Source organism: Lates calcarifer, linkage group LG14 (assembly GCF_001640805.2).
Source record: "Lates calcarifer isolate ASB-BC8 linkage group LG14, TLL_Latcal_v3, whole genome shotgun sequence".
Lineage (NCBI taxonomy): Eukaryota > Metazoa > Chordata > Actinopteri > Centropomidae > Lates > Lates calcarifer.
In genome coordinates this window covers 5211051-5283139 of record NC_066846.1, presented here as the reverse complement: position 1 = coordinate 5283139, position 72089 = coordinate 5211051, and the positions used below count along the sequence as shown (strand labels likewise).

General features: G+C 42.0%; 1 protein-coding gene across 2 annotated transcripts; it reads right to left on the bottom strand.

Annotated features, from left to right (window-relative positions):
• Positions 1-16630: 16630 nt before the first annotated feature.
• Positions 16631-66824, bottom strand: serpinh2 (serine (or cysteine) peptidase inhibitor, clade H, member 2). 2 transcript variants are annotated; one of them, XM_018703921.2, is made up of 6 exons: positions 66742-66816; positions 32960-33171; positions 31711-32354; positions 27217-27309; positions 26389-26621; positions 16631-18427 (listed from the first exon to the last, which is right to left on the bottom strand). In XM_018703921.2, the coding sequence occupies exons 3-6, from the start codon at positions 32345-32347 to the stop codon at positions 18122-18124; spliced, it is 1269 nt and encodes a 422-aa protein (XP_018559437.1). In that variant the 5' UTR covers positions 32348-32354; positions 32960-33171; positions 66742-66816; the 3' UTR covers positions 16631-18121. The 2 variants fall into 2 exon arrangements, with proteins under 2 accessions (XP_018559437.1, XP_050931554.1); XM_051075597.1 differs by lacking the exon at positions 16631-18427 and adding an exon at positions 24974-25081 and having other exon boundaries at positions 66742-66824.
• Between the last annotated feature and the right edge of the window lie 5265 nt (positions 66825-72089).

Sequence of the window (72089 nt, the reverse complement as noted above, 5' to 3'; positions counted from 1 at the left end):
ACACACACACACACACACACACAGGTGTGGCTTTATACCACACAGGAAAAAAAGAGTAAGGCTTAAAGTGAGTGTAATTCAAGCAGGCGCACATTTCATAAAAGCCCCTATTTGATGTGCTGGGTGTCAGTCAAGCATGCCGTCTGTGACACACACACACACACACACACACACACACACACACACACACACACAGGTAGGAGGTTATAAGAGAGGAGGAAGCGAGGCGAAGGAAGGAGAGGGTGTAATTATTGAGGATGATGTGTATAGAGGCCTATGTGGAATGACAGCTTCCCTTTCATTTCTCTGATCACTGGTTTAATCCTGACAGAGCTACAGCGGGCCACGGAGCTGCTCTGTCTGCCTGGGCTCCAACACACTGCCTCTCTGTCCGCTTATGTGTATGTGCTCGCACATCTGTGTGTGTGTGTGTGTGTGTGTGTGTGTGTGAGACAGGATGACACAAAGTATATGTAGGTGTACGCATCTCTGCATTTGCTTGTGTCAAAAACATCACTGTTTTTTGTGTCTGCTGGTGTGTTTTTCTGTATGCGTGTGTGTGTGTGTGTGTGCACATGTGCAGGATGTGTAAGAGTGTATGTGAGTGCTCACCGCCCAGGAAAATGTGTTGTACAGGCTGATTGCAGTGGCAAGCAAATGCTGCTTTTAATGAAGGAGGGGGAGAGAAGAGAGGGAAACACAGGAAATTAAATTGATATGTAAATGACGGAAATTCTCATTTGAGCTGAAGGTTGAGAGTGCTACAGCATTAACCAGCTTATGAGTTAATAATGATTTTTTTCCTCCCTCCCTTCTTTCTTTCTCAGTCTGACTCCCTCCCTCTCTTGCTCAGAAAAAAGGAAGGGCAGGAGGGAGGAGGGTAAAGATGAAGACAACATATGTCCCTGAATCTTAACTCTCCAGAGATTTTCCCCTAAGCTCTTGTATAATCAGTTTCCTCAGAATCTGGACCTCTTCAAAAAGACATGCATTACGACAGGCCAGTCTTGACTTTAAAAGTACATATCCACTGGATTTTTTGTTCTCATCTCTCCCATTTTTGTTTTTCCCTTTGTAAAAACAACCAGATGGCGTTGAATATATCTCAGATGGACATGGAAGAGATGAAGAGTGTCGGGCAGCTTGTAATAGTGGTGTAGCTCCGTGTAGCGGGCAGTAACAAAACAAAGACAACATCAGCTGCAGCTACAGAGAGCACCAGAGGCAAATGACTGCAGAATGATCACTGCAGCTATTATCAACCACTAGGGTTATTATTTTCTCTCCCCTCTCTTTGGTATTAGCTGGAACGAAACAGCCCAGTCAAAAGTCCTTGCCCTGCAGCCTTCAGTGATTGGAAAATGATATTAAACCAGACATTGTGCTCCCCAGTGCAAAAAGAGAAGGGAAGAGAAAAAAGAGAAGAAACACAAAGCTGCAACAAATGAAGAAAATGGTTGAGGCCCTGCAGGGAAGAGAGGGGGCAGTGGCAAGTCACACACACAAACTTGGAATACAATGCAGGCTCACACAATTGCAGATGTGCACTCACACAGGACACACAACAGGACACACTAAATGCATATATTACACATCACGCACACATAAAAAGAGGCAGACAACCACACACGTTACCATGACATAAATGGACTCTGATTAGAAGGTATTAGCCAAAAAACATCAGAAACAAATGGAAACCACATCAGTGATCTGGTTCTGCTCCAGAAGAGAAGAAGAGGGCCATTGCTGCCTGATGGAATCCTTTTTCTGCAGAAAATAAACAAGACATTTTCCATCTCTATTATTTCATACAACTGGAGGGGGAAGAAAGCCTCCCAACCATGAGAAGAGATGGAAAACATAAAGCAAGCAGTGCTGCAGGAAAGGCTATGGCCATCTTAAGCTGCATAAAGCATAGAGAGCCACAGATTTCCAAGTTCCTCCACAGCCAATGACAACATGCACCACTGCAGACGGAGCAGGATGGTGTAAAATACACTCCTGCACACCGAGACACACATACATATGGGCAGTTGCATTTGACGATCTCTTATGCTTTTACATACACACTGATATGCAAACCTACATACGTAGATCAAGACTGCCGGCCTACTCAGCAAGGACAGGATGCCTTTATCCCACAGCACCGTCTAAGCAACGCACCTCAAGTGCACAGGAAAAAGTCAATTTTGACGTCACTGAAGAGTAGTGGAAAATGTAAAAACACCAAGTCAGATGATGGAGATGTAACCAGATGTGAAATGCTGATATAGGTTCCAAAGCATACACACTTGGGATAGCTGCTGTCTTCCCTATTAAAACATTTCAGCGAGATTTGTGATATTATACACTGCCATCCAACTAACTCCCCTGGTTAAATGGTGGCAGAACTAGAAATGGGGTACTCAGGGTCTTGTTCGTATTTAGCAGTACAAAAGGTTTAAAGGCACCTCAGCCATTCTGAAAGAAGCATCACGCTAAGAGTGCTTGGGCTGTCAGATCATTGCAGCCACATGCTCAACTCAGGAAATAATTACACCAAATGTTTTGTTTGAGCCAGTATGCCTTGATGTATTATCAAAAGACATAAGAGAGAGAGAGAGAGAAAGAGAGAGAGAGAGAGAGACAGAGAGAGAGAGAGAGAGAGACAGGAGAGACAAAGAGGGCAAAGAGGAAAAGGATTAGAAAGAATGGAGGCAAACATAAAAGAAAATTCATGCAACAGGGCAGCAAATGATTGCAACAATGAAGGTTCACAACATAATTATTTGAGGTTAAACATTTTTCCCTTGGTCTGGAGCTGTCAATTGAAATGTTAAGAAAACAGCGATTCTTCAGTTCTTTTAATAACTGCAGTCAGTCTTATGGCATTGTAACTCTGATGTCTGAGCATCCTGGATGAATGGGAGTGGGCAGCAGTGAGAGCACCTTATCAGAAAAAGACAAAAACCTAATCCAATTGGAGAGCTGACCAACCAGTGAAAGGACATTATAATAGTGAAAGGTTACTTGTTAATGTTGCTCAGTTGACTAACATGGAATATGCTCTTGCTTGTGTAAATGTCCTTGAAATAGCACATATATCAATTATCTACAGCAAATATGTTTGAAATATTTAGGCTGGGTTGTTGGACAAGGCTGTCCATATGCAGAATGTAGGTATGTAAATCTGTGTGAGAGTAATGGGAGTTAAAGACAGAGTGAAAAAGAGATAATGCAAGTACCTTGGTGATGAGACCAGTGTTCCTCTCACTGTTGTTGTGGTGGCAGGAGTTGACCAAGATGATGCGATCAGACTGACACAGCAGTGTGTGGCAGCTTAGGAGCAACTCAGCTAGGCTTGGGCTGGGAAAACTCTTCAAAGGGCTCCTTCAATATAGATGGGAAGGACATGTTTGACTATGCTTACATTAAGCAATTTTGGGCATAAAAATACATTCACAAAGAAAAGCATTAAAAGCTAAGTATTGACCTACCCACAAGCAGGTAAAAGTCAACATCATCATTTTCTGTACACTCTTTCCTACAGAGTTGCAGGCTGTAAAGAAAGCTGCAGATATTTTGCACTGTACCTCTGGTGATAAATAGCAAACGTCAAGCTCTGCTCCACACTTCACATAAAAGAGAAACATTGACAGAGTGTAGCGTGCTCCTGCCCCACAGTCTGCCTCGGCTCCTGTACGTTCACATTCTGAGACTTCACCCCACATCCTTTATCGTTTCCCATATAAATACATTGAAAAAACTCAAAACACTGGCTACATTCTTCTTTATGCAGCAAGGTAACTGTGTGTGATTTGAGCATTAGCCAGTGTCATCAGTCATGGTGTGCTTCAATTCCACATCCAAGTAGGTTCTGTTGGGCAGGGTTGGCCCTACAGTGTTAAATGGATTGTTTAGCTGGCTAAGCCAACTCTGAGCTGTAAGGCACAGTGGATAAAACCTCAATATTCTCTGTTTGCCCATTATTCATTGTGCTGTACCTCTGTGGTGGCTTTATACCTGGCGGTATGCTGTGCTGGCCTAAGCTATGTGCTCTGTCACACTGCACATTGCTGCAAGCCACACTTTGTATGCACTTTGAAAGCAACCAAGAAAAGAGGCCCAATGCAAAGATGCATCAGCTAACTTACCTGAAATAAGAGTCACTACTGCTAAAGTCAGAGTTTTACAAAGTCAGACAATATAGCATAGCTTTCCCAGCAGTAACTTACAAAAATATACCACTTTGTTTATGTAGTATGACTGCAGTAGGTTTGCATATTTCTGTGTGGTACATTTAATCTAATGTCAATGACTTTTTAAAAAAGTCAAGACACAGAGTCAAACAAAACATTTTTGACCTCTGCAACTGTAGTTACAATTTCTGACCAAGGGCGTCACTTTGTTTTGAAAAGTGGTGGGCTCAAAGGAAAAAACACTTTTATATGGGGCAACTAGTACAAGGTCATAGTAGATAATTGTGACAGGAAAAAAGTGTACAAGTGTGCATCAAAAATATTCTACCCATATGCACCACATCCACAGCTGAAATACCATGCCAATCAAAAAATGCCAGTATCACATCTACTGTAAAACAGAATCAGTGCATACTAGATCCTCTTAATCTGCTTGACCTCTGTCTTTTCCACCTGCTGGCTGATGTGCCTGTCAGATTGGCACAGTAGCTTCTCCAGAAGGCGATCTCTTTCTAGAAGCCAGATGTATCCATCATTCTGATCGTTTTCTGGGCATACAGCAGCTCTTTGGTCTGAAGTGGAGGAGGAAAGGGAAGATAAAGAAATGAAAGAAATCACAATAGGACAAAGAGAGCTACGAAAAGGCTGAAATGATATTGGAAACTGGACACAGTGAAAGGTTAAAATAAAAGCATGGATTGGAAGAGATTGTTTAGAGAGATTGTTTAGAGATGGAAGGGGAGAGATGATGGAGGTACAAAGAGGCGAAGACAAAAAATGATGAAGAGTGTGGATAGGTGAAGGTGAGAGGTGGCGAGCCCAGTGCCTCATTAAATAAAAACTCTAAAGAGCCCAAGTCAGGAAGCAGATGCTGGAGCTTCAATGGCGGTTTGAACAGAGAATCACAGATCAAAAGATAAAGTCTGTGTGACCTTTTAGACAGCATCCCCAGAGAGATGGATGGAGAGACAAAGACACCCACACAAACACACACACTCACACAGAACCCCTTAGGCTCACTCTCCACTCTCTGTGCTGGCTTCTTGTCTGTGCTGGCCTCCTCAGGGCTGCGCTGTAGGCCTTCCTTTGGGATGTACAGCACCATGTTGGCCACCATCTTACACACATTATCTGTTCAAAAATAACATTTTATAAAGTACACGTCACACAGTCACACTGAGGCTTTTACTGGATTACATTTTTGTGTGAGATAACGCAGATCATGCAGAAAAAAAACATTTGTATTCCTTTCAAAATACAGCAGATGCAATAAAGTCATGTATATCACCTCAAGAGAGCATTGCTCTCTGAGGTTTTTATGCCTACAAAGTGCCAGAATAGGAACTGCATAAAAGAGTGAACAGTATCGAGAGAGTGGTACTTTTAGGTTTTCTGTGTCTACAAAGCATGAGGAAAACTGTTGTGCTTTCCTTGCTGTTAAGGTACATGGAAAGAAATATGCAACTCGCTCTTTGCTCAGATCAAATGGATTTCAATCAAAAGTGTTTACAACTTCACCAGCAATGGACAAGAGAAAGCTAACAAAAAACTTCCCCTACTCCAGAGTGCTTCACATATGTGGTATACACCACTTAGGATTTGAAAAAAGGGTACACAAGGTGAAAAATAACATCATATAGTATTGTAAATGAAACTATTAGTCTTAAGTGAATAACAGGTACATGAATAAAAACCTGAGGGGAACACTGTCCAAGGTCATGATGAATAATGAGGAACATTAAAGACCAGTGTAGTGATGAGACAACCGCTTCCTGTTATCACTTCTCACTAAGGGAACAGTTAAAATCAGCACGAAGAAGATAGCTGGGCATCATCAAAACATGCTTTCATACCCAATGGCAGCAACATGTAGCCCTCCATTAGCCTTTAAACAGAGGAGCTAAACAAGACAAGGACAGGAAATGATGGAGGACAAGAAAAATAATGAGCCAACTCAGAGCACAGAAGGTAAGCCAAGCAGCTGAGCACTTAACAGAAATCTGAGTGTGAGCATAAACCTGTTATTTCTCCAACCAGTGGGGACTGTTTTCTTCCACACCTGTTTGTGTTGTGTGTGAACATATTTTAATGAGTGCAATTCAATGTGTGTATCTGTCTGCAGTATTTCTGGGGTCAGTTGACCTTTGTCAGCCTGAAATGAAAGGATGAAGACAAAGTGATTGAGGTGCAGCCTCACTCAGAGCCAAATAAGTGCTTTGCATGATTGCTACAGCACACTCTGACATGGGAGTGAAATCTGTATACCCAGGAGCTATAATATTACCTGTGTTCTCCATTTACATACGTATTTATGCGATAAACCTCCCATCTGCAGGCAGCAGTGGGCATATCATTGTGACTATATTGTCACTGATCTGGTAAGTTTAGAATAAAGTTTCTATCTAGAAAAAAAAAGGTATACCCCATGGGCCAGATTTGAGAGTCTAGGAATTTTAAATCCTTGAAATGCATTTGGTTGTTGGTGTATTGACTGAAAACGATATTGCAAAATGAGAATTTGCAGGGGGCTGAAGGAATGAAAAGGATTTCTGTCAGGATTATCCAATCTTTGTCTGATTATCCAGGAAACATGGAGCTGTGTCAGGTAGAGGAGGTTGTAATTGTGGGTGCGCAGTTTCTGTTTACCATCAGTGTGGGTGTCTGCACATGCATTTGTGTGCCCGTGCTTGAGTGTGTGTTGCTCCTTTGAAAAGCAGTGGCGTTTTGCACACTGATTGAGATAATTAGCATGAGAATTGAACCATCACAACGCACTAGTACGCTGTATGATTACCCCTGTGTGTCTTTCAATTCAACTAGTCTGTCAGCATTTACCTTTCTGGCTTTACGAACAGAGAGCATCTCTTTGGCTGCAACATGAAAGAACAAGTCCAAATTGTAGAGGCGTTTGTTGTTCCACATGAAGCAGATCAATGGCTGGCTGTCAAACTGACATTTTGTCAGAGAGGATAGCACTGTAACCTTTATTGTGATGCACTCTCTTATTTCAAGGGGAAATGTTTTGCGTATATGACAGGGTAATTTTTAGGTAGCTTTAGTGAAAGTGATTAAAAACTGCTGCTGTTAAGGAAGGGAGGTAATGGCTAAAACATGGAATCTTCTAAAGAAAGAAAAAGAAATTATGTGACAGGCTCAACTTCAGTAGTTTTATGGATTTTGAACCAAACCAGGAAGGGTGGAATGGAGGTCTAATTAGAACTTGTAAACTGTGATGCCATAGGTATCTCTTGAATATCTTGTCTAGTTAAGTTTATTTGTGTAAACAAATATCACATAAAATGTCTCCCAAAAAATCAGCCAACCAGTTGCAGCTGACAGTAAAAACAGCAGCAGGCCAGAAGGGCAAACATCAGAACACAGCTACAGACTAGCAGGCCAGACTGCAGCAAAGAGCTGAGGTTCAGGAGGAGGTGAGAAGATTTTAACAGAGGTGATGAGATATTTAATGTTGTACAGAGGAGACCCCTCAACATCCTCCTTATGGGGATCAAGAAATTCTTCAGATCTACTGCCTTGTGTAGTGTTGTTTGATGGTGAACTGTCTCGTTCTCTTTGACTGAAGTACCCACCTGTCAGGCTGGCGAGGTATTACCACATGTTGGTGCTGTAGTTGTCCTTGATGCTCTTTTCCCAGTAGGTGCTGAGGGCAACCAAGGGGGCATGCAAACAGGTCACCCTGCACAGCTCTGGGTGGGGTCGCCCCGCACTGTGCCAAACTGCACGGCCCACATCAAATGTCTCCTCTGTGATTACCGTCCCTGACACATGAACGTAGTAGGCCAGCTGCTCTGCCACCTGTCCATGTAAGAGACTGAAGCAGAGGAGAAATGACTCAGAGTGGTGGTGGTGAAGAGAGGGAGAGAAATAAAAGAGAAAATGGGATTAAATGAAGTGGGGGCGAAAGAAGTACAGAAAAGACAGGAAAATTGGGGAAATTAGAAACCAGAAAAAGTGAAGAAATGGAAATGTGTGTTGAGAGAAAGAAAGCAAAAGAGAAATAAAAGAGTGAAATAGAAAAGGGAGACAGGGGAAGGACAAAGAGCAGGATCATAATGGGGATGCAAAATTTCCAACACCCTGAAATACATAATTAAATTGTGGCATTCAGTGATTCTCTTTTGTGATCTCTCGAAAGCAGGAAACCACTGCAGCCATGAAATGGGAGCCATTTTTATTAATTCCTGTGGGTCTCTTTAGATGCAGCTCACTTGGTATTCAGGGACATCATTACCAAAATCTACAAAAGCTCTTATCAGTTATAATACTGCATAGTAGTGTGCGTGTGTGTGTGTGTGTGTGGGTCTTTGACAAGGCTTAGCAGCAATCTCTGCTTCACATCTTTTGGCTTCTGAGGAGAATGGGCAGTCCAGCTTTTCTACAGTGTTTTTGACATTTCCATTAGTCAGAATGAAAGCTGAACGGGTATCAGACAAGCTGGACAAGGCTGCATAAAGAGCCTGAACAAAGGCATTCGAACACCTCTCTCTGATGGGGCCATGCAGGTACATGCACACCAAACTAACTACATACAGCCAATTAAAAAAACACAGCTAAACATCATCTCGCCCATCATTACATTCAGACACTATTTTCTCTATCAAAATGTGTTAGCTGCATGAACCTACTCATAGGAATTAAGCAGCCCTCCCTGGGATTTTCAATGTCAGAAGATTCATTATAGGGCTCAATGGGGCACAACTCTTTCATTAAGGGCTCCATAACACATGTCTCACTGGGGTTTCAGTTGTTATCTGTTGGTGCAGCACTCCACTGAAACTATTTGGTTAGGAGGGGGAGCATCGGGTGTACCTGTGAGAGCATAGGGGACCCCTCCCGCTGCCATGGTTGTGATGGAGGTGTCCTCGGTGGAATTATACAGGTTCCTCTTTCTGTCCTTCATCCATTCTGTCCTTGGTTACACCACAGAACTAATAACTTCTGCTGGACAGTGGGTCCAAGGACAAGAGAGAGAAAGGTGGTTATTCAGTGTGATAATGTCACCATGCAACTGCACACACCCAAGAGAAATGGCAGGAAAAGTTTGTGCAATTACACCCAATGACATGTATCCCCCAATTATAACGATGTATATCATAATTGGAGAAGGCTGTGTTCTAACTCTACAAAGCCCCCCATCCCCCAACACACCTGGCCCCATTCCTCACCAGCAATTTAAACACACAAGCAGGTGGTGCCTGGGCTACCTCCAATATTACCCAAATGATATCACTATGCAGATTATACAGGGAGCTGTCTTGTCGAATAATGCAAACAGGCAGGTACAGCAAAACGTGCGCGTGCCAGTGTGTGATTGGAGGTGTGTGTGCGATCACTGCCCACGCTCAACAGCTGTTATTTTCAAGGGGAAAATGTGTGCTCACACACACAAACACACACATAAATGCTGCAGAGAATGGAGTATGGGTCACCGCATGTAAATGCCAGCAGTGTGTTCCCAGGTAGAGCGTGGTAATTAATTCTAGTAATTCAATTGATGAGACGGCAATGACTGTGCAGGTTCACTGAGCATGCACTGGCATTCTCAACCTGGTCTCCATATTCTCCAAATCTGCCATTTTTCTGTTTTTTACTGCACCAAAATTACTTTGCACAATTGATACCCAAATTACAAAAAAATAAAAAATAAAACAAAAAACCACTGACTTGCTCCACAAAGTAAAAGATACCAGTATGTTACGTAAGTGAGGTGAGATCTAAGGGGAAAAAAACAGAAACAATTACAAGAAAAACATTAACTAGGTTTGGTACATTATGGTTGTGGTTTGACAGTGACTGTGCTTCAGTAATTAGATTTGTCCTAACTTTCAGCTATCATCAAATTTCTCATCATGTGAAAAGAAAAACTTTTCTTGAAAGTTTTCTTCATCAGGTGAAAAGTCTCTGAAAATGAACATAACTGTTCACTGTTCTTGATCTTACCTATATGAAGTATGGAGTTTAACCATTGAACAAGATGACTTCCAGAGCTGTGTTGACCTAATAACCTGTGCTACACTGAAACCAAGCCAGAGCTATAAAATAATTTCCAATGCTGTCAACTTCAACACATGTTGTTCGTAAGCAAAAGCATTTCATTTGTATTACTGGGAAGTTAAGTGACAACACATTTAGACATTACATTAGAAAAAGGAATTAGAAGCAACAGCCTTTGAAAATAGGAATGATTTTTAAGGGCAAATGCTCTGGTTCAGCTCTCATCACTAGAGAGAAAAATACTCATTTGGTTCTCAAAGCTTAAACAAATATCTCGTGGCTCAAAAAAAATCCACCTTCCATTCTCTGCTTATGGAGCACTTCTGAGACAGTCTGAATGACACAGCAGGTGAGTCCTGGAAGTCTGCTTTTTGGCTGCGGATGAGAGCAGTTCATGTCCACAAACACTGATTGGACTATAGTAGAACACAAGAATAACATATGTCCTGAACTGAGTGGTATACCAGTTTACTCTTTGTCTGTTATGTAGATAATATAGTTCTAATCCTGCAGAGTGTCACTGTCGGTGGTCGGGAGACGAATACCATCAATTCTACGCTGCTGACAAGGTTTCCATTAACAAATTGATGGCTTTACCAGGTTACTGATGCACAGTTAAGAGTCTGGCATTTCTTCTTCCACCAGTGTCTTCTCACTGCATTCAACTTTGGTTCTTTGTGGTTTACAATATATGAGCACAGACATATAGTATTGCATATAAAGTAACATACACACAAAATATTTTTAAAAACCTTTGAAATGCAGTAATATACTGAAGGACACCAATTTTCATAATTACCTCTGGTTCACATTGTCAGAATAATCTAGCCTCACTATTCTCTCTCTTTTTGTTATTTTGAGCACTGTCATTACTTTTGACAGTAGTCTGGACTTCAGAGTTGGTGTAATTGTGCTGAGACTATTGTATAAATGAAAATATGAACATCTAAACTCCAGAGGAAAAAGAAAAAAAAAATATTACACAATTCCTTCCTCCCAAACGTAATCACATAATTACATAATTAGGCATTTTGGAGAAGAACGATACAAGATGATTACATGATGCCTTGTCATTTCAAAGATTTGCTGGACACCACATCAAAAGGAAAAATATTCATGGCATTGAGCTGTGCAAGTGTAGCACAGGCAATCTTAAATACCATAATTTTATTGAAATTCATTTTCATCTTATATCAAATTATGTCACATGCTCGCAATTATTTAATGTAAGCAATTGTGAAAAAAAAATACACCAACACTTCAAACCTCAGAGCAGTGTAAGGTTTACATACAAATAATCACCTCTTGAACTACAAGATGTGGGTCATGTTTGAGCACATGGAGGGAGTATGTATGTCCCCTTGTGTAGCATTCATCAGTGTTTACCTTCAGGCTGGGCCTCCTGCAGTCAACATGAGGGCACTGGCCATTGTCATTATCCTGACCACACCACCTGGGTCAGTTTCAAAACACAACAGAAACAAAAGGTCAAATACACATAACTGGAAAAAGGTAAGAAATAAAAAAAAAACTAAAATAAGAGGCAGTCTTCACAGTTTCAGTCTTCACTACCACAGCTTTGCCTTTTTCTAAGTAAAGCTGAAATGATTATATGGTATCATGGTAGCCGTTAGTGTCATCAATATAGTTGCAAATACCATGCAATCACCTGAGTTCATGACAAACTTACATTCCCATCTTCCCTGCCAACTGATCCTGGGATTGACAGCTGGGGCCTGTGGGGAGCACGATGAATAATTTGTGGGCAGAAAGAGCTCCAGGCAGGCGGAAAATTCTGAGACAAAAGTAATAAAATGGTGAAGTCAACAGCTTCATGAACTATTTATCTTTCTGGAACCGATATGTCCTCCTTCAGTCTCTTGCTGTACTGTTCCACTTCAGCCACCTCACTTGTCAAAGCCCAGAGCAGTCCAGGCTTTATTGAAACTTTGATTCAGTTTCCCAAGTTGTCACTTTCTAAGGACTGTGTGCAATAAAGGAGACAGGTTATTGGGAAGAAGAACAGAAAAAGGGACTAATGAAAAAAGAAAGCTTTACTAGAGAGAAAAAAAGCCAAGCAACCCCACACTAGTGTGATCTGAGGTTGGAGGAAGCACAAAAGTTGACAATGATCAATAACATTAATATGGGCTGCTGCAGATAGTCTGCTTCAGGCAGATTAACAATCTGCTGCTGAAAAAGACAACAGACAACAGTGTCAGAGAAAAGCTTTTGTGTGATATTTAGCCTTTAATTTCTGTAGGCTTGTGGTTTGCCAAGAGTGATCCCACTTATCAATTATGGGTTTAAAGTTACATGAATTTATGAACAAAAAAAAAAAAAAGTTAATAGTGCAGCATGTGGAAAACCTTGATTTACAGGTGCCTATTCCTCCAGAAAGTTCATCCCAGCCTGTCACTGACACTGTAAAAACAAATGAGAAGCCACCGCCTGACACATCATTATATTAATGGGAATATTGTGTTTCCCATAAAATTAGCACGCAACATATATCAAATGGTAGTCAGTAACAATGAGAACAGTGCTGACATTACTCGATCCAAGTTGGACTAATATAAGCAGTGTGTTTGAAAATAGTTATTTCAAACACCGAGTGACAGGATATTGTGTAATACCTTAGAGTGATGCAAATACTGTGGTGCAAGGTCATCAGGTAGCTTCTCACCACAATAATAACACCAAAGGACATGTTTTTTTTTTTTTTTTTGGACATGTAACCGTACTCAGTCATAGAGAGCACAGGACTGAAGCAATTTGCTTGGGCCCCACTACATTCTACTACTTTCTTGTGGGTGGATATCTAACCAGCAATCTAACTACCACACATAAATAATGACTGCATTTCACTTGGTGTGTCAGTGCCAGGGCCATGGCCTAGACCTTCTTCACAGTCGACATTTTGACTTGTCACTGCCACAAAAGCACATTTGAAACTAAATTTAAGTGTCCCAGCAAGCCATGTCAGTGAGCCAGCATGCAAAATACAAAGGCCCTGGTACTAATACACCTAAATGGAATGACCACATTATGCTATTATGCCTTTCCTGGAATGGCATGAGTAAATGTCTAGTGAGAAAAAGGTGTAGCAGTGTACGCTGGTCATTTTCATGGTTGACATGGACACATAAATGGTGCAGAGTCATAATTAATGTTATTAGTTTCACCTGAGCATCTCCTGCCATTACAATGTGCACTTGTGCTTTTATTGCCACCGGTCAAAATGCCTGCTGTGAGATGTCAATATGCAGACATACTGTACCATGGTCTAAACAGACATATTATCTTTGGTTTTTGATTTATTTTAGGTGTCTTTGTTCAGACTGTATCAAAAAGGTTCGGATTTTTTTTATTTTTTTTTAACCGCAACATATAGTGAAACATTCATTTTTGACTTATGTTAACATGTAGCATTAACTTCATGCTTGGACAATTATTAATGAACACATTCACGCATTCTTATGTGTTCTAATGAGTAAAAATGGTCCACAAACTAGCTTTTAACTAGCTGTTAACGTTAGCCAAAATTAACTAACTTAGTAAACATAAGCTACGTCCCAGGTTTAACCTTCACACAGAAAAACTCAAAAATATTTTTGGACATGTATTGGACATGTATTCTCACCTTGTTTGGCTCCACTGCACCATTTTCCTGGTAAATGAAGATATGTGTTGCACCACAACAAGCATCTCATCTCAGACCGACAATGTTAGCCTAGCATTCCTATTAGCTGTCTGTATAAACCGTTTATTTCAGGCGGTCAAATCTCGCGACTGCAAAGTGGTGGAAACGTATCTTACCCCGTTGCAGTATGGGTAAATTGTTTTTGTTTTGTTTGTTTGTTTTTCTCGTGTTGGCTTCATCTCCTAGTAGATCAGACCAACGCCATTTGACAACAACAAAAACATGCTATCAGAATTCTTTGATAGATGCGACGATATAATAAAAATCTTTATATGATTTAGTGATAACACTGGATCCACCTAAACCTGATATTTAAGTGCATATGCATATCTCCTAAAAAGATGCAATTAAATTATGGCACAGCATAAACTGGACTAGATTACAGTGTTCCCTACTGCATATATATATATATATATATATATATATATATATATATATATATATATATATATATATATATATTCATCTCTGAAGTATTTAAAATATTACATATTTACTGAAATTATACAAATTCATACAAAATTAACTAGGTTTTCCCTGAGTCATCAGCAGTCCCAGGGAAGCACATCCCAGCCTTTGAGATAGCCTAATGTGAACTCTTGCTAGAGCCATGTAAACACTTGTTAGGTTAATTTATGTCTTAAGGCCATTTTATTTAAATAGCTGAGAAAGTGCATCTTCATTAAAATCGAGTTAAGTGCACCACATCTCAAATTCTCCCCCTTCCCCTTCTAGGTTTGAATCCACAGCTGAACTAAAATAATGTGATACAGTTAACTATTTATTTGTGTGGCTTTTCAGAGTGTCAGTGAACGCTCCGTGTGGTCAAAGACAAGTATGAAACATTACCGATTTCCATGTATCATGTGCCCACCTCTTACTTTTGACCTAGCTCAAGCTTTTAACAAAATCAAGGTGAAAATGGAAGGGCCCCAGTGGCTTCTCTACCAGCAAGTTGACCCCCACTTGAGCACATCCACTTCTATGATTTCCTCTAAAGGGTAAGTACTGTACTGTAACTGGGATGACTCTGCTCTGAGTGCTCTTTCGCCGTTTCACCCTGCCGCTCCGATTGTCCAACAGTTGAACCCATCGCACAAAGCTGCAGAGAAGACAGAAAGTTCATGGTCCCACTTCTACATCATGTTTTATTTAAAAAAAAAAAAGAGATTAAACATTAAATTCCCTTCAAACCTTTTTTCTCATGTGAGAGGCTGAGGAGAAGCTCTGTCGGTGATAGTGTCATGTCATCACAGAGAGCTCATTTAATGCAGTTCACCTCAATTACCTGTCCATTGCTACTGTCAAAGAGTGTTGCCAGAAACAGAGTGTGCTGAAGACAAACAAAAAGGCAAACTCTATTTCCTCTTTGCATATGTTTAGCCTGGTGGTATGACAACTTGAAGTGTCACTTACTTTGGAAAACACATTTAATATATTATTTTGTAGATAATTGTATTCCAAAACCTGTGGAGACTTGCATAAATTGCTTAGGTTTAGGGATTAATTAGTGTTAATTAGTTGGAAACTTCCTCTTAAATGCTGTCATCTAGAGAAAACTTACTCCCTATTGTGCAAAGAGCAGCTCAGTGACATAATTTAAATGAGGGAACAGCTTAAGACAAGTGTATGTAACTGGCCAATTAGGAAATCAAATCAATAGTTTTGTGTTCCACTGAGATGCACAAATAAAGAACCCAACAAACTTGCATCGTGGGTAGCGTCTGTGCATTTTAAGGCTCATCCCACAGCTTCTTGGTAGTGACTGTAGGCACTGTAGATAACAACAAAGACAGTCAGCATTCAGTTTTTCTTGGAGCTAAAATACCATCATTGCATTGCATTGGTCTCTCTCTATATACTGTACAGTCTTTGACACCAGCTGCAAATTACTGTAATTTTCTTAAAAGTTTTTGCAAATGTTTGATATTTTCTTCATAAATTGAGAATCCCTTTTATAAAATAAAGTGATTAAGTATTAAAATCACAAACCTGTCAGTATTTATTAATGCAATGCTCTTTTAGAACATGACAAATGATTACATTGGAATATACTACTTACCCTCCTTGTTGGATACACTGTACATGCAGCTGCTCCACATCACTGAGGAAGTGTCTTTCTTCCGTTTTCCTCCCAAGTCAGATTCTGTCTGGCTACCTGTGAGCAGATGTGGGCATGCATGTGTTTGTCAGTGTTCTGAATTGAATAAAATGTGAAGGTGAGTCAGCAGGGAGCTGGTGTTGGAATGAGCAGGATTGATGTGCTCACAGCAGACGTCCTCGGATCCATCATCGGCTTGTCTAAATTGAGCTCCTGGGTTTATTCAGTGTAGGGTAGACCTGCAGTATAGTGCCCTTTACAAGTCTCTGCTGCACAGGAGGCCACTGCGGAGAGGTCATTGTAGTAGCTTTATTCACACATGAATGCACACATGAACAGTGCACAAACACACAGAAACGCATGCGTGCGCGCGCACACACGCCCGACACACACTGTTGCTGAGCAGACCTGTGCAGAGGGCTAAATTAGGAACAAAGCTGTATTACCAGTATGACAGACCAGCTGTGCGTCTAGACTCTCTAACTTAGCTCTGTAACAGGACAGATGTAGCACACGTTTACATTTTTCCTTCAAGAAAATACACAGCACTGCTTCTTCTTCTTGGTTTGTTACCAAGTGTTCACCGCATCTATAGCGAAAACCGCGGACGGCCAGCACAACACAAAAAGCATGCTATGAAGTAGGACTTTATTTTTAATAAAACATTCAAGATACCAAAACGCTAACACTGTCAAAAAGGGATGGCAAGCAAGGTCTGTTTTTTATAAACTCACTCATATATTTTCTCAATTATTTATTGGTGGAAATGGAAGAAACTCATTCTATCTTTGCTTGTTTAGAAGCATTTGGTGAGTGTTTTGACAAAGTTGCTGCTGCACTTTCTAGGTAGTGCAAGTCAATTCAATATCTGATGCTAGTTCAGGGCTTTAAATCTGCTTCAACACACTCTCGAGACACAATGTCAGCCAATTCAGTACAGGGTATACGTAAAAAAATAAATAAATAAATGCTGTCAAGGAAGATGGAGCTGTGGCAATCCACATGTATTATATATTAATAGTATGTTTGATTGATCGGTTTGTATCAAGATCAGGTGGAGACACTGATAAATATACTGTAGCTCGAGTGAAAAAAAAACAGTAAAAACAAGAAAAATTATTTATAAAAATGCACCTTATAAAATACCAAATGCACATTCCAAAAGTATCAGTTACTGTTCATTCTTCCACTTCAAATCATACATCCACCACGGTGCTAAATAAAGAACCGAATATACAAACAGAAATCAATACCTCTTTGATTTGCTGTAATCATCCCAAATATTAAGTTGTTATGTTTAAGTCAAACGATGTCAGTCATGTTGGTTTCCAATAGCATAATGGTATCATTGATCCCTGATGGTATTAAGGGATTAAAAGGTTCCCCGTCCTCTCTGTGTTGTTGACAAGCGTTGTGACTCATTACGGCCATTAGCATTAAGCTGGCTCATCAATAAGCACTTGGCTGATCCATCAGTCTTCCTCAGATCTAGCCCAAGGGATCCCAGCCACAGGTACCTGCCAGCTCCGAGAGCAGCCGCATGAGCATCCTAAATGTGTCGGTCACCACACACACACACACACACACACCTGCCCTGGTGTTTTGCCTGACAGGGAGGATTCAAGTGTCACTATGTGCCTCTGTTTGTTAAAGTTCTTTGTTGATGCTGCTGTAGGAGTTGTGTCGGTGTAACCACTTCTGCTTGTCAGTGCACACACTTGTTTGTCATTTTGTTTTGTGTTGACTTGATCACTGAGGCCTTGAATGTGTGTGTGTGGGTGCACATGTGTGGGAAAGAGAAAAGGCAGTGAATCTCTCAAAGTTAGTGTTTTTGCTGTAACCGCCAACTTTAGTATTGTCTCCTACAGTATTTTCATTTATGTATGCCATGTAGTTGTCGCTGTGTGTGTGTGACTGTGTAAGTGTCGGGTATGGCAGTGTCAGTGCCAGTCAGTGTGAGACTATGCAGTGTCAATGTATGACAGCCAGACGTGGTCTGATGTGATAGCGTGCCACAGTGAATGACAATGTCTCGGCTTAGAAACCAGTGTGTCGTTTTTGAGAGGGAGAGTGTAGGAGACAGAGACAGCAAAGACAGAGAAAAAGGAGAGACACTGGAGGGTGCTACAGTTCATCATGGAGGGCCTCTCCCTCTGCGTGGTCCAGAGCTCCCATCAGCAACAGGGCCCCGGTGGCGTTGTCTCTAACAAAGATGATGAAGGGGTGATCTGCGTAGAACAGCTTGGGCTTCTCTATGTTCTCCTCCTCTAGATCTGCTTCTCCTTTCCCAGCTTGAGCAGCCAGCTCTAGGAAAGCCCAGTGGAGGACACCACCCAGATGAAGCTTCCCTTTGCTCTTGTCTGCCACGCCAGAGAAATCTGCCACCTTCTGGTCCCAGGCATCGGTCAAGCCCAGAGCGATCAACTGTTTCTGGAATCAGAAAAAACACAAGAATGATGGAATTTATGGATAACCGAGAATCACAGTCTTCCTACGCTTGAGGCCATCCTATATACAGAGACGTCCCGCAAGTGTATGCAATGAGCAGCTGCTAGGATGCTGATCAATTATGCACACCAGGAGACCAAACAACGAGTGGGACGGAAAGCACATTTTAAAATTTCATAATGCTGTGACATTCAGAAGCGAAGGGACTTACGCTGCCCTTCCAGATCCTCACCACATGATTAACGTAAACATAAACATACCCTCCAAAACAGTCAATCATTAACTTTTCTGACGGAGTTTTTCCACCACAATGTTTATTTACTTTCTATCCCAAAAATTCGAGATGGGAAGGAGCCTGACAGTTGCCCTTGTTGCGAGCTGGCAGAACAAAGTGGGCGACAGGCAGAGAGGAGACGGAAGGAGGAAGCAGAGGATGAATAATTTAAGAGTGATGCCCCGTGACCTCAGCACCCCCCTTTGTTTTGCCTCTGATATGAATTCCACAGAAAGTCGTCGTCATGACAGGTAGTTTATCCTCCCATGGCAGAGGGCCACTCACAGTGACAGGCTTCTCCAGGGGCCAGATGAGAGCATGTGTGGGTGTGAGTGTGTGGCTGCGCGGGACTTGTGTGTGGATGTGCGGAAGGCCGCGGCTAGGAGAAAAGTTGCAGAGACAGATGAGTGGGTGACAATATTGTTTTCTACTGTAGCATTGTTTAAACTTTGGCTGATTAAACTCTTTAGTGGAAATATCTCTTACCGGCAGACAAGAGCACTAAATCATTTGGATGAGTTGTCTGGGTAAATGTAAATGTTCTGTGGGTGCTGCCTCGCTGACTTTGGCTTTCTTTTCAAAACCGCATTGTTATAGCTCTGCATAATACTGCTTAGTTCTGAAAACCACATACTAATGGACAATTTTAATAATCCATGCAGAATGTCTGTTTAAAAGTTGAGATGTGCATGCAAGAGGAAATTGGATCATGCCAGCTTATGTCTAAACATGAAATAAGTAGATGTATATACAGTTGTAGGCATCTGTCACTCCCATGCTAGTGTTTTCATGCAAAGATCCTCCTCCACTCAGACACACACACGCCACCTCCTGCTCTAATGCACTTCTATTGTCCTCATCCATTATTCCTCCACTCTTCCTCTCTTCTTCCACCCGCTACCACTACATCACTGTCTACCTCTGCTGCTCTGCCACTTGCCTGGCATTCCCATCCCTCATCTGCCCCCCCTGCCCGTGCCTCTATTTTATCCCATTCTGTCTCCCTCTCTCTGCTCCTAACTCAGTCTTTTTCCTCCTCGCCTCATCCTTCTCTTTCTTTGACAGGCCAGCACACCCCAGTATACACTGATCTCTCAACATCTCGACCTCCGTCTGTGATCGTTTCAAGGTTTCTCGCATCCTCATCTAACGAGGAGGCAGAAACAAGATTTAAACTGGTGGATTTCTCAAATTGTTGAAGACAAGTGTGTGTATGAGAAAAAGCAGCTCTTTTTGTCTCTCATGTCCATCCTTCCTTGTTCTCTTCACCAGTTTTCCTTGAAGACCCAGTCCATTTGGTCTACAGTCTTGCAGGTGCCGTCATGAAGCACATGAAAAATAACAACCAACCCCACCTGACCTACCCTTCCTCTCTGACTCACCTACACTGCTTGTCAAGGCAAAAGCACATGGTTAATTTTTTTGAAGCCATAAAGTGTTTAAAAATTAAGGGACCCCGTGGCAGCATGCTGGGAAACAGGCCAGGGGAGCTACAGGGGCCTATGGAGGCCTCGTGCATCGCAGAGGTGTGGCACTGCATTATATGGGGAGAGAAACCTCTGGGAGGTGCTCTTTGGCTGCCCTTTCTCTCTGAAGCACCACATGAATCTTAGATGGAACAGCACTGGGTGGACTGCTGATGCCTCGCACACAGCATCAACGAGCTATTTGTCTGCGAGTGAGAGCCACAGGCATTGTCAGCTGGCGGTTTCCACTGTATATGTGTGTGCACGTGTGTGTGTATGTGTAGGGGCTTACTTGGCCTACAGCAGAGCAGTCTAACCAGGCCTGAGGTAGGATGGCATCAACCCTCAGGCGTGCAGCACTCTGCATCACATTATTTCAGCTTGATGGCTGAGCCCACTAAGTAGCATGTTGGTGTACCTGTGGGGGTTTTAAGGGGGATAGGTTGTGGCAGCCAGGACATGTCACAGCTCTATCTGTGAGGAGTCACTGTGGCTGCTGTTAAGAGACAGAGCAGCTTTAATAATGATGACGGGAAAGAAAGAAAGATGAGAAGAAAAGCAGAGATCAAACAGGGAGACTACTGCTGAACAGTGCTCTTTTTGTACCTGCTGCTGCTGCTGCTTGAAAACTAATGGGACTTTATCTGCTCTTAAGATTATTCAAACCTAGAAAAGACTACACACCGCACATAACAACTATTGTTGAGTGGAATGGAAACACAAGGACTGTTAAGTTCTCAGTTCCCACTACCAGGTGGAGTGAGCTCCAAGTGAGTGAATATTGTCAGAGTGAGTTTCTTCAAATTCCTATTTTTTTCTCTGTTTTGTTTGTATCTTCATGCATGCATATGGGAACCATCAATAGTTTAATGCTATTCCATGGACTGACAATTGGTGGCAGTGGTACACCAAGATACACAGCAATGAGCCAGCAAAAGTAAGGAAGAAGAAGACTGTTGGCTAGCAAACATGGGTGTAAAAAAACATGCAAGTTTTAAAATACTTAATACCTAAAAAAAACTGGCTTTGCACATGTTTATTGTTAAAGGAAATCTTTAAACTTTCTGTGTGGTGAGGTACACTGAACATAAACATTGATTGTTTGGGAAAAAAAAAAAAAAAAACTCCATGGAGTACCTTCAAACATCACACACTATGATCTTATCTCCAGACTGTCAAAGTCATCTGGCACAAGTATAATATATAACCAGCTCCAACTTGGTCCAATAAGTTGTGATGCACATATTGTGACTATAACAGGCCCAACATCTGTACGTGACTAAGGGTAAAAATCTCCTTAGCTCCATTGCTGCAGTTAAAAGCCCCTGTTCCTTCTGGCTTACCAATAAAAACCAACCAAATGATTCTTTTAAGCTGTCGACACATTACACATCTACAGACGTGCTCTGCCTAATTCAATACTGCCCTTAACATCCTGCGTGGGTGGTTTCGAGTATGCAGTATGTGGCACTGGCATCATCACAGCTCCATTTCACGGACCCATTCAATGCAGGCTTCTTTTTCTTTCTTTCTTTTTTTTTTTTTTAAAAAAAAAACCTCTCTCTCTCACCATCAGCTCTCTTGAGGCTTCAAAGCCTCTCCATCTCTTTATTGAGTCTCATCAGCAGTACTCCTATTGGTATCTTATTTACACGGGCTTTTACCTCTTTTGCACGGTCAATACACTCTGTGTCTCATTCTCTCGCTCACATATACACATGAACTGCTTTTTATTCCACAAGGCCATTTTACCGCAAATGGAAAAAGAAACAGAAGCCTTAGCTTTTAGTGAGATATTTAACTAATGACCATGAAACACATCTGATTAATTCATATGATGCAGGGCTGTGGTAACTATGTTAAAACAGCTGCCCCTCGACACTGTATACTACAGAGTGTGCTCTTGTAAATATTTGATGGCCTTTTGACCTCATTAGCCATGATTGAGTGAGCTCTCCGGTGCACACTCATATGTCTTAGTCACCGACTGGAGATACAGCCAGAATGGAGCTCAAGCCCAGCCATTAGTGTGTATGTGTGTGTGTGGCCTGGTCAGCACTGGATCAGAGACAGAGGGAGAGAGCGATGAGGGTGGTTTATTCAGTGACCTCTGGGCCAGGCTTGTTAAGAGGGTTCTCCGTCTCTGGCTACAGACTCCGACACAGTCTGCCCTTCACCAGAGGAGAATACCACAAATAGGGAGACGGAAAGAAAGAAAAAGGCAGAATCCTGCAGCTATTTATAGTTCTCCGTGACGCTTTCCACCTTGTCCCCAAGCAATCATTGACCCCCCTCGTCCTCCTCCACCTCTCCAGCTCACTCGCCTGCCGAATGTCACTCCTTTTTAGGTCAGCAGAGCCAAGGTACGGTTGCTGAGTGACGGCGTATTAGAGGCACATGTGAAGCCTACAAAAAGGAATTAGATCCCTGGGACTGATATGACAGAGAGGACAGAGGTGAAGGAGGGATTGAGTGCATTAGGATGTGGTAAGTCCATGCAACATGACTCAGAGGTGTGTGATTTTGTTTGTTCTCGTTTGCCTCACACAGAGGACACAAGTGTTACACTTGACATACACACTCACTAGTATGATCCTCTGTTTGTCCAGATGCTGCCCTATAATCTCAGGAGTCCATGGCTGGCCCAGGCACTGACAGATAGAGTGGTAAACAGCATTAATGCACAGAGATGAGCAATTATTTGCCTGAAACCAATTGGACAAAACGATCGTCAGAGAAGGCATGGCTGGCTGTCACTGGCCAGAGGGGCTGGATAGACAGACTAAATGAGATTGGAGAGCTTTGAGGGTTTGTTCCGAGCTCTCGTCCTTTCATAATGATTCCTCAAATGCACTTCTTTTTCTTGAGAGAGCAAAGGGAGGGAGGCAGCTCGTGATGAGTAAGAGAAACTGAGGCCAGAACATTCAAGTGCTTATCCATAATTAGGTTAAATAATGTGAGCAACATACAGCTTCTTTTAATTATTTATTAAAGTATGTTTCCTTTCTTGTCTGGAAAACTCTCTTGCAGAGACAAAAGAGGATTTGTGCAACAGTATGTTGTCTGCTCTTTCACTGGCAAAGTCATAGCCGTGTCAAAAGGAGTTGTTTCAAGCTTTAGTTCTAGATTACAGCCTCCTCCAGAGAGCGTCCTGACAATGTTAATGTCAAAAGCTTGTTCTTCAGGGCATGGCTAGCAGAATAACATGGCAGCACAACTCTACAGAGATGTTTGTTAAACTAGAAAGAGGGCAAAGTGGATTTCATCAGTCCATGATGGGGTTACAATGTACATCTAAAGAGGACGTGGTAATAGGTTCCAGTCAGCGTATCCTGCCCTAGGGAAATGGGTTTTACAGGCTTGCCCTCTGTATATGTCAGGTTCAACTAACGCTTTTCTCTCTCTTTCCCTTACTGTGTCTTTCTCAGTCATTCACAACTGAACCACCGACTACTGTATCCCTCTGATTCTGAGGGGGGATTCAGACTGAACGCAAAGCAAATGTAAGAGGCAGAGCGACTGCATCCAAGGTCAATGTACAGACATTGTTGTTTTAAGAGGATGCAAAAAGTTGTGAATTCATTTTAAGTTGCGGGAATGGAGGTGAAAATGTATCCACACAGTGTTTGAAATGAAACTTCTTTCACCAAGAAGAAATATGTGCTAATCCCAATTATTGTAACCCAACCTAATGAAACAGAGAAAAATGACAAAGAGCCATCACATTAACATGCACAAAGACACTCTCCACATAGCAGTCAGTGTGTACATTACTATCACAACTAGCTACAGTCAGTACACAGAATATTTAAGCTGAATAAACACAGACTGCAAAAACAATCCAGCTATCAAACTGCAAATAATGCAAGGTGAATATCTGCATTGCATTCATTCTGAATGCATCTTAAGGTCTGTTTCTTACTGGTGAGTAACAGTGAGCGGTAGAGATGTGCCAGTACCTAGTGTGGTTAACCCAAGAATATATGAATGGTTTGGTAAGGCCTGACAATTTACTTAATTTGTTTTGTTCGCTTCAGCTTCCTTTACTTTAGACAACCATGCTCTTCAGTGTGAGCATTTTGTTTGCATATGCCAGCGAATTAAATGTTATTAGCAAAAAGCAAGGCACAAAACATTCATGTAGCAGCTTCTTATTTTGAGCCGGTGCTGACCAACGCTTTCGCCAGTTCAAATGGCAAACGCTGGACTCGGAAGGTCACATCAGCTGTCGCAAACTTACATGAATTCTGGACGTGTAACCTGATGACCTTAACTCAGTAACACCACTGTACAATCACAGGTGTTTCCGTAGTACCAACAACACCAGTGATATTGTAAGTCTTGTCTCTTCAACATAGTCCTAAACCAGGACCATCAGTATTTGGGTAATGTAGGCCCTGAAAAATAAGGTGTGCCAAAATGTGTCAGATTGGGATATCCCTAGTGAGTACGCTCTTTGGCAGCTGCAAATGAAAGCAGTTAACCTGTAGACATGTTGGTAATCTAAGCTTTGAAAGGGAACTTTCTTTTTGCAGTGACCTACATAAGCAGAATATTCTCAAAGATATAGAGACCTGTGTGATTCTAGCAACTTATCTGTGCCCCTGCCCCTGCTACAGACCCTGTGGCCTGGTCAAATACATGCTCTTCCACCAGCCTGACAACTCTCTAGTCTCCCAGTCAGCAGCCTGACACAGCGTTTGGTTTGGCCTGTATGAACTTTAACAGCCCCCATGCACTCACATTAGCATCAGCAGGCACTAACCTGCTGCCTGTCTGCCTGGTGCTTCTCCTAGCCTCTTCTTTCGTGACTCAGACCTCCTACTTGCTGGCTCTGAGAGTAACAGGAGCAGAGATCCAGACTACCAGCTGGGCTGTGGCATGACCTTTGAGCTCCTGCAAAAGGAGGTCCGTAGGAGGTGTCAGAAGCCCACTGAGGAGCTCCAGGTCATGGTCATCGTCAGGCTGCTCTTAGCCTCCTAGCAGCCACGGTTTGATTCCCTGCTGGAGGCTGTTAGAGCCTAATGCTATGTGTACAACTGGACACCCATAACCTCGAGGGAGTGAGGAGAAGAGTGGGAACGGGTGACATTTGAATTCACCTGAGTCAGAGTCATCTGCATTGAGCTGGAAGGGGTAAGTCAGGGCACTGCTTCAGTTACTAAAAGCACTAAAGAAAGAGGAAAGAGGAAGGCAGAAAAGTGGGCAAGAAAGAGAGGTCACAGGTGAAGAATATACAGAGGAAGAAAAAGGAAGAAATGACAAGCAAGAAACAGCACAACACACAGGCAGAGCCGAGTGAGGAGGAAGAGGAAAGATATATGAATGGAGAAAAAATAACTCTTTAAGGAGAAGAAAAAGAAAACCAAGATAAGCAAAATGCATGTCAGGAAGAGGAGGTGGCCAAGGCAGAAGCAAAGAACAGAGAAGACAAGACACTGAAAAACCAAAGAGGATGATGAAGACAAAGAAACAATGGGAATGATGAGCACACTGTTTGGAGATATGAGAAACTGTATCAGGTGAGGTGAAGAATGATTCAGTGTGTGGATACAAGAAATGAAAGAAAGAAAGAAACTAAAAGAACAAACTACAATTGTGGCTGCATGCACAGATCCACTCTGTCAAATTGCACTGGAGTATTAAAAACCCGAGCAGCCGCTTCTCCACCGCACGTTTAATGTACTGTATAAACACATCACCACAGTCCGCCGTGCCGAGTACAAATGCAGGGAATATGGATCAAAAGATAAACTAGAAAGAACAGACCAGGATTACTCCCACTGAAACACCTGCAAATTCCCCTAGAAAGAAAAGACAACAAACCCCACCAGCAGGGCAGCTGAGGTGACTGAGCAAAGTATAACTACAAACACTTGCCTTAAGAAGGGTCACCTGCTTATTTAAAGAGCAACTTAACACTCCGTTTTAACACGGACACACCTCCTTCATAAATTCAAAAATGCATTTGAACCCTGACACACACCACTTTGCAGAAGCTTTGCAGTGAAAGGATAGGGAGACAGGGAAATGGTAGGGAAGGGGTAATCGCCACAAACAACACTTTACAAAACAAAACAATACAAACAATAATATGTTTCTGGAAGTAGTTCAGTTCATGCTTCTGGAAACAGAAAGCACAAATTCCTATGTTCCTGTGTTCTGTATGTTCAATCTCAATGAAACCAGTTTGTTGTACTAACCTGCAGACTGATTGTGCTGGTAATGTTTGCCTTGGGCAGTGAGATTGCCACACTGGTGATATTGGTCTTCTCCAGCCATTTGGACAGCAGCTCCAGGGTCAGCAGCTTGTCCAGCCTAGCCAGATTCTCGACGTGGAAGGGCAGCAGGAGCACCAGACTGGCCTTGCCTCCCCACAGAGGCGCCTCCAAAACCTGCACCATGTTTTCTATGTCTTCATGGTGCCTGTACAAACCTGGAGGAGAGAACAGGAGGCAGGCAGGCACAGAGTTAAAGAAAGATCACAGAGTTAAGGAGGGAATGAGAAGCTCTGCCATCATGAAACATTCTTCCTTTTCAGCAGTAGTTCTCTACAGCAGTTCTCTTGGAAGTTGGTTCAGACTTGCATTTTCAGCTGTGTCACTGCAGTCACTTGCTGCCACTTGAGTTTTCACCTGCCTAAATGAACTGAACTCAGGGCGAAAACACTGCAGACTTAGATCAAATCCATTGAAACATAACATGAATGTGACGTTAGACAGGATGACAAAGGATCACTGAAGTAATATTTTTCATGAATTGGAAATGACATTATAATATAACATTAAACACAATGTATCCCTCCAACATTTTTACTGCTGTCATAGCAGAAATTCACTCTGCCTTGCTGTTGTTTTAAGACAATACATAAAATATGAAAAGCGCGTTAAATAAATTATAAGGTACACAGTGATAAATAGGAAGGAAGCAGATTGGACCTTACAGATGTTCAAGCCATTTTAGAGTTTGATTCCTTTTTGCTGCATTTATTTGCTGGCAGGAGTTCAGCAGTGACAGACTGTGTTTTTTACCTGCTCTGTGCATCATCATCACTTTGGTGTATTTTTTCCCCAAGAAGGTACGACGATCTGTGTTGTCTTCGCCGAACTCTCTCTCCCACAGCCCTGAACAAACAGCCAAAAACACACAAGACAGACATTTTGAATAGAGAGCTCTACATAGATAGGATGTAAGAAAATACTAAATGATTAAAAGAGGTAAGAAGGTGGCCGCTGGGTTCAGCAATGCCATGTTCATAAAATACATATAGGCCCCATATACAGTGACACTGGCGCGACACTCCTCATGAATCATTGATATGCACTGCCTATTAAAAAACATCTACTCTTCTCAAAGCTGTGGAGTTGGAGAACCATACGGAGGCAGTTATGAGTCCCTAAAGGCCACAGCGTCCCATTCACAATCACTACATCCCACTTGGCCCTGCTAACCCCCCTGACAGCTGTCAGTTTAGGAGGGGGTGAGAGCAGTGGAATTACAGTTGTAATAACCTCACAACACACTGCCAAAGCTGCTGGCCCGTTCAATAGAGGAGGGCACACTGGATGGAGTGAGAAGGTCGACAGATTATGACTTGTACTTATGTCACTCTTTGTGAATGACACCTGGGGTCGGCTAGGGCTCTAACTAATGATGATTTTCGTTATTGATTTAACATTAGAAAAGATCACCGCACTCATGACACAATGCTAAGGTGCAAGGAGGCCAAAAAAATCTAATGCCTCATTTGCCCTGATCAAAGTCTAGAGACCAGTTGCTTAGCCTTTCATTAAATACTTGGGCTGGACAAACTGTGCAGAGCCTTCTTTTCTCCATAATACTGATAATCGATCTGTCTGTAAAATGTCAGAGAATAGTGAAAAATACCCATCGCAAGTTTCCAGATCCCAAGGTGACCTCTTCAAATTGCTTTTGTCCCAACAACAGTCCAACACAATTTAAAATGATATGAAACAGAGTGAAGCAGCAAAATGGTCTCATTTGACAGTGAATGTTTGGCCATTTTCCTTGATAAATGACTTCAAAAGGTACTCCAGATGAAATAATGCACTTCCATCAAGATGGGAATCTTGCAAGAGATAAAAACAAGACTAACAGTCTGCAGCCATGCTAGCAGCTCTGTGAGGCTTTGGCAGTCTGTAGCAGTCCTCTGAACTAAATACTAGCATCAGCACGCTAACATGTTGATGCTAAGCATAATGTTTACCATGCACAAAATCTTACTTTCATGTGTCTTATTTTTGTGTTTCTAATTAGCACTAAAGCCAGTTGAGCCTGATGGGAATGTCATTAGTTTTGCAGGTATTCAGGTATTCAAACATAAAGTACTGGACAAGTTCAAATTTAGACCTGGTGATAGAGATAGATGACAAGTTGAGGGATGATTAAAGATGACAAGTAAACTGATCTTAATGTGTAAAATTGGTGCAGCTTTAAATTGATTATTGTTTAGCAAAACTGATTAATTTTCTGTGAATGAATCAGTCGACTACTTGACCACCCAGCTTCATTTGGACCCCAGCCAATAAAAAGTCACAGCTAAATGACATGTGATTCTCTCTCCCAGGCATGCTAGCACAAGTCACAGGCATTCGCTCCGCTTCCTGTAACATCAGAGAGAGAAACACGATCGCACTGGAATTCAAAAACAACTGGCTGAAGGTTACCTGAAGTGGCAACCGTGTTGTTTAAATGATGTCATGACGATGAAGAATTTGTGTGTAAATATCGAGCAGGGGTTAAATTAATGACCTCACCAGCCTGCACAGCAGACTTCTCTGATCTCTGTGCGCAGATGTGTGGGTCTGCTTTGGATTTGCACCGCATTATGGCCTTTTATAGGACAGCTTTGCAGCAGAGAGATCACTTGAAACCCAAATCTATTAATATCCATCACCAATAAACAATGAAACAATTGCACAGCTAAGAAATCCAATTGCTCACAGACTAACCAATTCATACTGTAAACTCCAGGCAAAAACCAGAGGAAAATCGATGAGACCAACAGGCTCCCTCTCCTCCTTCATCAGCTTTTGATTACAAGTAGTTATGGTATTTCAGAGGCTATTATTAGAGGTTAAATATGTGGAGACTTGTTGTTCTCTCTTGCCCCCCCCCCCCCCAACCCAGTTCTCCATGTTGTTGCATTAGCTTGTGTATAAGTTTCTCTCGACTGTTTTTATTTTCCACAATCGCATTTTTCTTCTTCCGTCTCCAGTGTTTGTTCATCTAAAACAGGAACAAAGCCTGAATTAATTAACTAGTGTGGACTGGAACTCCCAAGGTAGGCCTTTACATCCCTCCACGATGTCTGTCAATCTCTTTCACTCTCTCAACAGGCCACCCTCTCTTTCTTTACTTTTCTCAGTTTTCACTCTTTACTTTTCTCCCATCTCTTTTACTCAGCTTCTCTTTGTGTCCTTCCCACCCAGAAATCTCTCCTTACACTGCTCTGTCTCTGCAGCCCCTCATGCCATTCTCTCTCATTCTCTCTTTGCTTTTACCATCCCTCTGCTATAAACATGTTCCACTACTAATTGCCCCTGACCTTCCCTTTCTCTGAATGCTGTGCTCAGCCCAGGGAAGGAGGGACAGCAAAGAGCTTTTTAAATTCCCCCCCTTGAATAATTAACTAAAGGGAACGAAAGTGAAACAAACAAAAACAGGCAAGGAAGCAGATGCCTGCTCGGTGCCAAAAGAAATTCCGGAACCATCTCCAAAACCATTACATTATCACACACGCTGTGAACTGCCTTAGGAACCTGAAATCAAAGATGAATAAAAAAAAGTTACAACAAACCAGAGGGGACCAGTAAGAGGAAGAAGCAAACTATCGACCAGTGTTAAATTATGAATCAAAACTAAAGGAATCCAATTTTCTGTAATCTAATTTGTGTGCTGCAATCTGCTGTATAATCTAATTTGTATATTTCCTCCACAAAATTAATGAACCGACCAACGAGGGTCGGTTCACAGAAAAACTAATTTCGTAATGAAGTCAAAACATCAAACAAAGAAAATTAATTAAATTGCTTATCAATGTATAGTCTGTCAGGGAATGTTATTTTCGGTAGGGCTGTCTATCTGTCGGCAACCTGTTTTCACTTCAGCAGCCTTGCCTTCCTTCGCACCTAATAAAAAGAATACCTGCAGGAGGAAACAGAGGGAATAGAGGCAGATGGACACAGATAAGGATGTGAACAGGAGACATGTGGGAAGAAGAGAAAGAGGAGACAGGGTAGATTAGACGGGCGATACACAGTGACAAAAGCACAAAAACAGAGGCAAACGCCACAAAAAGAACAAGTGAAACAGAAGGATATATTTAACACATCATCATCTTTTGTGGCGACGGCAAACAAAAATGAGATTCTACGTCAGCAGGCATACAAATGTTGGCCGTGCTGTGAGAAACAGAAAGATGGTAGATTAAATCCCTGAAAAGTTATCATGAAAATGGAAAATAGGCTATTTGCTATTTCTGTGGCTCATCATGAACTAAAACCCAGTTGTACAAATACTGACACCCTTTAACAGCCTAATAAACGTAAAATGAATCCAACTATAACCTTAATGGTGCTTTTTAAAAGGGCCCTAAGGTGAACAATGAACTTCGGATAAGGATTAGATGGATATGTTTTTGGGATGCAACTGTTTAATCACAGATGGAGCTTCTAACTGACTGAATTCCAATCTCAACTAGTTTTCACCCGTGCAGCCCGTCACAAAGAACAGATCTGAGCCAAGCTGTGCCACCGCAGACTTGGAGCGCTGAAAGCACAGATGTTAGGCATGACACCGAGGGGGAGAGTCTGGACACTTGTTACTCAATTATTTAAGATGACACATCACCCCCCAATGGAAGATGAATAAGCTCTCAGTGATAGACCCCAGAATCATCCTTTATCCGCTGTGTCCACCAGCTGGAGTCCACCGCATGCACGCGCACACACACAGAAACACACAGAGTCACATGCATACCGCACACAGGTGGGCACGCTGGCACACACAATGTAGTGGGCAAACTGGCGCATAAGCCCTGTGCAGTCTGAAAATGGTACATGTGCGTGCCATATTAATATTCTAAGACTTCTCATCCAACGCAGCAAACAACTCTAGTACAGAGACATTGCATAATTCCAAATGACTCCACAATTACTAAGCCCACCAGTCTATTTCAGCACTACTCAGCCCAGCCAAGCTGTTAAGTTATGTGTCTATATCCAACCAGTTATGACATTGGATGGGCATCGTAATAAAATATTCAGTTGGCCATAGATGTTGCCTCATTTAGTGTCACAACCAGTTTTGACTGTTTTGGACACACTGACAAATGATGATATGTTTGTAAACTATTTTCTTACCATCATTTCCCATAACCCAAACAATGTCATATTTTTAACAATTTTGTGACCACAAAGCAAAGTTAGCCTGATGAGATGAGTGTAGACAAGCTGTCCACTTGGAAACTACTTGTCTATCTCCTGTGCATCATTTCTACTCACCTTTAAAGCGCAGGGCATTAGCCAGTATCAAGGCTCCAGCCTTGGCCTGGATTTCTGCCTCCAAAGGAGCTCCTTCCAGCCCACCAAGCCCAGCTTTAGCCCAGCCATGGAGCTGCTTCAGGTCAGCCTTGGAGTCTCCTTTCCCCAGTGGCTGATGCTGCAGTCTGAACCTGGCCTGGCCGTCCTTCTCAAAGGCCTTGCTGACCGGAGGAGCTTGCTTGGAAAACACAGCTGAGGATGTGTGCAGGTGAAAGGCAGTGACATTGGCTTCTGCGAAGCTCTTCAACGCCACAGACAGATGCTCCCCGGCCTGGACTCCAGCCTTGAAGGGGGTAGGAGTCTTGAGGAGGTCTTGGAGCTGGCTGGCAGTGGTGCCTGCAGAGCCTCCACTCAGAGCCCCAAGTGAGGAGGCCACAAGCAAAGGTGAAAACAGGGTGTTTACTGAGCTCGAGTCAGAGCGCAGGGCCTGGTACAGGCGCAGACCCAGAGCCCAGCTGGGGTCACCTAGAGGAGGCGGCGGGCGAGGTGGAGGGCTGGCTGGGGCAGCAGAGCTTTTTTTGGATGAAGTGGTGGTGCTGCCCTGCACCAGGAGAACTGGCAAAGAAATCAGGAGATACACAGGAAGCCTGGGCAACATGGCAGATCTCGAGAGAGCACAGGAAGGGGAGTCAGTATAAAGAGTTGCATCCAAAAGATAAACAGTGAGGAATGAAGAGGATGCATTCCTCTCATTAATTAAGCAAGACTATAGTACTATTTATTACAGATATTTTTGACTGATTTTTAACAGTGTAATATCTCCTCATGCTGTTATTGCACTGTTCATGTTTGAGATGAAGCAATATAAACACAGCCTAAGGGTTCCCTCTTTGCTGTAGAACTCCTACTTGTGCAAACAGCAGCCCCTTCTCCTACAGTGCCGCAGCAGCAAACTTGATTTGTAAATTCCTCCCCACTTGGCAACGTGGTTATTATCTCACCCGCTGCGCAAAAACCAGAGTGTGACAATTAACTTTGATGAAGTTTCAAAGGAAGGTTTTGAGTCTAGGACTGAACAAGTGGATGAAAAGGAGAAAATAAAATACGCGTTTTTTTTCTATCTTGCCTCCCCCAAAACCCCGACTCAGTGATTTTGCCGAGCCGGTGGTGACAGGAGTGACTGGAAACATCTGTCGTCTAGCTCAGCCGACGCTGTTATGATTTCCTCGGCGGAAAGGAAAGAAGGAAAGGCGTGTTTGTTCGAATTTACCGTTAGTTTATTCACGTTTATCCCTCTGCTCCGCTGCTGTCCTGTTAGCTGTGTCTCCAGAGGAAGTGGGGCTGGGACCGGGCTCAGACGTGGCAGCGTTCAGAGGAAGTTCTCACCGTCTCCCCTCAACTTCAACCACCGCTGCTTTTCTCGAAACTTCCACACCTCCCAGGGAAGCGGCTGCTGTGCGGAAGACACAGCGGCAAAACGGGCTGAGGGGAAAGTTTGTACAAAAGATACAAGACGGATTGAACCAACAAATATCATTCAAATGTCTCAATAACCACAGTGAGATGTAGTTCTTACGGAAAAAAATGTTCGCCCCGTGGTTAAAACACTGCAGTCAATCCCATTTTACAGCAGAGATCACAGCTAAATATGCGGCTAAATTTATAAAATGTATTTATGTGTGTACAGTCTATTTAAGAGGCCTACCATTGGATAAAAATGTACGGTTAGGTCACTTTTAAGTCAGATGTGGTATCTGTATCCAACTGGTTTATACAGGCATAATACATTTATGCTTTGCAAAACCATAATTAAATATCACAGAGTCCCTGTAGGGCTATATCATAGCTGTTCCAGGGATTATGTGCATGTAATGTTGGCCCTGGTATAGGTTTTAAAACGAACAAAAATCCTCCAGTTGCAGTAAATGAGGCGTTTCTCCATACATTCAAAAGAAAGCTCTGTGGCTTCGCCTGGATAATAAACCCTCTTGTTCTTGGCTCAGTGGGGGTTGCAGTTCCCCGAGCCGTTCAAGCGGGGTCGCTAATGTTCTTCTCATCGCCTCAGCTCAGTGACCCCTGTTACAGACGGCAGCATGTGGGCCAGGGCCTCCCAAACTTGACACCCAGCCCTCCCAGTGGAGAGGATGTAGACCACAGAGCCAGCAGGGCTGATTGGTTTAGTGGAGGAGCATCCAGCTGAGGAGGTTTTTCTTTTTCATTATGATTTCATCTTAAATCTGTCTGCAATTTGGGATGTTAATTAGGGCAGGGACAGTAACGTTTATATTCAAAATGGTTCTCCTTTTAGATTCTTCATGTTTTAAGTTCTAGTTAATGAAATGAAATTTGCAGGGGACCCCCACACACTCACCCACATTCTCTCAGTCCACCCTAACACCCACCCCACCTACCTCACTTTGCAGCAGTAGTAATAATGTAGTCCACTGTCAAGGAAAAGTAGGGCAGACTACGCAAGCCTGAATTACGTCTGACCCTTCCAAATGTCCTCATTCTGTATTCTCCTCATTTTCGTGTTTTTCACCTCCCTAAATTGTACCTGCCCTCTCCCTACAGAAGAACAAGGAGTTGTGAGCAGATAACTTGTAACATGCAGCTCTGGGACAGGGATTATTGCCCAAATTGAAGGATGGAGAATGGTCATATAGGGTCCTAATCAATAAATGTAGAGATAGACTAAGGAGGATAGAGGAGGATCAGAGAGGGATATGGAGGAAGATAACTGCTCGAGACCACCAATGCTCAGCAATCAGGCCGAACATGACAGCTTGTAGACCCAACCAATTATTTACCCCAGCCAAATCAATAGAGCTCTCTCCGAAAGATAGCCATCAGCAGCACTATCTGGAACACATTCACAGCAGAAAGCACAAACACACACTGAGCACTCTGCTCGCTGCCACTCTCGCTCTCTGTCTCTTTTGCAAACGCACACACCCACACACACACATTTACCTTGCAGACACTTAGTTATCAGACTTCCTTAGAAATAAGACACACATCATCTAATTACTGGACATCCACACTGAGGAGAGAAACAAAAACAGCATATGTCAAACTACACCTGAAGCCAACATGAAATCACATCACAGGGACACACACACACACAGGCACACACACACACAGGCACACACTCATTAACGGTGCTGAAGCCACACCGACACACTGAGGTTACATGTTGGTGGTGATGAGTCGATGCGTGCAACCTCAGGGGTCGTAACCCTCACCAAAAGGAGTCACCGCCCCCCTCCCGGGACCTCCCAGCTCCACATCACAGTCAGTCTCGTCAGTAATGAGCAGTGACACACATTACAGCGCAGGTGATTCATAAAAAACTGGGCTTGCGCCGCGGTTAAACAAGCCCCCGGGGAACTGCTTAGGAATCTGAGAAGCTCCCCAGTCGGTGGATCGTGCATCTAGGGATTTATAAAAGGATGCAATTTAACCACAATGCACCTCCACATCCTTCCTTTTACCACGCCCTCAAAGGGCTCACCTGCACATTGCCTCACTTGCCCTCACCTCTCTGCACCTTGTCCACGTCTCGAGCCTTGATTCAGTTTTCCAGCTCCAGATGTCGTTGTCTTAGGCAGTAAATGCTGTATTTCTCCTCACATGTTATCAGTTTACGTGGCTGTTAGCCATTGTTCTTAGCTGTTACTGAGGTTAAACGCCAGTGGCTCAGGGGCTCTGCAAAAGAATCAACACCTCACAACAAACACCAACTGGCCTCGAGCTTGTCCACTCACCCCATGCCCTACTCGTGCTCTCTCTCATTTTCTGCCTGTTTCTCTTCAACACACATTCACAGGTTCACACATACTACAGTGTTTATTTTATTCAACTCTTCTCTTCCCCTTTGGTCTTTTCAGGATGAGATATTTCACTTCATACTATATTAACCCAGTGTCCTCAGACTCCTTTTCACTCCATGACTTCATTTCCTTTTCCTCTCCTTTCCCATTTCATCCATCCCTCCGTGTCACTGTGCCTGAGGTTTCAGCAGTTCCCTCTATACTTCTCCTACCTCTGTGGGCTCCACACACACACACACACACACACATCTATCTATTTCATCCTCTTTATTTCCTGGAGGAGATGTGACACTTCTAAGACAGGACATAAAGCAGATGCAGCCCCTTTACCATAAAACATACCTTAAATAATTTTTCTTATGAATATGTGAAAATGTTTTCCCACCTCCATCTCCCCTTACTCACTGTCAACCCATTTCCTCTCCACTTCTCACCTCCTCTCATTCCATCACCCCTACTCCTACTCGTTTCCCATCTCTCCTCTGATTTTTCTCCCTCTCCAAACGCCGTTTAAATCTCTCCCCATCCCTCTGTGCCTCACAGATTTTGGAGTCCGTACAGAACAAACAGCGTGTAACATGTGAGCTCCTGTTCTCGTCAGTTCTGGTCTGCCTGTCTGTCATCAGCTCTGGCCCGTTTCAACCAGCAGAGAGCTCGTTCAGACCCCCGTCTGGACAGGTCCGCGGGGTCCTGTTGGTTTCCATCAAGCTCCATTGTGGTCCTTTCAAATTAAAGCTCTTACTTAATGTCTGGCAAAGCTGCTAAACTGCAACCATGATTATCTTAACCCCAACTTCATCCTGTCTGGAGATCTTGTGCCAAGCCCCGACTGTGAATAAAAAGGAGGCGTATTTTAGTCTAACAGGATTATTAAAAGGTCACCAAAACCTGTTACAGTTTTTTAGAACACAATTTTTTTTAGAACACAATTTTATTCACAATGTATTTTAAAAAATCCGCCAAGGAAAAGAGAGAGTAAGGCAAACAAACTGGGACAAAAGTAAAAGTACAGCACAAATATGAAGGAATCATTTCTGATCAGTGCAAACAGAAGACAACAGCTAAAAAGAATGTTTAGGTCTGCTTTACTGAAGATCTAAAAATACACATTCAGGATGGGATTTGGGGAATGGGAGACGAGTGTGTTCCCCCAACTGGGATGTTTTTTTCCCCACTTTGAATCTAGGGCTAAATTTCATAAGGCAACAGGAGGTATGGGTGGACAGATGGAAAAGAAGGGAATATGTGTGTTTAATCGATGGAGGGAGGAGAGAGAGAGAGGGGGCAGTGGGGGAAAGGTGAGCCGGGGCAGGGGCAGGGGCAGTAGCGGTCGGGGTCGGTGTGGGGCGAACATGCCAAAATCACAGACACATCTGCTGTTCATCTCAAATGTTTCCAATAAGCTTTAAATGTTTCCTGCAGCCCTGTGAAAGTGTACAGAACTGCCAAGACAGAGGAGGGGGTTGGTGTTTGATTTTCTTCCTGTCTGTGGCAAAGAAATAGGCAGTCTCTCACCTTTTTTTTTTTTTTTTTTTTTTTTCATTAGACGTTTCTATAAATTACCCAAACTTCAGAGAAATGTACAAAAGCAAAGGTACACTTCTCTACGGGCACAAATCTACACAGCAAGAAAGGCAAATAAGTGTCTTTTAATGTGTTCAGTGAGTCAGACAGAAAAGCAAATGCCAAGCACCCACAAGAGTACACAGCTGCTTCCAGCAAGTGTTGACAACTATCTTGATAGGAATTAAATATTGCTCTTAACCCCACCCCAAGCAACCGCCACACACCTGTGACTCAGATCACTCAGACTCCATGACATTAAATCAACGCGTCCGCTTTTTGACGCATCACACCGAACACACAAACTCGTCATGTGCCTCACATGCAACTGCACACACACAAACACACCTAAGACTGTCAGAAATATGGACACACACCTTCAAAAGACAGATATGTTGACACCCGCACCCACCCACCCACACACACACACACACACACTCACAAACACACACAGCTTATATCCTCTGGCTGTGAGTTTGCCAGCAGCCAGCTGGTACTGTCATGTCTGATAGGCTGGAACAGAGACAGAGACAGAGATGAGGCCGAGAGAGGGAAGAAGGAAGGAGGGAGGCAAGCTGGGAAAATGTCTACAGCAGAATGCATTAGTAAGACCCCTGTCTGTCTGGATGAGTGTGTTAGTGATTGGGAAAACTGTATCAAACCCTGGCAACTCATTAGACTATCTCATTTGGGTCCACAGGACATTTTCGTTTTTTCTGCAGCGCTCTTCTTTTCTTATGTGACCTCCTCTTTGGGTCTTCAAACTTAGTGATATTTAAATAAACATGATCGTGACAGTGGTGAAGGGTACTGTGAGACTTTGCCTAAGCAAGAGATAATGTTTTTGTAGCAGTAATTGTGTGTGAACAATGCTGTTTTTAATAAAGAGGAAATCATAAGATTTTTGCTGCCCTGCAACCATAATTAAAATGTTGTTGATCAAGACAAATCACTTATTATTCCACAATGTGATTTGTAGCTTTCAAAAATAAGCTCACACTTGAAGTAGATAAAAAAAAAAGGCTCCTGACAAAGCACTATTATTATGCCAGCATTTTGTAATGTCTGAATTTGCCTCAAAACCAGACAATTTTTGCTGGGTAATGTGAGAGTGTGAATTTGTTGTTTGTGAGAATTAATGGCCACAGAGATAGAAGCTGATAAAGTCATGGATTTCTTAATGCTGCACCAACTGCCCACTGAAGATAAAAAGTCCTTGAAATTCAGCATCTAGTGTAATTCTCCTGTTTCAAACTGCTATGCTCAAGTTCTTCTGTAGATTTCATGCAGACCCTGGACTTACAGCTTGTATGTGGGACAAAATTGAGTGGTTTTCCGACTGAAGTGTCTTCAGAGATGTAAAAAAGTTAACACTGTTATACCAAAACTATCTAGCAAGCTATTGCTTTAGTTTGGTTCTCGACAGAAAGTCAAAAAGAAGTGCCTTGCACATCATTAAGTCATGGAGACAGTTGTCAGGGGAATGATGTTGTGGCTGATAAAGAAAGTGAAAAAAAAAACAAACTCCTACGCAGTTAGAAAACACATACTGTGCAGTGTTTCAGTAATGAAGGTCAAACAACCAAAATGCAACTGTCTCCCTTGAATGAAATTGGGTCCAAATTTGTTCAATCCAGAAATAAAAGCTGTAGAAATTTGTATAAAAAATAACCATCAAAGTTTGAAGCCATGCCAGTAGCTCTGTTAGGCTGTACTTGGGCAGAGTTGTGCTTTGAGCTAAATGCTAACATCAGTATGATAACATGTTGATGTCTGGCACATATACCGCATTCGTCATCTTATGTTGGCATGCTCACACTTGCTAATTAGCGCTAAACCCAAAGTACAGCTGAGGATGATGGGAATGCCATTAGTTTACCAGTATTTGGTCAAAAACTAGTCTCACTCACACAAAACCAGATGAAGTGCCACTGAGCAGAATAATTAACCCTCATATGCTCCAGTGGAGATGATCAGTAGCAAACAACAAGCTGCAGAGACACTTTACAATGCACGATTTGCAAACAGTAACTTTGGGGTATTTGCTTTCTAAGGGTTAAGTATTTCATAGTAAAAAGGTCTTAATTTTCCATTATTTTAAAGTGGTTTTCTTGGTTAAACTTTACTCATTTAGTCTATGTAATCATGAATAAAAGGTCAATATTTAGGTCTTTTGACAAAAAACGTAAATCAACTAGCTTGTAAGTAAGATATAACATAAGAAAGATTAGTTAACTGACTTTAAAGTAGGATTCATTTCTCTTCAATCTACTATTTCCAAGGTCAACAATGAATTTTCAATCAATTTCAGCTTTTATAAGGGGAAAACTTTATTTTCATTTTCTCTGTGCAAAATAAAAAATGTATTTACCTCACTATTCCACTAGATATGTTACCAAGATATGTTAATCAGGTTTTTCATAACTGGGAAAAGAGCTTATCTGGGTCATTATAAGCAGGTTATGATGTTTACAAGCATCAACCGAAAAACACAAGTCTATCAAAATGAGTGATGTACCCAGAATCATAAACAGCTCGGTTGCATATGAATGTCCTCGGCAAAGTTTTAAAGTTTTATTAGAACTTATGACTGTCCTTTAATTATAGTAAAACTTTATTTCAAAACTTTTTTATGATTGTTGGTTAAATTAAATTGTGGAACTATTACAAATCTCCCTCATACAGACAGAATATTCATACATTCAAAAGATATTGTTATTGTAATAGAATTCCTTACACAAAGAACAGTCATATAGCACGTATATTCACTTTACCATAGCCCCCAGATTGCAGTAACATTTGAACGGGATATTGTGAAGTCCTCATAATCAGAGCCAGGTAGCGGCCTCAGAGATTAACATCTATAAAGAGTATAGTAGAGCCACCATCACCTGTTCCCATGTTTTATTCACAACCTCTCCCCGTGCATTACCATACATATTTATAGAGATAACTGCATTTACATGTACATGGACACCCTTGAGCATGTGCACACACACATACACACACATGCACACAGAAGTTCAGCCTATCCCTGAGGGCTAAAGCTGTCACTTTAGTCCTTCACAGCAGTTACTGTATGCGTGTATCCCATGGAGCACACACAAAGAACTATTGTGTGTATGTGTGTGTGTGTGTGTGTGTGTGTGTGTGTGTGTATGATTCAGATTGACTGATAGATCGTGGCTGCCGGGCAGGTGGGCATTGAGTCATCTGTGGGTGTTGGGAGGTGGATGGATGGAGGGGAAATGTGTGGAAAATCTGAGGGCAGGGAGGGGTGGATGAGATGAAGTTAGGTAGAGGTAGAGTGTCGGTCAGACTGCCACTCAGCCTCATGGGAAACTGGTTCCAGCGTTGCTTAAGGGCACAACGATGGAGGGCTGAAACCAAAATAATGTGGGAAAAGGAAGCAAGTCAGAAGGGGAAAGGGTAAAAGGTCAAAATATGGGGCACAGGAGGGGATTTGTGTAAATGAGAGATTCAAATGAACTGTGTCACTGCTTTATTAATCACTCTGCCTTGGAAAGGTGGAGGGTGGGTTGGACAAGGGGGAATCACTGGAACACACATAAAGATAGCTCTAAAGATGGGGGAATTCTGGTAAGCAACACGCAAAAGTGAGAGAGGAGAAGATGAGTAATGCCACAGGAATGAAAGACGAGGTGAGTGGCATGCACAGGCAGAATAAAAAAAAGCATATAAAAAAAACAACAAAAAAAAAAGAATGAGAGGTGTAATGTGTCACTGTGGCTGTGCTACCAAATCAACAGGTGATGTCATCTGTTTGAATGCAACGTTGTCACGCTGTGTTTGGTTCGACAGGGTTGAGACGGGAGAGGGGGTGTTTGGGGAGGAGGGGGGGGGGTCTGCTCTCTTCATTCTCATTATCCCATCATCTCTCCTTCCCTCTCTTTCTCCAGTTTGTATCAAAGCTTCTCTGTCTCTCTCTCTCTCTCACTTTCCACCCACGCCCCCCCCACCCTCTTTTAAGCCGCTCTGCTATTCGCTGTAGCAAGGCTTAAGATGGAGGGATTTTGCCCTCTTCTCCCTCTGTGTCAGTTCATTTCCAGTACAGAGTGCTATCCGCCGAGCCTGCATCTATCAGCAAGGAGATATAAGCTGCTATGAATGTCAAGGGTCAACTTGTGATATTATTCTGCTGTTAATGGCCCACCATGTTATAGGGCCTCTAATACCCCTGGAAATGACTGCTCAGACAGCTGCTTAGTGTGTGTGTGTGTGTGTGTGTGTGTGTGTGCCACATCATGAGGCTGTGAGACCACCTTGTGTCACATGACTAATGCTCTTTTAAATGGTAAGCAGGATTCAGACTCAAAGAAATATTTTTTGTGGACTTCAGTGACAAACACACACACACTCAGCCACATACACACAAACACTTCAGCCAGCCTCTGTACAGTTGTGACCTTTAGGTTATAGTTCTTTAGCCCTTTTCCTTCTCTAAAGCACTACAAACACAGCAATTAAAAAAAAAAATAAATAGCATTTAATGGCATGTAGTCGAAGCATGCACATGTGTTTGGGTGAAATGTGAGCATGCATTAATTCAGTTTGTATTCATCAAAATGACATTAGTTTCAGCCTTACCCAGTGTGAAGTCAAAAGATGTACACTGAGAGGCTTGTAAATATTACTTCACTGTAATTCCAAAGTGGCCACAGGTGCAGCCCTCATGCATTTATTAAAGGGACATTTGAATTTTTAAACTGTTGAATAGCGTTGTGTTGTGATGCCGATCTGCAGAATCATTTCATGTGTGTTTCCCCTCCTGCTGCAATGAGCAGTAAAAGACTCACATTCAGGGGGCACTGTCCACCACATCCAGATTTTTGAAGATTCTCACAGAGTTAAGTTCAAGTGCAAACCTTATAAGCAGTACACTCTAGGTCTAACTTAAGTGTTCTTTTCTTCTTGGGACCGATGATACCAATATCACAGGATTACTAAAGCAATACGGAACATTAAAACAACAATAATTCAGTGTCACGTCAATTTTGAGACCTCTAAACAATTACAATAAACAGAAAAGGCCCACTGGACTCTGTGCTGCACGATACATCATCTTTCCAACAATAAAATAAAGGCAATTATAGGAAATGTGGACACTTGCTAAAAATACTCATTGCATAAGATGGAGGGCGTCACCTCTACCACTGTTTCAACTGATTAGAGCTTTTATTCCAAGGTACTGTACTCAGTAATTGGATAATTAAGAATTCTAGACATAGCAGTTTTTAAATTTCAGCAAGAATGCAAGCGGAGGATACTTAAATTTTATGGTTTCTGGATGACATTGTTCAACCAAGCTATAACAGATGTCACGAGGACTATCTGATTGGGTCTGATTCATTTCTTTTGCCTGAAGTGGCTCTACATTGTTCTCCATCCAGTTCTAATTTCAAAAGTTCTGTTTTTCATTTTATTATTAAAAGCATTGGAGAGGACAGTGGTGGAAAAAAAAAAATTCAGATCTTTAAAAAAAAAAAAAAAAAAGTAATACCACAATGCAAAAACACTCCATCACAAGTTCAACTCCTGCATTAAAACTTGAGTAAAAGGATTTGCTAGATAATTTAATTCAGTATAATTAGTACTCATTCTGAATAACGACCCCTTTCAGGATATTAAATTATCAATTAATTAAAGTGTAAGCAGCATTTTAATGTTAGCAGGTCAAGGTGGAACTAAATGTAACTACTTTACACTTAGTTGCCAGTTCATCAGACACACCTAGCTAAAACTAACGCAGAGGAATACAAAAGTCCTGAAATAAATCCTCCCTTCATGAAGGTTATAATGTGCATTATACAGATTCTTGTTTCTATTATTTAGCCAACCCTCCATGAATAATAGGGTGGACAAAGTAATAGAAACACATTAGTATAACTACAGAGCCACAAACTGCAGCCTCCAAAATGACCATACAGGCCAGTTGCATTAGACTGCATTAGTATTACATTGGTGTACCTAATAAACTGGCAATTGTGTCTGTATACTATGGGACAAGTCACTCTACAACATTAACTACATATTTTGCATGAAAAATCTTAATCTGCAAAGTAACTTCTAAGTACAGCCATCACAAATGTGGTGGATTATAACACGTTAATCTATGTATCTGAAGCTAAAAAGATCTCAGGCTGCTAAATTCTCTCGCATTAGCTGCACCTAACCTTTGGAACATATTTCTGTTCTATTTCTTCTGAATGAGGATGGTGGATTTTGTCCCTCATCTCTTGCATTGGAAGCACATTCACAAGGGATTTTTAATGGCCAGTATGGACGGGAGGAGTGATTAAAGCAAGAACCTTCTTCTTTCATGTGGTCACATGGTGAAAGAGGACTGACTGGTAACCCTTATTTTGGTTCAAGGATGGTTTCAACCTCCTCAGTCTCTGTATGGCCGTCCACACTCTCCTGGACGACGACCCTGACCGTCTCCCAGTCAATGCTGTGACCAGTTTTTGACTGGTGTTCAACAGACCGCTGATCATATCTGCTTCTGGTGTTTATCAGGTCAAGGGTCCTTGCTGCTTCCCATGTGTAGTGCTTCCCTTTGTTAGGTGTTCCAAATGTTCAGACGTGTTAAAATTTTGTTAAAAGTGTTACTTATTTGGACCTGGGAGCACATGGTCCTCCTGCAGCTGCTGTTAAATAGAAAGCAAAGCTACCAGGCTGCCTCACTAATATTCGCATAGCTGACTTTCTAACATACTAACAGAAAATAAAATAGATTTTTACTTATGGTCCATGTAAAGTAAACTGAACGATAATCTAAGGGATTTATTTCTATACAGTAGATCATTTTAAGTGTGGTTTTTAAGGACATATATGCAGAACCTGAGACCACCTTACAGTACATCACACAGGGCCCTCTGATCAAAAGGCAACCTTTTCAGAAAATTACACCAATTCTAGTTTTTCTTTGTCCTCAACAACCCTCATCCTGTTGCACTACCTGGCTTGATGGTCGTCAAGGTAACCACTCCATTATAAGCCTAATAGCTCGTGCAGAACAATGCATGTCATAAATTTGACAAATTTCTGTATGGCTCGCCGGAAAATCATTGTCATCATAATTGCCATTACATGTGTGTTCCACAGCATGAGCACGTACCCGGGCACCTGGTATGTATTTTTTCAATGATCTGATTCTGACAACACTGACAAAGAGGGCAGAATAAGCACCATACTGAAAGTGGTCTATGCAGCTTTTCTTGCCAGACTCCTACTGTTTGCTGTTTTCTTTTTGAAGGCGATTTGAATTTTTTTTTCCCCTTAACAATTTCTTATTCAGACAGCAGGAGGCTGACACAGAGGCACAAGAGAAACATTCTGCACGGTCAGGACTCTCATGAGCTACGATGATACACACCAGTGAAATTCAAAAGGAGCAGCTCCGTGGGATCATAGTCCTACTCTGCAGAAGTGATGAGAGCAGCACAGAGGCATGGTAATAAACCAGGAGGCTGTAGTCTTAGCTATGCTGAGGCCTTTTGCATAATGAACAGTATAATTATTTTCCGTTCCTGTCCTGTATTGTGTTGGGTGTTAATCCTAACAGATGAGAGCTCAGGTGGACAGAAGGCAGTAAAGAGCGAAGAGGCTGTTGCAGGGTTTAGTGCGCTGTGGCCTCAGCTGTAATGAAGCAGGTGGATGCAGTGGAGGTAGAGGAGGGAGCTGTAATCTTGGAGGCTGTCTGCTTTATTACCCCACTGTCTTGTCATGAGGGCACCACACACACACACACACACACACATGAGAAAAAGAGCAGGGAGATAGAGGGAGAAAGAAAAAGTGAGAGAACAAATCTGAATGTGTGAAGTAGAGAACCAGAGGGCGAGGGAGGGAGGAAGGGGAAGCAATCAGCCGCCTGGTCCTAATCATGTTCCTCTCTCTTTCCCTTTCACTGAAGCCCTGCTCCCAGCTCCGCATTTGGACGCATTAAGTTGCCTAAATTATTTCATAAGCATCTCGGCCTTCACCACCAGCGAAGGGAGAATGCAAGGGAATGATGTACAAGGCACTGATTAGACCTAATTATGAATCCTGATTAAGGCTTTTAATTAGTCGAGCCAGCACTTCAGCTGGAGAGGGCGGCTGAGATGGATAAGACAGTGGGAGAGAAGGGGGGAGAGGAGGAGGGTTTTGGGGGGGGGGGGGGGGGGGGGGGTGTGTTTTGGGGTGGGGTGGGGGGGTGTTTGAAGACATGAAGGAAAAGTAGAAGAGGAGGGGTCTGCGGCAAGGACTGAGGTGAGGCATAAAGTGAGAGAATGCAAAAGAGCAAAGAAGAGAGATGGGCTAGTGGAACATTAATATAATATTATTTTGAATAATAAAACTCTGAAAAGCAGAGAATGTGCGACACGTAGGGCAGACAGAGACAGGTAGGACAAGAGGGTGACTCGACTTCTGGTCCGATCTAAACTCTGAATATTTCAGTCTAAGCTAAAATTAATTCAGCAGGTTATAGTTTATGTTCTACAAATAGTTGACAATGACTTATGAAAGACACCGATAGGAATCTTTTTCAATGATACTGAATGAAGATGTGCAAAAGGTGGTTCAGTTCAATGTAAAACCAAATTAATGCAAAAGCTTTTTTTTTTTTTCTCTTAATGAAACAGCTGTGGAAACAATTTCTATTAGAGTTAGCACAGTGGAGGCTACACTTATATGTAGCTAAGCTACAGCGGAAATAATTTAGCTACAGCAAAGCTGCCACTGATAGAAAGTAAATGAATTTAATGCCAACTATATTGGTATATTGAGCTTGACAGGACACTCTTGACCTTGGAAACAGCAGTTGACAAAACAATCTCGAAGTCCAATTACCGGCTTGTTTCTAAGCATTCAGCTGTATCCCATAGTCTCCAGCAGTGGATACAGTTTACTCAGCTGTCATTACGGAAATCACATTATAGTATTTTTGGAATGCAGCCTATTGTAGTACACAAGGCACAGCTTATAGTGTTGTTTTTTTAATTTAAACAGACAATCTTAGATTAAATGTTAATGTTTTTTCCTACAGTACTTCAAATTTCAAATAAAAACTAACAGCCTTTTCTGTTATAGAACCAGCTAACAGGGACTAGAAATCCTAAAAGTGCTCATACTAACATAAAGTTTTAACATCTGCTGTTTCATGACAACTGAGTAAATTCGTGCTGATGAGGACCATGCAATAAAATCAAACAGCAGGGAAGACACTGCTTTGTATTAATCCTGCATGCTGTGTTAACTTACACTACACATTTAGACAGGCCTTTCAGCACAAACAGAACCTGACACCTTCATGCTCCCATGGATCAATTGAGTGACCACAACATGGGCACTCACACAGAATGTAGGCATGGTAACCTTGGTCCGTTTTGTCGAAATCTGAAGGCGATTGCTTCCTTAATATTGAGAAAAATAGGACTGTGGAACCGCTCAAAGTGCAAGACAGCCAATCAAAATTTCTGACATACCAGAAATCCATCAGATGAGAGCCAGATAACCGATCTGGCAGAAATTTGGCCCAAGTTAAAAATTAGTCAGGGGTGACCAATTTGGGACTAAAATTGGACTGCATTCACACAGTGTCTGCCAGGCTTTACTGGACCTTAAGTGAAGACTGTTTTTGCCAAATACACTCAAGCTACATTATGAAAAAACAATGACTACAAGAACAAGAGCTGTTCCATAAATGTGACAATGTATTGGAATAAAAAGACCATGGACATTTTGTTGCATTTTTAAAACTATTTTATAAAACTCTATAATGATGACATTTCTAATGTTAATCTTTATTTTCTTAGATTATAGATGTATTTTTCTTGTGTGAGTGGTAGTAAGTTCAACAGTTAATTAATATAAAAGCATATTTCTGCTGCTGGGGCAGTGTAAATTAATGAGTAGCTTCAATAGTTAAACCACCACATGCTAGTGGAAATTGCAGCTAAACTACATTCAACTCCGCTAATCCTCTGAACAGGGAATAAGTAGATAGTATATGTGTATATATATATGTCTCAGTTTTCCTTTTGGGATATACTGACTCAGATTTCTAAATCAGTATCAGTACTGCTCAACCTGACCCTACCAAATCCATCAGATCTAGTAGTCCCACAGGATTTTCTCTGAGGAGTATAGGGACATATGTTAAGTATAAGAAACACATCTGCGCCTTTCACCAGAGAATAACAGGGAATGCTGATATTTCCCTTTGACTTTTCCACCAGTGTTTGCATCCATCCTTCTGATCTTCCTCTGTAGGAGAGCCCTGATTTGCCTCCACACTGTTGATCTCCACATTTTGACAGATCCTCGTTACAAACACAACCTCTCAGTTGTTACGTTCTTCGCCTCTCATCTTCCTCCTTTCCTCATTTTCTTGTGCTTTTCCTTTGTTCTGCTTCCCATCTGGCTTTTTTTCCTCCTCAAAGTGCTTCATACACTCTCAGTCTCTCTCTCTCTCCCCTCTCTCTACTGTAGACCATTTGGCACAAACCTCATCTCTCCTCCTCTCATCCCTCGCTCTCACCTCAATTTTCGGCTGTTGCATAATTAATTAGCAGCACTGTTCACTATCAATGCAATTACTCCAGAGAATGGAGAAAGAGAGAAGGGGAGGGGGGGGGGGATAAAATGGGAGAACAGGGCCAAAATGGAGATGCCATGAAAAACATGGAATAAAAAGGAGGAGAGAGAGAAAAGGGAGAGTGATTTTAGCCCTTAAAGGGATGGAGTCAATATGGGCTAAAATCAAAGTGGTAATTTTGATAATGTGAAATCCATTTGGAGGCTCAGGGATCCAGACAACACAGGTTTGGCTGAAAATACACCTCTTCACATTAAAAATGGACTTCAGTTTTGAACATTTCAGACTTCATCTATATATTTATTTGTATCACTTTCAAGCTTTTAGATTCACCACACACTTGTCTCGTGCCAGATGTTTTAAACACTGCATAGATCCATAACTAAACATCTGCACATGCACAACAGTTAAAAATCTTCATGGCAGATTTATACATCTGAGTCATTCTGAAAGTGTTTGCCTAACGCCCATTTGCAAAATTATTCGCAAATTTATGTCAACACTCCCTTGTTTAATCTTGTTTGAACATTACCCAGACTCATTCCATTCCTGATCTGGCACAGGCAATGTCAATGGTGTTACACACAGCCATATGTATCAGTATACTGTGTATTGTGTCCTATTACAGCCCAGTAATAAGAATAATGACATAAGTAGGTCAAATTTAGGGTTTTCGTATTCCCACAGTACTGTATGATTTGGGTGGGTGACCATATAAAATAATTCACACATGCTGGAATACTGTCAAAGCTGTAAAAAAAGATATTCATTCACATAGCCATATATGTTATCGAAACTGCTGCTGAAAGCTATGATGTAATGAAAAGGCTGGTTTCAAATGAAGTGTCACACAGGGTGTAAAGCGTGCGTGAAGGTATGCACATTTTTTAACAATAAATAACAGATTCAGTGTTTTTCTACTGTCCAGATACTTCATTTATACACCTGGCCCCTGCTATTTTTTGTATCGCACGACTGGCCCAAGGGGAGGCTCTACAATTACAGGTCAAAACAGGGTGACATATTTGTTAGTGATTGACCCAGATAAGTACAGCAGCATTTGCTGGAAATGACATTTCGGCTGTTGTCTGGTTTGTAACAGGCCTATCAGCTGGTATATTGCTACAACAGAGAAGGCATTTCAGTTTACTCACAGTAAAACGTACAGTATCACTGACAAATTATTTATTGTGTCAACAGCACTGTTTTCCCTCCATGCCATTTACTGGGGCCCCTTGTAAAAAGGAAGGCTGAAAGTGTAACATACCACTGTAGCTCCTTGTTTCATTCCACGTGGGAACTTTGATCATTTACGTACAAATAGCCTTTAGCAGAGCTTTAGCCAAGACCCATTACTTACTCTGTGGCAATTAACACAAAGCCAGTGCATTCAAGGATCGATGCCATTTGTCTGTCTTTAATTTGTTAGCTACTCATCATGTTACGCTGTTGGGATGACGGTGTCCAGGATTTCATGCGTGACTGAGGTATCTGGGGAGTGTGATGCATATGGAGGGGCTCACCATACCAAATCACCAACAGAGAGAAGATGGTCTCCAGAGCCTGACAACCCATAAATGACAGATGGACTAATACGACTTAATTCCTTCCGCCTGTAATTCTTTGTCCTGTTCTTAACAATGTAATTGCAATTCAAGGCTGGGAGTATTTTTTTTTCACATACAATGCAACTGGTGTCATTATGTGCTATTCTTGGCAGTCTGCCACATTTTATTTCTTCGCTCTCTGTCATGAGCTGTCAAGTCTATTTGATTCAATGCAGATACTGATCTTCTTTATGTTGAAAATAATAAACAGGATGTTTTAAAAACATGTCAAGTAAAGACATACATACATACAGAGAAAGCTATTTCAGTGTATCCTGTTTCCCTATTCATCTGCAGCCCATTCACACTCATTTGATTGTAGTTTCTATGGCTTTACTTTCCATTACTGAAATAGCAATTCTATGAGCATTAATGAGGGAGTCACACAAAAAGCCAGTAAAGAGGAAAGGAAAACAGTTTTAAAGGAATTTATTAAGACAACACACATACACAGTCATTTGCATGCACACACACAGAAATAACCTGGAAGGTATTTCTAATTACAGGCAAATGTATTCATTGATATTGTTGCCGCACTTTGTCATTGGAGGATGTGATTTGCATTGAAATGTTTTTTTGCTGTTGTGTTAATTGTTTACTGTGGGCTAATTAAAGCCCGCCTGTCATTAACGATGATCACTGCTCTCAGCAGATGGAGGCAATGGTGACAGACCCCGACAGAGGGAGGATGTGAACAAAGAGACTGACAGAGGGAGAGAGGGAGAGGGGGAGAGGGACGGAGAGGGACGGAGACGGAGAGAGAGAGAGAGAGAGAGAGAGAGAGAGAGAGAGAGAGAGAGAGAGACTGACTGTAAATTGTAAAAGGATTCATGTAATGTAGCCATACTAGCAGCATGGCTTTAGCGATGTGTGTCAGTCCACAGCTTTGGTCCACACTGATATATCACAACAATTACTGGATGGATAGACTTTAATATATTTGGTTATGGCCTCCAGAGGATGAATCTTATTGACAATTGTGATTTTGAGTAAAATGTCTTAACAACCATAGGATAAATTGACATGAAATGCCATGCTTTACACTTTCTTGTCCTCCTCAGAATGAACTGTTATCACTTTGGTGACCTCTTAACTTTACTAGCACAATTGAATCTTGTCCAATTTTTTGGTGCATGAACAAATACCAGTTAAACTATTGCCATTCCCAGCTACATTTAATGCTAATCACTAATTGGCAAAAGTTAGCATGCTAACAAATTAACTAAGATGGTGAACAGATTAAACATCACTGAAAACATGTCAGTGGATTGATTCATTGTTTTGGGACATGTAAGGTCCTCAAGGTGTGATGTTATTAACTGTTGTACCTCTCATCAGGCCCCCCTCCCCCACACATTAAGACATACATAGAAATAGAAAAAGAGTGAGAAGTGTGAGAATGCATTAAAGTGTATTTGTATGGTGTAGCATGAACTTGGAATCATGTCAGAACAGCAAAATGTAAGGTAAACATCAAAGATTTGGCAGGAGTTGAAAGAGAAAACTATGAATCTTTTGAACTATTTAAGCACAGACAGTGTGAATGCAACTGTAGTACTGTGTGTGTGTGTGTGTGCAGTGTGTGTTCTCCTGCATGTATGTTTCTGCTGTTTTGTGTGGGTGCCTGTGTGTAAAAGACAGAGAGAGCTTTGTGCAGGCTTGTGTCAATCACTGTTAGCTGAAGTGGATGTGTTTGTTAGTGCATGTCTCTCTCTATCACTGAGTGTCCATCCACATTAGATCCTATGGCAGGATTAAGTGGCACTGCTGAAGGTACATGGCGGCCAGGAGTGGTTATATCTTCATTTACCACTGGCAGCTGGTGATTTGTTCCTGTGCACATCTCACGGGTCTGTGTGTGTGTGTCAGGTAGAGTGTGTGTGTCTGTATGCATGCATACACACGGACTCAGGAGTAAATTTGGAGTGAAGAGATTTCAACTCGAGCTGATCGACTGTGTATATCACATGTAGCGATAAGTGTGTGTGTGTGTGTCCTTGCATGTGTTTGTGTGAGAGAGACAGAGAACAGATGGAGTGATACATGGTAATTGGGAGGAGAAAGCTAATCTCTATTGATAAGAGAGGAAAGATCGCAGGTGAAGGCTGCTGATGTAGAATCGATTTGCAGAATGCAGACCAGGTTGGTTTCCTAAAAACAATCCAAGAAAGAGACACTTGAGAATGTAACTTACAAATGAAACCCGATAAAATGAACTCTACAGCAAGGCAAGCTGTTGTACAACTCAACTGCAGAGGCCAACATCCAGAGTTTTAGGTCAAGCTCCAAAAACCTGGGATCCTACACTTCTCAGAATGCAACTCAAAAGCATCTTTTCAAATCAAATGCCCATGTCTTTCACACTTTATAATGTACTTTCCATTTAAAATTTGTTAATATGACCTCTGAAAAGGTCTGACAAAGTCTGCATACATATATATATATATATATCTCCATCTTCTCTCTGTTGCATCACACACCCCAGATACCTCTGTCATGGATGAAATCCTGAGCTTCATATTTAGCCTACAGACAATTTTCCAAAATGTCAGACGATTTCTTTAAAGGGACTATTTTTAAGCGTTCTCTGCCACTAAAATTAGTTTCTTGTCAGGAACAGGTGGTGATGATGGTCCAACGTCCAACCATCATTGTATTTACAATACAAGAGCGACAAGATGGGCGACAAGACGGGCTGGGTGGGCCAGGGCTAGCTTGTTAGCATGCTAACTTCAGTAGGAAAGAAGAAGTGATAGAATAAGAAGAATCACATGGCTGTTGCTTTTCTGGAGGTAGCTCTTGGGAAGTAAGGGAATGAAGTTTGATGCTAAACTTGCAACATATCTTCTAGACTGGTGGCTAAATAGCTGTTAATGCTAATGCTGGCTATGCAGCAATAGTGAAACCTACAAACAGCTCTTTTAAGAAGTAAAAGGAGTTTGCACATCAGTATAAGCAAGATAGTCACAGGTCTGGATACAGTTTTGGGACCTACAAAGAGCCATCAAAAACTAGCAGGGTGAGATAACTGTTGTGTTTCTGTAGAATTTATCTTGTTTTTAGAAGACTCGTCAAACTAATATTGTTTCTTGAGCTTTTTGTTCCTGTTCCTGCACTGTTGTATGTGTATGTATATGTGTATCTTTAAGTGAGAGACACAAAGACAGAAACAGGGTTAGTGCCTTGCATGGATTGTTTTCCACCATCTGCCCATTTTAGCACCACACGGCAAAAACAAAATGACTATACATAAAATAAGTACAAATGAATTAGACTCAGTGATGTGGGATATAAATTACACAGTTTGCAGCAGGTGAGCCAACCCATGTTAATTTGGACCCAGCCATGCCTAGCCATGTATGTCCTTCCTCGTCCAAGCTTACAATGCCAACTACCACCAACACCTGCTTCCTCCCAGCTCCTGCCCGAACAAACAAAAGCACTTCCATATCAGCATCAGGTTATGCTTTACTCTGTCTTTTGAAGAGAACAACAATTGCTTATAGCAAACATGAGGCTGATAGCATTTGCAAAGAACTTATCTTAAAAAAAACAATTTGCTGTACAAAAAAGGTGTGTAAACTTCATTTCCTGACTTAAAAGCTGGGTAAACTATGCATGTTTATCCTCTAACGGTGCCAATCAGCTCTTTGTCTATCTCGCTGCCCCCAGGGTCCTGGCCCATATGCCTGCCTGGCCTGCGAGCCTGGTCACACAGGTCAGGACCCTGCCAGCCTCACTGGGACACAAGTCTGTTCGTGTTGAAGTGTGCGCGACAGTGTGTGTGCATTCATCTGTTACAATGGAGGTACGTCATGTGACAGATCACCCCTGACCCCACCCCTCTGGGAGAGAGTATGCGTGTATGTGTGTGTGTAGACTGCTGTAGTCACACACTACAGATGTAGCATGTGTTCTCATGCATCTGCCTATGAACATGTATGCATTCGTGTGCTTACATCAGGACCCATATATCTGTATCTGTCTTTATAAGCATCAGACATGCCTGACCCCCCCGAATTTCCAACATCACACCACAACCACTCTTTTCAACACACACCCCCTCCTCTCTCCTATCAGTGAATTCTGAACCAGATGGGGTGCCAGGGTCACCTCTGACCCCCCACCGCACTGTGACTGATGGGACAGCCCAGCCCTGTCACCCCCCTCTATTGTACCCTGATGGGCATCTGACACCACCCGGGCCCATTCATTAAGAACACTACTGCCACGCACCTGAGCTTCTTAATAAGTCTGCCAATCAGTGTTATTCTAAAGGCAATACGTTCCAATAACTCTTTGTTGTTGCAAATGTATCAGAGGACTATAATCAGTCATTTGTCATATGGCACCTGAGCTTTATAATAATGCTGACAATCAATGCATTAGGAAATAGAAAGTAACTGACCTGTAGTTAAAGGGTCAGTTCACCCAAATTACAAAAAAAGCATTTTCTCATTCACCTTTAGCTGTATCAAACAATGTTGACAGTTTTTGTTTTATTTCCTATGTTTTGAGATATTTGACTCAGAGATTTATGCTTCCACCCCAAGTGACTGAAATATGTTTGTGGTTCCCAGAGCTCTTAAAAAAAAAAAAAAAAAGAAAGAAAAAAAGAGCCATTTAAAAATGTGGCTTTCCATAAAAAGTGTCTTAGTCATGCAGGATAATCCACAGACCAACATGTCACACAGTTTTCACACAGACTATTTCCTCATTAGAAAGTAGTTCAGTTGAAAATAGTGTGGTCTGTAGCTTGTCCACAGTCACCCCAACACTATATCTGGAAAGAGAGGGTTTTTTAAATTGTCATTTTTCATTTCTGTGAGCGACACAATGTCAATTTTATTCACCATTGAATTGGAGTGTAGTCAGAAATCTTAGAGGTGTATATCTCAAATCCACAGCACATAAAACTGTATACGTAGAGGTCAAGGAGAGAATGTGATCTTTTATAATAACCATGAACTGACCCTTTGAAGCCCTCCTCCATTCTACATGACTGGGGTGTTACCCAAAAACCACACAGTACCTTTGAACACCCTCCTCTACAGGCTCACAACATGGTCATGGCTATGTTGTATAAAGGCGCCTTTATGGCGGTGTCTACCAAGCATAAATACATTTTAATCAAAGGAATGCACTCCAGTCTGTCTTTGATAATTCTCTGTGACACTGTCCTCATCTCTGTATTTTTTTTATCCATGCGTCTTCATATGTCCTCCTCCGGCTCATGAACTCTTACTGGGATGTGAAAGGGTTGCTATTTTTGTAGTGTAAAGTGTACATCAAGGCCATCAGGAGGAGGTGGATGTTTCTCTCACAGAATCTGAGGGAATGGCTTATGCTAACGCTCTGAGACAAATTAGCATACAGATTCAGCTGTGGCTGTTGTAAATCCATTTTTCTCCTTGCAGATCTGTAATAAACACCTTCTATGCTTATGAGAACTAGCTTTTCCCTTGTGATGATTGCTTTTTTTCCCAGTGTGGGGAAATACATCTTAGAGTATTATGTGATTGCTACAGCATGCTGCAATATTAAGTGTAATGCTTTTTTTGGGGGGATGATACTTATCAGTATATCAGGTGAGATTGAAATCATATGGTTGCATGGGCCCAGTGGCGTGCAAATCTCTTTAGGGCAGAGGTGATAAGCCAAAAAAAAAAAAAAAACTTATTTCCTCCAAAATGCCAGGAAGGGTTGAAGAGGTCAATCTGTTTCCCTAACAGAAAAATGATTATCTGACTTTTGAGAAAGGGATTACGGTTTCCATCCATTACACAAGTGCAATTTTTAAAAAGTGTTCTAACCACCATGTGGCCATATCCAGTACAGTGTGTGCCTGGTACACTAGATTTGGTTTTATGGTTATCTTGAAGAGTTGCAATGACATTACAGGAGCAAACACAGAAAATAAAGCGAACAGACAAGATAAGACCAAATGCAAGTGGCACATACTGTGTGGGAAGCAGCAAAAGCATGACCATGTCACAGATGACAAAAACAACATGTGGAGCTATGTCTTTTTCAGAATGATTTGCACACCTCTTACCAGGAGCACAGACAGCAAGGAAAACTGAGTCATGAGTTCAAACTGTTTTTTAAAGTTAGAAAAGTCTGCTTTTGATTTGTCTTATTTTGAAAACAGTAGGTTACAAATCAAGTTTTGAACTGGACTGAGAGCACTGGAGAAAATTTAAATGAAAACAATCCAAAGAGCTATTTGCCATCTGCAATCCATATCCTTTGGGAAAATGTGCATATGCAACACTGAAATAACTGAGGAAAAACCATTTGGGGCTTTAAAGGTCAAATGTTGACTGTGAAGCGCCATCCATACTCAAATGAGGCCCCTGGGGCCATGTTTTGAAGTGAGCATTTAAAATGAGTACAGTGAATAGCACAAGCAGTCACCTCTCACACTCTGAAGGTTACATTATTTAAAAAGGGCACCCTGTCCCAGAATGAAGGGCTTTCAGAACTGCGTGCCACATACAGTAGTTCTACATTTAGCCAAAGCACCAGACCACGACTGGTAGCTCTGACTCGACCTGGAGGTGTCATTTCAGGATGCTTCTTTGGTGCTGACTGTTAATTCTAATATTAGTGTATATTTTAGTGAACTTTTTACTCATTAGAAGTCAGATTCGTCAAAATATGAAATGCAAAGGTGAGCTGTACAATAATATTAGAAACACAAATGTTCCTTTTGCCTGACCGGAACATGCTGCTTGGATGTAATTGGAGCTGCAGGGATCCTTTCACAATATAACCCACACACATCACTGATTTCATGGCAAAAATAATAATCAGCATCCAATTGACAATTTCTCTGTTCTTAGTAACATTTGGACTACTTTGCTGTGATACTGTGCCTCAAAATAGTTCACATCTGCAGCATAATCTGATTACTTCCCATATGTTTGATTTTGCTTTATTTGCACTAGTGGACCTGGGGACCTCGTATGATTTAGGAATCTAATCCACGTCTGTTTCATGCATTGCCGTTCCAACAGATAAACAAAGTCAGTGTTTCACTCTAATTTAATCCTGGGGATTATCTCTGAAGACGACAGAAACATAATGGATCTTCATTCTGAGTAGTTAGATGAGCTTCCTGAATTTGGACCCAAATTGCCATCAAGCTTTCATTAGGAATTTCCACAGCAGCCTTCATAATGTACTATACCAAAAGACATAGAGAAAATGTGCAGGAAAACCTTCAATTTCCAGTGGAGAATAAAATGCCAGCAAATTCATGGTACAGAAGAAGATTTACTTGGACAATCATCAAATGTTGTAAAAATATGGTAATTTATGATGTAGTTTTACAGATTACAGGCATAGCAGATTCATACAGGATTAAGAACACAGAATTGTGCAATTATTACAAATCCCAAGATGGCCTGAGGTGATACAATTCCTGTGCAAAAAGTGAATTATTATGATGCTAAATAGGCAACTTATTCCAAACAAATTACTCTGAATGCCATGCTAATTTTTTATCTACAGCCATAATTAACCTTTATCCAGGTTGTGTTAAATGACTGCAACTCTAATCTCACAATCAAACGCCTTTGGTGTCGCAGGAAAATTGCTGCCTCAGTGACAATCAACATCATTGTTTATTGTGGCCTGATTTAGATCAAAAGACTTGACTGAGAAAACGTCTGAATGATGAAAAGGTTAGAAGGCAGTTGCCAGGAAGTTGTTGCTAGTACTGAAAATGGTGACTGAAACATAACCACCATGAGGTTCATAATTTGACAGTTAAATAACACCAGTTGTGACACCAGTTTAAACATTACAGTAAACCTGGAGCACTAAAGGGTCTTCCACACTCACTTTATTACTTCTTCCCAAGTTGTTGTTTTTTTTTTTTTTTTGCCTCAGATAACTCTAACTGCCTTTCTAAATGTTTGCTCAGTGTGAGAGGGACACACAATTAAAGAAGACATTGGCTGCCTCCACTGTACAACTTCGGATGACCTTAACAGCATGTGTCTCATTCAATATTCCAATGGCTGTAAGCATTGTTAGATAGCACTGCATTGATTTGTAAATGCTGTTTGTAAGCACAGAAAGCATTTACAAATGGTGCTGGATAGAAAAGGCTGACTGCCTCTGGCCAATTAATTAGTTGGTGTCACACACGTCATCAAGCCTGACATACAAACTGACTCACAAACTCTGTTCTACAAGCTCAGGGGCCTCATGTACTGTAGTGAGTATTAACATAATGAAATATTGAATGTGACATAGTGAGGTTGTCAATTTGTTGCACACAGAAGGGCTTCAGCCAGCTTTAGCCTTTGCTACTTGTGTCCTTTGTGGTAAATGAGCTGGTGTATGCATGTTGTGTTGGGATTCAACAAGCCTAAAGCAGTTAAGTTTATTGCTTTGATTCTACTTGTCTGGTCTAAAATTCTACTGGTGCTAAATAACCACAAAGATGCCTAGAAACAAATCCTGTTCCAGGCAAGCTCTGAAACATTTTGTGGTCCTCAGTGCACACAGAATGTCCCCTGGTTTTTAGCCAAGCTGGCAGTGAGGCTCTAGAGATAGCAATGTTGGTCCATCACTCAGTTGGTCTGCCAGTTTGTTTCTAACAGAAATATCTCAAAACTATTGGATGGATTTCTGTGAAATGCAGTGCAGACCATGATCCTTAGAGAATCAGTCCTACTGACTTTGATGACCCCTGACTTTTCCTCTAGTGCCACCATGAAGTTGACATTTGTGGCTCAGAATTAAATACCTTGACAACTACTGGATGGATAGCGATGAAATTTGTTACAGCTATTTAAGGTGCCCAGAAGAGAAACTCTAATGAATTTGCAGATCATCTGACTTTTCCTTCCTCCTTTCTTCTCCTTTTCCAGTGAATTACAGATATATGTAAATGTTTCTTTTTTACATATTTTGTTGATTTTTGAAGTTAAAACATATAGTATCTAGTATCTACAAAATGGATTGGCACGACATTCATGGTTCGCTGAAGATGAATCCTAATGACTTTGTTGATCCTCTGACAAGTCCTATACCATCACCATCTTGACAAATATTGGCTGGACTGCCATGACATTTGGTACATTCATGTCGGAGAGACATAGTAAATATCAGCATTTCAGCATTGCTACTGTTGCATGCTGATGTCAGCATTTGGCTTAAAGGACCACTGTGGATGTCTAGTCTTGTTTTAACATAAAGGAGTCAAACTGGAAAATACAGTTTGGACTGATTCGTATCTAGTGGTGTCTTCATGCTTTCATAACTGGTGTCACTGCCAAATAAGAACAATTTGGCAACAAGCACAGACAAGTCCATCAACCCAAGCCAAAATCTCTGATTTATTGGGATGACAAACTCCTAAAACTGTCCAATAAAGAGGCTGTTAGTCTGTGTGATGTGTTTTCAGCAAGAGAGAGGGTTTCTTGCTGTGCCTTAGCAAAGAACACCAGTCTGTGAGTTTACTTGGATGCACTGGTTGAAGGCAACAAATAATTATTTAAAAAAGGAAGAGGTGTACAATGTCTTGTTCTCAAGCCACAGCTAACAGGTAATGAGGTAACCTTAGAAAAAAAAAAGAAAAAAACAAATATAGCAAAGCAAACTTTCCTGTGGTGGTGTGCTCCGAAGACAAACTGTAGATATGATATTACCCTTATACTATTTATTCCAAAAAGCACAAAATTCAACATCCAGCGCAGCAAACATTTCTGTTCATCACTCTCCTCACTGAATACAATGAAAGAATTATTTATTTGTATAGCCAAAGCAATCTCCAAGTAAGGGACAGCTTGTGGCACAAGGGCAATAATTGCTCATACGGATGATACAGCCTGTAGTCAATGAGATGGAGAAGTAGTCACCCTGGACAATGATTTGACTCATTATTTGTATTCCAAAGATTTGCTATGGGAAATGTCCACTCTCTACTGCCTCTCATTCTGTGGCCTTAAAATCATTGTTTGTCAGCGTTAATCATCCTCTCGCCCTCTTTCCCCTGCATTCAAACCTTTCCTTGGTCGCTTCGTTCACTATCTAACCATGTCTGCTTTCTCCCAGGCGACCCCTGAAGTCCTCCTGATCCCAAACAAAGGTAGAGCTCTTGAATTGGCTTTAGGGGGAAAAGACTAAGAGAATGTAATGTATCTGTTTCTATCCAGGCAGCCAGTGGGAACAAATATTGACATGTAATTCTTTTTTCTCTCCCCTCTCTGTCTGTGGCCAAACCTTCACTTCCATTACAGCTGTGAGGGAGAGTGGGAGGGAGAGTCTGTGTCACCGGGGAGACCGACATGAATGATATATTTTTCGTTCTTTTCTCCTGTTTCTGCCCTCTCCTTCTCTCTCCCCTCCGTGTGCTTTCTTTTATCGAGGCTGCTCGGCTTTTGCTCACGTCCTGTTGTCGATCTCTCCGGTGAGAAAGTGAAGCCCTTTCCAACAAGGTAAATAACCATTAGTGGGTGAGTGAGTGGGAAAGAGGGAGATGGCAGAGGAAGAGGCAGAGAATGAAACACACAGAGCGAGAAAGACAGGGCGAAGAGATGAAACTTGGAGAAGGTCATTTGTTGCTTTTTCAATATCCTCGAGCCCCTCTGTCCCACCTTTTATTTTATCCAAGCGCCTATTTGTCTTTGCCCAAACTGTGTCTTGACTTGTGCGAGACAGCGAGGGCTTTTTACTATTCACGACTTGCAATATAAGAACACAATGGCTGTTTCTCACAAGGCTGTAAGATTTCTCATTACATCTCTTTATTTAACTTGCCAGGACAGAGACACAGAGAGAAGGATGAGGAGACAAAAAAGATGGAGAGTGATGTGAGAAGAAGGGAAAATAAGTGATTTCTTTTATTATTTAAACACAATATCCTGTTCCAGCAGGCGTAGTAGGTTGCTGTGGGTGGCAGTGATCTAACATATCTGAGGCCTAAGCCCGGCTGGTGCTCCTCTCTGCCTATCGCACATTGGACACATATTATTGATCACAGATGCTACTGGTTGCCTTGGTTGCTTTAACTCAGTTTGCCCTCTGTCTTGCCGTCTGCCTCTCTTCCTCTTTGTGTCTGCGCTTCCCTTCCTCTCGGTTTCTCCTCTCCTCCATTCCTTCTGCCTTTCCCAAGCGCCCCACTTCTCATCTTCCTCCATCTGCCACCCCTCTCCGCATCCCCGTCTGCTTCTGCTACCATCCCTCTAACTGCGACTCTTTTGTCTATGGCAGTCCTCTCTCCTCCCTCCTCCCCCCCAAACTCCCTCTGAGTGTCCTTACGAGACACTTGTAGACGAGGCAGGGGCTCATATACTTGGAGGTTATGAAGGAGAAACAGTGAATCAAGTTCAGGGCTGTCCAAGTGTTTGCTCGGCATCCGAGCACCCTTGCTCGCTTGTGGATTTCATGAATAATTGATTAAATAATGGAAAATGTAATGAGGGAGATGTTTTAAAATTCAAATTCAAATCAAACAACTAGCCGTGGTATTCGCCCGCTCCTCAATAAGCAGATCTCTCCGGTGATTGGCTAGAGGATGGAGCTGTGTGACTACGGTGTTCATTCAGGCATGGAGGGAGGAGATTAATTTGAAGATATTTTGGCGAGTTGCAAACACACACAGGTGAGTTTGTGTGCGCACAAAACTTGGCCAAGTTCAAGCGAGTCAGCCTTAACATTTGCGTCTACACTGCTTCATCTTCAAGAGTAATTCTCAATGACATAACCGCCTCTTCCTATAGGTCTCTCCCACGACCGTGATGCATGTGTTTATACTCGGCGTGTCATGTGCGTGAGCATGTGAGCGAGAATCTGTCTGTGCTCCGTCTAAAAAATGTATTTGCATGTCTGTTCATACAGCGCCTCAGTGGTTCTGACTGGATGTGTGAATGAGTATATGTCTCTGTAGCTGCTCTCATGTGCCTGTCTGTGCCATGCATGTCCATTAATGTCATGCTCCAGTGGCGGTGAGCATGTGACGTGACGGATCAGATGCTGGTGCTGGCACGGCACAGAGGAAAAGAAGCCGTACCATATGGAAAATGCATGTCGCATCTATGTTCGCTCAGTCTCCCCCGAAGCGCCATCTTTCAGTCTATTGCACCGCTTCTTTCATTTGTCGTCCCTTACTCTTTTTCCACTTACTTTTCTACTACTTCCTCTTTCCCCCCCACCTCTCCCTCCCTGTCCTCTGTCTTCTCTTGTTTCTTTCCCTCTCCATCACTCATTCTATAATTCCACCTCTTCTCTGCATCACTCCCTGGCTCTCTCTCTCTCTCTCTCTCTCAGACATTTCGGTCCCTCTCTCCCGACACTGCCATGGCACAATGCAGGGATCATTAGTGACTTAATGGAGGTAGCCATTTTCTGCAGGGGGGAATAACAATGGCAATGAGCAGTATCCACCACTCCTCTGCCCTCCCCTTCCTGTCTGTCTCTGTCCTTCCCTTTTTTTCCTGTTTGGGGAGTCTTGTTGACTCGGCTTCCTCGCCCTCTCTCCTCCTGCGGTGACAGTGACACTGAGTGCTGTGTGCACCCAATGTAAGAGCGGTCCTCCTGTCTCATTTACACTGATATTGGACCAGGTATCAGGTATGTATGTATGTGTGTGTGCGTGCGTGTGCCTGTTTTGACATGGGAGCGACAATCACTGCCAAATAACTGCATAAGCGCACCATGGTGTGACACGTCGGCAGGAACAAACGCAGGTGGGATGCTTACACACTCAAACACACACACATACACACTCATGCACAATATTTTCAGTTCATATTTCTTCATCTGAGCAACTCTCTGACAGTTTATTTTGGGTGATATTGTTGCATAGAGAGGGGGAGAAAGATGGTGATTCAGTGACACATAGCTGAGGCCTTATAGGAAAGAACAGGAAAATGTGATAAAATCCCACACATGACTGTGTATGCGCACGTATACGAACAGATGCACAACCTACAGACAGACACACATGAGGGTGTCAGCATTTTAAAATTGTGATAACCAGAAATCTTGATATTTCATTTCACTTGTTACAAATTCACTGAGGGGCCTATATAAAGTTAATCAAAAGATCATTAAATAAAACCCACCCATTAAATATAAATGGATGGATATTTACAGTTATTAAAACAGGACTAAAATCTGATTCTGATTTAGAATATATATGTAGGGACTTCAGGTTGCTTTCAAAGAACATGGAATAATACATACAGCTAATGATGAGAATATGTGGCCACCTGCTGAGCAGAACAGTAGCACTACTAAATTACAGCAGAGTCTGGCCAGTCCGTGCCATTAACCTGCAGCTTACAAGGCTTAAAAAAGGTGAAACAATATCTATTATGATATTTAAGTGATATTACTATATCTTTTTCTCTGTCCCGGCTCTGCTTGCTATGTCTTTTCATTTCCACATGATCCAGTGACTCTTCTGTTGCTAATCCTGTTCTGTTCTGAGTTATTGTTTCTCAAAGTAACTATAGCAGAGTTTATTGTGGAGATCTAAACATGATAAGTGACACTTAGCACATGTTAAAGTGATGATGGCATTTTACACTGTTGTAGGTCTCTTGATTGCCTATAGTACATTTTTAAAAGCAGGCCTGCACTTTTGAAACATTACATTGAGCATACATACATACATACACATACATACATACATCAATCACTCATGATTCACTCACACAAAACACATTTTAATTTATTTATTAATTAATAATTTTAAAAAGGAAGTGAAGTTTTGATGTATCCTGAGCTTCAAACACAGATAGTGTAGTATAACAAATGCAGATGCTTCCATGAAGGTCAAAAAATGCCAGTGAAGGCTTTGGCAAGATGAAGTACCCATATCTTTTACTTGAGTAAGTGGCAATGACACTTAGAAGATACAAGTGGAAGTCCTGCATTCACAAAAGCATTATCATCAAAATGTACTTAAAGTATCAAACTATATTATGTATCATATTGTTGCAATATTATTACTGGTTGATGAACTCATGACATATTATTGTTAAGGTAAAGCTAATGCTAACTACTTCACACAATGCTGAATAGTTTAATGTATACCAACTCATAATATTTTATAAATCGATTATACTGAATTACAGTACAACCACCTCAAAATTGTACAGTTTTTGACTAAACATAGTTACATTCCACCACTGACATCAACATGTACATGAATCATATGCTATGGCCTTCAAATTCACACATCTCAATCCAACTGAACACCTGTGGGAGATTTTAATGCAACATCTAAGAAAACCACCATTATCAGTGAACCAGTGAGGGAATATATACAGTATATATAATAAAGATATCATAAGGAATAGAGTTCATCTCTCTGGTAGAAGTCTAGAGACTTAGAGAATTTAATCTAAGGACCACTGTGGCTGCTCTGAAGACTCATGATGAAATTTGTTACTTTATGTTGGAAGTGCTATTAATTAGTCATCCATCTCTACATACAGTACACACCCATGCATACCAATTCCTCCACTAATTGTGCACGTTGATATATACTGGGCACCCAGTCACAAATAGTTGGCATTAAATTTTCAGTGTATAGATTTCACTCATTAATATGAATGAGGTCTGCTGTGTGTTTGCAGCAGTCCATCTGTGAGAAGATTCACAGCAAAGCATGTGTGTTATCATGCACACAAACACACACACACACACACACACACACACACACACACACACTATGCTCACATGCGTCATGCAGATTTACTGACTTAGCCCAGGTTTGTGTGCACATACACATCCAAATGTAGAGACACAGACATAAACACTGCACACACACACACGCACGCACGCACGCACACACACACACACACACACACACATACACACAGGCACAGTGGCACAGTGTGTCTGGTCTGACAAACTGCTACTATCCAACTCACATCCCTTTATTTACCCAGCGATGTGCCCTGTGTCCCTCCATACCTCTCTCTCCATCCCTTCTTTTTCTTCCCCTCTTCTAATACAAGTCTACCCTGCAGTTACCTCCTTCCCTATCACTGCCTGCTGCCACAAATCACAGCAGCAGAAAGACTGAAAGGACAGTGGGAAATGGTGGAAAAGAGAGAAACAGAAAATGTTAAAGGGAGGGGATGCGTTAGTGGGGGTCTCTCTTTCTTTCTTTCTTTCTTTCTCTCCAACAAAAGACCAGTGGGCATTCATCTCAGGCCTATCTGTTGACACAGAGCCACAGAATGAGCAGCCAGCTGGCTGGATCAACATGGATGAAAAAGAGCAGAGTCAGAGCAACAACAACCACAGCAGTGACATCTATGACAACAGTTGCTCCAAAGAAAACAACAAATACAAACAACCAAGACATCTGCACAAAAAGCAAAGACCACCAACAACTGCATGTCACATCAAGGGCGGCAATCACAACAATAAAAGCATCCAATGAGAACCAGAATCACACCTGCTGCAAACGTCTTCCATAAAAATCACCTGCACAACAGTAACAGTAGTCAGAAAAGTACCAAAAAAAAAAAGCACAAACTGCTACATCTATACCCATAGCAACACCACCACCTCCAACAATTGCAGTCCCTGCTACAACTATTATTATTTTTGCTACCACTCTGGGTTTTATGTCAGTTTGTTATTTTTTCCTCACTTTTCCATTCTGGTTCTCCACTTCTCTACCACATCTCTCTCTCTAATCCATTTCTCAGCTGTGGTGGTGTGAACATCTGAAAACCCTAAATCCAAAATTTGTGCACGGGGGCAAACAGCACCCTGTCATTTCTCTGCCCGCACCCGCTCATCTTCCCTCTCCATCTCGCCTCTTTCCTTCTCTCCTCGCAGCCATCAACCACAGCAATCAATCGAGATCTTCGCTGAGAGCCGGGGAGGGAGGGTGCAGAGAGCATGAAGAGGAGGACGAGGAGGAGAGAGGGAGAAAGATTAAGGAAGTAGATGGAAGAGTGCAGCTGCTTGACATTTAAGCCTAGAACTGACTGGACGTTCTGGTTACTGATGACACTGGCATTGATTTTACACCTCTAGATTGCACTTACTCACCAATATTGTTAATGTCATAATCAGCAACATTTTAAAATATTAATGTTCATAGTACAGGGCAAATTCTCTATTTGCTGATCAAAATACCAAAGGTGAAAAAAAGGGAGACTTACTGGTCTAAGTGTGACTCTGCATGGAGCCGAGACTGGTTTCATGAAACTAAATCGGGAACAGTTACAGTTCATACACTAGCTTGTCTTATCAGAGAACATGCATGCTCACTCAATTTAAAAGTGTGCTGAGTTGAGGTACGCAACTGAAATCATCTATGGCAAAAAATCTACTCTTCACTCCCAGCAGTTACGATAACATTTCACTCTATTTACCGGTTTAATTGCTGAGAGATGGTGTCATGTGGCCTTTATCTAAATTACTCTTTTTGGAAGTGAGAAGAAAGGGAAATGCATCTGTTCGTTTTCATTACTTCAGGTCAAAGCTAAACCAGGAACTAGCTTTCCAAACTCAGATGACAGGTGATAATTCTCTGTACGAATGCCTCATTTCACATTAGACTTGGTGTTTTGATCCATTGTTAATATAGAAGTATTTACTGGGCCAACTTTAAAAATACACTCCCTGGTTCTTTTAAAATGCTTAATAGTGACCTCTAAATCAGCATATTTCCTCCACACTTACTGTTGATGTTTTCATTTCTAGTATTCATTGTGCTGACCTCCAAACATCTACAATAGTTTCAATGCCTGCCACATCTGAAATAACTCCATTACCAACCAAAACATTGTGAAAATGACCTTAAGTCTTTTTTATACGTTTCATTCATTTCATTCTAGCCATCTGTGGGCAGCACAGAAATTTTCCCTAGCAGTGTAGCAGGACCAAAAACGTCCGAGCCAGTAGTGTTGGTGGGGATGGAGGAGGAGAGTGAGCGATGATGGAGCAAACACAAATCAGTGGAGGAGCGAGGAGGTGCGGGTGGGGGTGGGGGTGGGGGGATGGAGAGGGAGGACTGAGATAAGACTGGTGAGGGAAGCAGAGAGGGTCAGAGCGGCGAGAAGTGACGAGAGCTGATCTCTATTGATCACCACAGACAGCTTCATTATCAGCACTTACTGGACACACAGTGAATTCACAACCACTTCCTTCTGTGTGTCGGTAGCTATGCCTATGTGTACCTGAGAGTATGTGTGTCTATGCAGTATCGAGCACATTACTTTCTAAATGTAGTCTGGAAGAGATTTTCAAGTTTACACTCTCCATCCGGTTATTTTGGGTTTACCTGGCTCCAAAACTCACTCTCTAGACAAGAGACAACTTATTTTAATGAGAAAACTACTGAATGAAGTTGCGTTTGTTGTAATCAGATTACTGTAATCCCATTATAAAGATAATTCTGTCTTAACCCTGTTTATTTGTGCGTATCATTATGATGATACTGTATGTACTGTACCTGTTTTCACCGTAGATGTATCCCTGCAGTCCTCCACAACAGCTCCACTGAGCTCTTTCACCGGCAGTACATTCATGAATTAATGAGCATGGCTGTTGAGACATCACTCTGAGAGCTGGAGAAAGTACTGAGTGATCAAGGAGAGAATGTGAGAGAATAAAAGGAGGAAGGAGAAAAACACAAAAACAAAATGGTCTTCTGTGAGCAATAGCAGGAAGGCCTCCCTCTGTTCATTTGCAGCATTTTACTATTAGTACAGTTTTTGAAGGCCAGGATCAATATTAGTACAGAAAATATGTTGTTCCATATCTTAATACCACAAAAAGGCTTATATTTACTTGAGTACTGCATTTTTTGGGAAATGGTCTTAACGCATTTCTTGAGATATAAGGGTGTTACACGTGTTAATTGGTGAGCTTCAAAGCTGCTGGCAGATTTAGATCTTTATGCTAAGCTAAGCTAACCAGCTGCATATTTACAGTACAGGCATTAAATTAAACTTCTCAAATGGTTAAAACTAGCTCTGCTCCAACCGGCTACAAAATGGATACTAAATATGAGTGTTCTCAAACATGTGACAAGTAAATACTAAAGACATTATCAGAACAAATCTAATTCAGAGGATTAAAAGGCATGTCAGTGAAGGCAACATGCACTGCATTAGCAATGCCCCTGTGTTTATGGGTTTCTCTCATCTGTTTCCTGCAATAAAACTGAAAACACTGTCCACTCCACATCCAGCCATTATGTCAACGACTTCACCATGTGAATGCATTGAATAGTCAATAGGGATACAGCAGCAGATTATATGGTAGAGGGAAGGGAAACAGGGTATAATGCATGTTCACTTCAAATCTTCTTTCTTTCCCCTTTCAGCAAACCCCCCCACCCCCACCCCACACCACCTCCCTCCCCCCACACACCCTCCGCTTCATATCTTCCTTTCATTACCTGGAGAGGAAGCGGCGGAGGGGAGGAAGGAGGGAGGGGTTGAGATTGAAGGTAGTTAGTGGTTGCTAGAGTTAGAGGTAGGTGTGTGTGTGTGTGTGTGTGTGTGTGTGTGTGTGTGTGTGTATGTTGGGGGTGGGGGTGGGGTGGGGGGGTTAGCAAGGAGAGAAGCGAAGAAAGAATGAGCGAAGGTTGGTGAGGCGTTGCCTTGGCAACGGGGAGCGAGGCCCTCGTTAGCCCAGCAGGTGCTAATAGAGATAACGAGGGGGTGCTGAGGGGGGAAGCAGGGGCGAGGAAGGGAGGATGGAGAGAAGACCACTTTACCTCTCCCAGCATCCTTTGCTCCTGCGCTCCCTGTGTCTGTTCCTCTTCCTTCTTCGCTTTAGACCTTGTCTACTTCCCCTTTTCTCCTCCTCTTTCCCTCTCTGTCCGTCTCATACTCCCTCTACTTCTTATTATTCTTCTCCTTTTTTTCCCCCAGCTATTCCACTTAAACCATCTCCTTCCATTTCAGCTGCACCGGTTGCACTCATTTCAACAACTACCGGCCCCATTTTTCCCATCTCTCCCTCTCTTTCTGTCTCTCCATTTCCACTTTTCTTCTCCAGTCCATTTTTGCCTCCCTCTTCAAGCCTCGTCCTCTTTTCCACCCCTCCATCCTGTCCTCCATCCATCCTTACACTACTTCAAGATGGATAGAAAATAAAGTCCTCCAGTGGCTCTCTAGATGGGGAAAAAAAAAGGAAATAAAAGCTGAGGGGATGGCGAGGGCAAAGGAGAGAAAGGGGAAAGAGAGATAGAAAGAGAGACAGACGGAGGACATTCAAATCAATACTTGTGTTTGTCAGGTTGTATTTTTCTGCAGCCTTGTGTTTAGTCACCCATCATCCCCCCCCACCCTGTCTCTGTATCTCTCTTGCTAAACACACACACTCTTGCTCTGGCCGTGAACCCAGCAGCCGCCGCCATTTCAGGCTGTTTTCTCTCACTCAAAGCTCGTTCTCCTTCAGTTGCCCTGGCCATTTTGCCGTCTCTGACAAAGCCTCTTCATGAGGCATTCAGCAAAAGGACAGATCTTACACCGTCGTTTCATGCATTTCGAGTTCATACAACCTGATGCTAATTAAAATACAAGTGCCCAAGGCCTGGCCACTTATCAGCACAAAGAAAACACAGGGACTCTACTCAGCCACTCCACATCAATGCTGCCAGACATGCTCAAATGCAAGGTGCTCTGCTGCAAATATGCTCACAATGTACTGTACATTTTCCTCTCCATTTTTTCCAAGGTCACTTTTTCTTTTAGGAGATGAATCCATAAACATCAAACCCATTTATGCGTCACCAGTAAATCATCAGGTCTGGTGCTACCTGGTAACACTAAATTATTATAATATAGCAGGCTGGTAGAAAGTAAGAAGACTGACCTTTTAGTAATTTAATCTGATGCAGACTGCATCCACAGGACAAACAGTATAGCCCAAAGATACACCTGCACATTCATCCAAATGTAAATCTGTCCCTTGCTCTATTTGTCCCAATGCAAATCCAGTAGCAGCAGCTCCCTCTATAGACCTACAAACACGGCCTCAGTACCCCCTACAAACCGTTCCGACACGCCACACACAGCCCCACCTGTTAACATACCTGTCGAGTCTCTGTTTGTACCCGAGAAACTCACATTTTATGTCTTAGCTGGCATCTCAGGGCCATGAAATGAAAATCTCATGGATCGTCACACTACCAAACTAAAAGTAAAAAAAAAAAAAAAAAAAAATGTATGTTGTAACCCCCGCTCAGTGATACAATGCTGATGCAGTGCAAAGCCAGTTTCCTGGCTTCAGTGTTCTTGGGAGAGGTGGCAATCACAGTGGGAAGCTGTGTTGCGGAGGTAATTTCCATTGTCTGCCATGTTTCAGGCGTCATATGGCTGACCTCAAAAGTGTGCTGCAGCAGAGCTCAGAGCGGTGCGTTAGTGCTGCGGTGCCTCAAGGACTGGAAAGTCTGATCACAGGTTACACTGATTCCTACGGGTTTTACATCAGCCTGCTCCCTATTTCCACTGCAGGTACAGCATGTTGACAAGTATGTGTTAAGCGGCAGTTAAAACGTTCAGCAACCCATTAAAAGGAAGTGAGCGATTGATTGCTGCCTCAAATTGGAAGCTGGCTTATTTGGTTTGATATTTCAAAATAGATGGGCTTTGTCTGCAGTCACCTAGGTTGCTTCCATAACATAATAACTCTGTGTGGGAGTCTTTTCTTCTGTTTAAATTCCAGCTTTGTTTGGTAGTTAGGCTGTTAAACTGCCAATCGAAAACAGAGACAGAGAAGCAGGACATGGACATAGGAAAGGGCTTAAAGCTGGTATTCATGATTAATATAATCTAATACAGGACTGGGTCTGGTCTAGTCTGGCTGGGGACCTCTGATGAGTTCCTTATATTCTGTGTAGATATATTGTAACATATCTATCAGTATGCTGGGGTATTGTGAAATGAAAAACAGCACATTAACCTTAAGTGGAGATGTCCTGCAGAAATGTTAACTGGTTTGGTGAGTCACATTTGTCATGGTTGACTATCCAGAAAAAGTCTATTCAAAAACAGAGCCAGTGCGCTGGAAGCAACACATTTCACACTATGGTTGTACTCTCACACAGACAAACCTCAATCATAGAATAATAACTTTATACTTCAGGAGCTGGCACGCTTCCAAATATTTGCAATAGCTGACATTCCTCTGTAAAAGCTCCACCATCTTTGCTGTAGTTTGCATATATAGTAGTTTGAATTAGATCTCGCCACTCAAGGAACATGTTTGCAGATTTCAATATAGGAAGACTTTTTTCTATTACTTTGGTGTCCTTCCTGCATTGTTAACAAAAAGAGAAGTGAACAGTGGCTAAGTTGACCTGTCCAAATAGCTACACTTTAGAATGGCAGTGAATTTTAGATTATCCTCTAGTTGATTTATAAAATTCAAACTATGCCATTCAGAACTGTGTGTGTCTTCCAAATGCCATTAACATTTTATCAGCCCCACCTCTACTTCAGCACCTACCTGTAGGCTCTGATCTTAGTTTCCCCCCCAAAGGCAGGGGAAATTATTATTGTTAATCCCCCATTCATGCTCTGTGCAGGTTTAAGAGAGTGATGAGCCTGCACGCCAAACAGTAACTACTCTTTTCACAAAATGAAAAGAATGAAACCTTTCCATATAGTTGGCTGAATGTTCATCACAGCCACTTCCCACACCTTTTAGATAATGATAATAGCCTGTTATTACTGCCATAGTGAAATTGTTGGCATGGCGCTCGGGGATAAACAATGATAATGTTCTCATCATTTGATAGCAAATTGATCAGAAGGTTCCAAACTCCAATCCAATTTTCCGTCTAAACTTAATTATGTAGTGTATTTCTTTAAAGCTGTGATATCTACCTTATGCTTGAATCATTGTGAAATTGTATGCACTCATACTGCAAGGCACCTTGGATGAAAGTGTCTCACCAAATGGCATATTATGCATATATTGTGTATGCATGCAAGATAGAGGACACATAAGTAAGTGCAGTGATGCACAAACCAACAAGGACACTGAGGCACACACACACACACACACACACTTATGCAGCAGATCCTGAATGAATAAACCAGTGATGCAGAGGACTAACTCAAGGACTATCTCTCTCTCCTTTGTCTATCTTTCTTTCTATTTCTCTCTCTCTCTCTCTCTCTTCACAAAAATAAACCAGGTGTGCATCTGGCGTTCCCTCCTCCTTTTACCTGTCACCTCAGGGATGAAGGAATGAGTGAGGGAGAGAGGGGAAGGTAGGGAAGGGGGAGAGAGAAGAGGAAATTCCCAGAAGAGAAGACAGGAGTACAGACATTCCTGGGGTGTGAATTGTAACAACCCCTCCCTTTCATCCCGCCCTAGTAGAATCAGGTCCAAAATGCCTGGAGGCAAATATGACCCTGAAACTCACACGTACACACACACACATACGCGCACGCACATGTACACACAAAGAGCACAAAGTCTTCTGAAACAGCTGGATAAAGACATCATCTGTCATGCTTGTCAGCTTACGCCCCTCGCTTCTCAACAACAGCACCAAAATGCACATGTACGCCAGCGTGTGCACAGACACCCCAAAACACATGCTGGGAGAAATGTATGCGTGTGTGTGTGTGTGTGTGTGTGTGCGTGTGTGTGTGGTGGTTGAAAACCACCCTCCCACCTCCAGTAAATCACATGGACAAACAAACATTCGTCCTTCGCTCTCATCTCTTTATAATGGTAGGATAGAGACGTCATCTGTCACACTCAACTGTCAACTGTCCAAACACAGCCGCCCACCTGTCCACACACACACACACACATTCAAACACGCACCCA

Excerpts from the sequence above, each read along its gene's own strand:
- serpinh2 (XM_018703921.2), bottom strand. The coding sequence starts at position 32,347 with ATGTTGCCCAGGCTTCCTGTGTATCTCCTGATTTCTTTGCCAGTTCTC. Across the intron at positions 26,622-27,216 it reads GATGATGATGCACAGAGCAG|GTTTGTACAGGCACCATGAA; the intron begins GTAAAAAACACA and ends TCTCTCCTCCAG. Across the intron at positions 18,428-26,388 it reads CCAGCACAATCAGTCTGCAG|AAACAGTTGATCGCTCTGGG; the intron begins GTTAGTACAACA and ends TTCTGATTCCAG.